The sequence below is a fragment of the Rattus norvegicus genome, chromosome 1 (genome assembly GCF_036323735.1).
Source record: "Rattus norvegicus strain BN/NHsdMcwi chromosome 1, GRCr8, whole genome shotgun sequence".
Lineage (NCBI taxonomy): Eukaryota > Metazoa > Chordata > Mammalia > Rodentia > Muridae > Rattus > Rattus norvegicus.
In genome coordinates this window covers 102,255,818-102,306,293 of record NC_086019.1, presented here as the reverse complement: position 1 = coordinate 102,306,293, position 50,476 = coordinate 102,255,818, and the positions used below count along the sequence as shown (strand labels likewise).

General features: G+C 41.5%; 1 protein-coding gene across 1 annotated transcript; it reads right to left on the bottom strand.

Annotated features, from left to right (window-relative positions):
• Positions 1–5,382: 5,382 nt before the first annotated feature.
• On the bottom strand, positions 5,383–39,100 carry Zfp141 (zinc finger protein 141). The gene is made up of 6 exons (NM_001408793.1): positions 38,948–39,100; positions 20,098–20,342; positions 19,499–19,625; positions 18,949–19,029; positions 9,050–9,159; positions 5,383–8,336 (listed from the first exon to the last, which is right to left on the bottom strand). Exons 2-6 carry the CDS (start codon positions 20,110–20,112, stop codon positions 6,396–6,398), a joined length of 2,274 nt encoding a protein of 757 aa, NP_001395722.1. The 5' UTR covers positions 20,113–20,342; positions 38,948–39,100; the 3' UTR covers positions 5,383–6,395.
• Between the last annotated feature and the right edge of the window lie 11,376 nt (positions 39,101–50,476).

The window sequence follows — 50,476 nt, the reverse complement described above, 5'->3', positions numbered from 1 at the left end:
GGATCACATTAGAGGACAGTGGGGGTGGAGGGGCTGGAGAAGGCTGAGAGAGAGAAAAAACTGATAGGTGGAGCACCTCTTGGATGAGACGGAGACCTGGGATGGGGAAAAGCTATCAAGAGTCTATGGGAGTGACCCTAGCTGAGACTCCTAGCAGCTGGAGATTTGGAGACAAAAGTAGCCACATCCTGTAGCCAGGTGGGATTTCACGTAGAGGAATGGGGGGCACAAACCCAATCTCAAAAACTTTGATCCAAATCTGTCCTGCCTACAAGATGTGCAGGAAGTAAGATGGAGTAGAAGTTGTGGGACTGGCCACCAATGACGCCCAAATTGAGACATGTGCCTGGGAGACACTATGAATGATACTCTTACATTAATGATATGCTTACAGATGCAGAGTCTCACAGCTAAACATTAGATGGAGATCAGGGAGACAGGTGAAAGACAGAAGGGTTGAGGGAGGCAGAGGGTTCAAGGATACTGCAAGAAGACCCACAGAGTCGACTAACCCTGGGCCCATAAGGGCTCAAAGCGACTAAATCACTAACCAAAGAAAATCCAGGGTTAGATCTAGGTACTATACATATTTGTAGTTGATGTGCGGCTTGGTCTTCCTGTTGTTCCATTAACAATTGCAGTGGCCAAATAAATCAGTAGCCTTCCTCTACAAAAAAGAGAAACAAGCCGAGAAAGAAATTAGGGAAACGACACCCTTCATAATAGTCCCAAATAATATAAAGTACCTCGGTGTGACTTTAACCAAGCAAGTAAAAGATCTGTATGATAACAACTTCAAGCCGCTGAAGAAAGAAATTGAAGACCTCAGAAGATGGAAAGATCTCCCATGCTCATGGATTGGCAGGATTAACATAGTAAAAATGGCCATTTTACCAAAAGCGATCTACAGATTCAATGCAATCCCCATGAAAATACCAATCCAATTCTTCAGAGAGGTAGACACAACAATTTGTAAATTCATCTTGAATAACAAAAACCCAGGATAGCTAAAACTATCCTCAACAATAAAAGGACTTCTGGGGGAATCACTATCCCTGAACTCAAGCAGTATTACAGAGCAATAGTGATAAAAACTGCATGGTATTGGTACAGAGACAGACAGATAGACCAGTGAAATAGAACTGAAAAGCCAGAAATGAACCCACACACCTATGGTCACTTGATTTTTGACAAAGGAGTCAAAACCATCCAATGGAAAAAAGATAGCATTTTCAGCAAATGGTGCTGGTTCAACTGGAGGTCAGCATGTAGAAGAATGCAGATCGATCCATTCTTATCACCCTGTACAAAGTCCAAGTGGATCAAGGACTTCCACATCAAACCAGATACACTCAATCTAATAGAAGAAAAAGTGGGGAAGCATCTCGAACACATGGGCACTGGAAAAAATTTCCTGAACAAAACACGAAGGGATTATGCTCTAAGATCAAAAATCGACAAATGGGATCTCATAAAACTGCAAAGCTTCTGTAAGGCAAAGGACACTGTTGTTAGGACAAAACGGCAACCAACAGATTGGGAAAAGATCTTTACCAATCCTACAACAGATAGAGGCCTTATATCCAAAATATACAAAGAACTCAAGAAGTTAGACCGCAGGAAGACAAATAACCCTATTAAAAAATGGGGTTCAGAGCTAAACAAAGAATTCACAGCTGAGGAATGCCGAATGGCTGAGAAACACCTCAAGAAATGTTCAACATCTTTAGTCATAAGGGAAATGCAAATCAAAACAACCCTGAGATTTCACCTCACACCAGTGAGAATGGCTAAGATCAAAAGCTCAGGTGACAGCAAATGCTGGCGAGGATGCGGAGAAAGAGGAACACTCCTCCATTGTTGGTGGGATTGCAGACTGGTACAACCATTCTGGAAATCAGTCTGGAGGTTCCTCAGAAAATTGGACATTGAACTACCTGAGGACCTAGCTATACCTCTCTTGGGTATATACCCAAAAGATGCCCCAACATATAACAAAGACACATGCTCCACTATGTTCATAGCAGCCTTATTTATAATAGCCAGAAGCTGGAAAGAACCCGGATGCCCTTCAACAGAGGAATGGATACAGAAAATGTGGTACATCTACACAATGGAATATTACTCAGCTATCAAAAACAATGACCTTTTGAAATTCATAGGCAAATGGTTGGAACTGGAAAATATCATCCTGAGTGAGGTAACCCAATCCCAGAAAAACACACATGGTATGCACTCACTGATAAGTGGCTATTAGCCCAAATGCTTGAATTACCCTAGATGCACAGAATACATGAAACTCAAGAAGGATGACCAAAATGCGAATGCTTCACTCCTTCTTTAAAAGGCGAACAAGAATACCCTTGGCAGGGAATAGGGAGGCAAAAAAGTTTAGAACAGAGGCAGAAGGAACACCCATTCAGAGCCTGCCCCACATGTGACCCATACATATACAGCCACCAACTAGATAAGATGGATGAAGCAAAGAAGTGCAGGCCGACAGGAACCAGGTGTAGATCTCTCCTGAGAGACACAGCCAGAATACAGCAAATACATAGGCGAATGCCAAAAGCAATCCACTGAACTGAGAACGGGACCCCCATTGAAGGAACCAGAGAAAGGACTGAAAGAGCTTGAAGGGGCTCGAGACACCATATCAACAACAATGCCAACCAACCAGAGCTTCCAGGGACTAAGCCACCACCCAAAGACTATACATGGACTGACCCTGGGCTCCAACCTTATAGGTAGCAATGAATAGCCTAGTAAGAGCACCAGTGGAAGGGGAAGCCCTTGGTCCTGCCAAGACTGAACCCCCAGTGAACATGATTGTTGGGGGGAGGGCAGTAATTGGGGGAGAATGGGGAGGGGAACACCCATAGAGAAGGGGAAGGGGAGGGGTTATGGGGATGTTGACCCGGAAACCAGGAACGGGAATACAAATTGAAATGTAAATAAGAAATACTCAAATTAATAAAGATGAAAAAACAACAACAACAACAACAACAACAACAACAACAAACTAATTGGAGTGGCAGCTGTCTCTGACTTTTGTTTGCTGCCTTGGATCTCTCTGCTCACCTAATTTCTGGTGGATCCTGCTCTTCTCTCCTAACCTACCCTCTCTTACTGAATGCAGTGAAAAATGCAGCAGAATTGAAGACACAAAGTCCCACCTGGGCAGTGAGGTAGGTACACTAATTGCTGATCTTTACCTCTCCCACTGTTCTTACAAATCTATGCCCCAAGTTTCATCTAACAAAGCATGTTTTGCAGCATTTCCTCCCTTACAGCCCTTATCTGTAACATATCATACAGATTTATCCATCCAAACTTGAATTACCCAACTAATTGCACTGTTCCTACCTCAAATGACAGAAAGCATTTCCTGGGAAAACAAAGGCCAGCTTTACCAGGGAAGCAAGGAGAATAATTGTAGATCTTCATTCATCCACGTCCAAGAATTAGGACATCCATTTTAGTTTCTTTTCTACTTACCACTTCATTATCGTCATTACTTAACCTCTACCCCGTATCTTCACATAGGTTGACTTTTACTTAAGAATAAATTGACCTTTACCTTGTATATGATTTTTATATTGCAAGTCTAATCATCATTAATAGCAATTGAAAGCCATCCCTAGGATGAAGTGGGAAACATGAAGGAAATATATCCTTACCCACAGAGACCATGTCACTGTAGTTCTCCCACATGGCATCCTGTACAAAGCCCTTGAGCAGTGCCCAGGTATCATCACTTCTCTTGGCAGAAGTCTATGTTCTTTGAAAGGTGATGGACCCTGACATGAAAATTAACTTCCCATGGTTTGAGTTGGATGAGTAATTTACTTTGCTAAGGAAATGTTTGTTAACTAGAGGTTTTGTTCTACTATCAATAATCTATATAAACTGTTTGAAAACTTATATTCTGAGAGGGAAGACATTGTGACTTATCTATAAAGTTCCAAGAGAATCTAGGAGAAAAAGTAGTTATTTATAGTGATTTGTATATACTCAAGACCTCTTGGTCTTTTTCCTGTCCACTGGTGACCTTATTCATTTAGCTCATGCTTAGCTAACATGCTGGTAAGACTTTAAGGGTATCATTTTTGATCGTACTAGGAAACATGATCTCAATATAAAGTTCCCAATCCTCTGGCTCTTATGGTCTAGTCTTTCTGCTCCCTCTTTGGAAATGGTCTTTGATATATGAGTGTTTTTCTACATGTGTCATTGATACTACAACTCTGCACGTTAATTGGTTGTGCTTTTCTGTAGTCATTTCTGTGTTGCAAACAGAAGTTTTCTTGATGAGAGGTGACGGTTGTATTTATTTGTAGGTATAAAGGCAAATATTTATAGATTGTAGGGATTTTGCTAATTTAATAAATTAGTGCTTGTGGAGTCTTCTTAGATAACCACCTAACAAAGTAGTTAGCTAGGAATCCATCCTAGTAGCTAGCCTGAGTTTTTCCCTCTAGTTGAGTGGGTCTTAAATCTAATTAAAACTGTTGTTTATTGTCAAGGTATATGTGCCACTACTTTACTGTTACTTATTGTGCAATCCTAGTCATCGATGTGGTTAACAAGCACCATAGCTATGAAAGACTTGATTGCTTGTCTTTTTTGGGAACTAGCTTCTGGTACCATAATAGCTAGTCCCAGGGAGGGAGCATTCAGCACAGTTCCAGCTCAGGAATCTCTGGGCTCTGTGTCCTTAGCAATGGATACATCCCTTCCACGTCTGTGGTCAGGTAAAGGACCAATAGACTGTAGGTTTTCACAGTCTCTTGGATAGCCCTGGTCAACAATTCAAAAGAACTTCTCAGGACTGCTATTAGGATTTTAGTTAGATTCTCTGTTCTTGGAGGGTTCTCAGCTAAGGTAAGATACTTAACTATATATGTAGTTTTATAAACAGAATTGAGTGAAGTTTGGCTTCAAGGCAAAGAGTTAATACTATGGTTCTTTGTAGCTGTCTTAGATATCCTTATATGGTACCTCCCTCCATGTTGCTTTCCTCCCCCTTCCCTTAAGAAGCCTCCATTTCTGTTTCCCCTATCAGATCACTAATGTCTCATGATTGTTTCAGGCATTTTTTTTTTTTATAATGTGACCCTCCTTCCTCCTGTATTTACTTCCCTCAGGAACCCTCTTTCCTATGTCCACTACCAGATCACTTGTGCTGTGGTGTTCACCTTAACACCACATTCACTCCATCGCACATCCCTAAAAAGCCCCCAATTGCCCATTGTACTTTTGTCACATGTTTTTGTTAGAATTATCACTCATAAAGTGGCTAACATTAATGATACCTTCCCAGTATAAAATAGATACTCATTACCCCAAGGCAGCAGTAAACAAACACAAGCTCTAATTTATTCATTAGTATTGAGATGAGGAAGTTAATTTAATATTATAAATAATCTGTAACATACATTTAAAGCTCAAATTTAATCGATACAATAATCTTTTACATCAAAGGTATATCATATAAATTAAAATATCCTGTTCCACTGAAATGTACAAATATGCAACAGTCTGGGTTTTAGATGGTTATTAGAAATATTACTGTTACAAGTCTTTAGGTTTTAAGTTATTACTAGTTTAGTCAAGTGTAACGTGACTTCTATACCATTTTTAGTAATTGATTCCAGAATAATTCTGTATGAAACATTAGTACACATGTAAACTGTTTTCAAAGAAATTGGTTAGTGGATATGGTATTTATTTAGGATTTCTATTGCTGTGAGAGACAGCATAACCAGAGTAACTCCTATAAAGGAAAATATTACAGGGCAAACTTACAGTTTTAGAGGTTTTGTCAATTATCTGCATGTGGGAAGCATGGTGGTATACAGGCAGACATAGTGCTGGAGAGGGAGATGAGAGTTTTTTCATGGAGTAAAAGGAGGCAGTAAGAAAGAGTGTAACCTCAACATCCACCCCCAGTGACTTCTTCCAACAAAAAAACCACCTACGCCAACACAGCCACACCCTCTAATAATATCACTCCCTATATGTCTATACAGGCCATTTTCAGTCAAACCACCAGAGAGAATTATAGATGCACTTCTGGGTAAAATGTTTTCAAATTCATACCAGTGTAGGGCTTCTTGGTGTGACTCTGATATTGAGTAAGGGTTGAACATTGGTTAAAGGCTTCTACCCATACTTCATATTTTAAAGAACATTTTTTTCTTGGGTGAACAGTGTGTCAGATGTCTCATGCTTAAATTTTATGTGTTCTAAATTTACAGCCTGTGGTGATGTATTCAAAACATTCTTTACATTTGTAAAGTTTATTTCCAATATGGATTCCAGGATGATCATTAAGATCTGTAAATCGGGTAATAAATAAATTTCAAACATTCTTTACATCCGTAAAGGTTCTCTTATGAATGGATTCTATGGTGTTTTTGGAGAGATGAGCCCTCAGCAAAAGACTTGCCACATTCTTTGCATTTGTAAGGTTTCTCTCCTGTATGGATTCTGCAGTGTCTTTGAAGATGTGAGTGCTGGGTAAAAGACTTGCCACAATCTGTACACTTGTAAGGTTTCTCTCCAGTGTGGATTCTGTAATGAATTTTAAGAGCTGAGGCCATGGTAAAAGATTTGCCACATTCTCTACATTTGTAAGGTTTCTCTCCAGTATGGATTCTGTGGTGGGCTTTAAGGGTTGAGCCCTCAGTAAAACATTTGCCACATTCGTTACATTTGTAGGGTTTCTCTCCAGTATGGATTCTGTGGTGGGTTTTAAGAGTTGAACCCTCTGCAAAAGACTTGCCACATTCTTTACACTTGCAAGGTTTCTTTCTACTGTGTATTCTGTGGTGGGCTTGAAGATGTGAGCCCTGGGAAAAGGACTTGCCACATTCTTTACATTTATAAGACTTCTCTCCCGTATGGGTTTTGTGATGCCTTTGAAGAGAATAGCTATTAGAAAAGGACTTACCACAATCTGTACATATATAAGGTTTCTCTCCAGTATGGATTCGGTAGTGGGTTTGAAGATGGGAGTACTGGGTAAAGGACTTGCCACATTCTTTACATTTATAAGATTTCTCTCCAGTGTGGGTTTTGTAATGTGTTCGAAGACATGAGCTGCTGGTAAAGGACTTACCACAATCCATACATTTGTAAGGCTTATCTCCAGTATGAATTCTGCTATGAGCTTGAAGATTTGATCGTTTGGCAAAGGACTTTCCACATTCTTTACATTTGTAGGGTTTCTCTCCAGTATGGATTCTGTGGTGGGATTTAAGAGTTGACCCCTCAGCAAAAGACCTGCCACAATCTGTACATTTGTAAGGTTTCTCTCCAGTATGAAGCCTTAGATGGACTTGAAGAGAGTAGCCATGAGTAAAGGACTTGTCACATTCTTTACATCTGTATGGTTTCTCGCCAGTGTGGATTCTCTGATGAGCTTGCAGATATGAGCCCGTGGTAAAAGACCTTTTACATATTTTACATTTATAAGGTTTTTCTCCATTATGGATTGTATAATTTTCTCTGTGGCTTGAGAACTGAGAAAAGGACTTTCCACATTCTGTAAATTTGCATGGTGTCTCGCCAGCTTGAAGCATCTTAATTCTAGTGAGGCCGGAGGAACTCCTGAAGCACTTCCCAGATTTCCTATATTTTTGTTGAACAAATGATCTTGGATTCCCAATAAGTTTCAAAGGAGGGGTAAACTCTGGTCTATACACTTTGTATTTCTGAGGTTTCTCTCTAGTGTGGCTTGAATCATTTTGAGTCATATTTAAATAGAAATCGAAGGATTTATCACTTCCCATAAACAGGCATGGTTTTCTTTGAATATTATTTACCTTATCCCAATCAATGCTTGATGATTTGATACAGACTCTGCTGTACTTATCATATCTCTGTCTGTTAACTTCTCCGCCAGCCCTAATTTCAGTACAATGACTACAATTTGAGGACTGATTTAAAATTTTACCCTGCTGATTGCTCGTGGATAGCTTCTCTTGGCTATAGTTCTGCTGGTGCCAAGGTGACTGTGTGCACTGACCAGAGACAACCCTACATCCATCATTATTGTAACAATTCTCCAGAAAACAAGTATTTATCTGATCATCACTAGGAGTTTTATCATGTTTATAGATATCCCAGACGTCATTACCTTGGTAAGTAATCTCTGTAAACTGATTCTTGTGTTTATTATCCAGCTTCATGGTAAGGCCTTTATTATCTTCATGATATCTGTGGGGATATTCAGAAATACTCATCTGATGATGTCTTTCATGTCCTACTGGATTCACATACACAGTCTTATGTTGATTTACAGTGCAGTCTCTGTCATAAGGTAGATTTACCTGTTAAGGAAGTTGTAGAGAATTTTCAGTCGAATACATTTCACTGTGATAATATTGTATGTGTTTGTCTGTGATATTAATCCCTTCTTCACAGAATGTTGAAATACTGCTTAATCCCATACAGCATAAACATATCTCAAAGGCTCATATGTACACCCCTATATGTTACTTCTCCGTGTATTCACACTTCCATGAAGAGTAAAGTTATGTTTCAAAAATGGATGTGAACATTTTCCTAGAGGAGCCTTCAACTGTGAGTGTGGAAGTGGCCCAGAGTGAGCTGTGTCAGGAGGAGACTGCGTTTCTTTTCTTTCTTTCTTTTTTTTTTCTTTTTCTTTTTTCTTTTTTTCGGAGCTGGGGACTGAACCCAGGGCCTTGCACTTCCTAGGCAAGCGCTCTACCACTGAGCTAAATCCCCAACCCCACAGCCAGTGTTCTTAACTGTTGAGCCATCTGTCTAGACTTTTTTTTTTTTTTTTTTTTTTGGTTCTTTTTTTTCGGAGCTGGGGACTGAACCCAGGGCCTTGCGCTCACTAGGCAAGTGCTCTACCGCTGAGCTAAATCCCCAACCCCGAGACTGCGAGACTGCGAGACTGCGTTTCTTTATCTCCCCTGTCAGGAATGTCAGCAGTGGGTGTTGCTTACAGATCATTTCCACCCTCACAGAATTCATGCTCTTCACTGTCACCTCTACCTTCCCAGAACTTCCTTACATGTAGCTCTCCAAGGCTGTTCCTTCCACATTTTCCCGATCCTTCTCTCTGGACAGATTCCTGTTGGCTCTCTATTTTGAACAGTTCCTTGTTATGAAAGCAAGACCGGGCTGGAAGAAATGAAAGAAAATCATTTACTCACTTTGTGGACTTACATGAAAATAACACAGAAACACGATGCAATAAAGTACACAGATACAAGAACTGTGCCAAGATGATCCTACCCAACCTTCAACTCTTGTACTATCAGGAAACAAATGTGCTCAGCATGACAGATGCAGGAGGATATCACATGGAAACATATCATACAATTTGTAATAAATGGAAGTGCTGGCCTTAATTCTGTAGTGCAGCAGACAATTCATACAGAATTGTGTCACAATGAAAAGTGAAATTATTACTTGATAATAAAAACAGTCTCTTCACTTTGAAAGTGAATTATGATATTGAACACAAAATAGATTTCTAAACACACAAGGAAAATAATAAAAAATGAATAAATACACTATATGGTTATTCTTGAATTGAATCGTAGTTGCAGATTAAGCCATACTTTTCAGAACATGTCATTTTATGCACTACACTTGAAAACAATGAGTAAGTAAGAAAACAAAGAGAATATGTAAACAAATAAGAGCTACAAGGCCACAGAATTTAGTGGACGCCAAGACACAAGTATCAAAATCTCCAAATAGTACTAATTTTTAGGACAGTCCTTTTTTTTTCAGATACCTAGACTTTAAAAACAAAAAACAAAAAAACAAGAAAAGCCCTTTGGTGTACAAATTACAATTTTCAACCACACTCAATTTCAAAATAACATATAAGAAAGCAGAGAGTATATCTGTAAATATGCATATTATTTAAATATAATTTTAACTGAAAGAGAACTATATTTCTTTCCCCTTCCCATCCTGCCTAGAGCTTATCCCAAACATCCTCCATGCAACTCTACCTAGTGTTATCTTCAAAATACCCTCCTCTTTTATTATCAGGTTCTTTTACACACACACACACATACACACAAACACACGTATGCATAAATATTCTAATAAAATCTTTTAGTAAGTCTTTGTAGCTTATATAAATATACATTCAGGGCTGGCCACTCTGTATTAAACAACTAATAACAGGGCCCAGCCCTGAGAGAGGCTAATTTTCCATCTCATAGCAGTTATTATTTATTTAGTTCTTTGGCTAGGACAAGACATACAGATGATATGAATTGGAAACAAAAAAATGGGAAGAGACTTCATTTCTGGAAGTAGGGAAGTCAACACAGAATGAAAATGAGATTGTCTGACAGTCCCTCAAGTAAATATTTTTATCCTATTATATATATATATAATTTAATTTAAATATATACTTTACTATTATATATTATATAACATAATATGTTATATTATTATGTTTTGGTTTATATTTGTGTGAAATTCTATACAGTACATATGTGAGATATATAAACTTATGTCACTTGGACTAACAATAGTCCCCAAAAGAACCATAGACTGTTAATAACCCCAGTAGCAAGCATGGGAAACCTCATTAAAAAAATTTTTTTATATAATCACTACCTGAAAAACAGGAGGATTTCACTCTTTTTCCCTTCCCAATATCTATCCTCTAAAACTCCCCCAAGTTGTTTTAGGCCAATAGTTCAGAGTTCGACAGAGTAGAAGTCAGGGATGTACAGGGTGGACAACATGGTTTGTTCCTTGTGTTAGATGGGTGTGAACAAAATGGTCATCCTTGTTGATTCCTGATTTTACAGAGTCACTTTGAGGTTTGCTTCATTTAGAATTACTTGAATCTACATTTTCTATAATATAATATTATAATAATATATAATAATATAATAATGTGTAGATATGATACTCATTTCCCTAATATCTTACAGACATTTATCATGAAAGGATGCTGTATTTTTTCAAAGATCATTTCTCTGTCTATTGAGGTGATTCTGAGCTTTTTGTCTTAAGTGTGTGTCCCTCTTACTGTGTAAGAGATTAAAGATGTTTGTGTTCAGAGATTGGCATTAGGGAAAACTGAAATGTTCAACACATAGAATTGTTCCTTTAAATGGGGGGTGGGGCACATAACTTGTTATGAACCCATAACATTGGGAGAGAAGATGTGGATAACAGCCTGATGAAGTCTGTGTTGTGTGGCCAAGGCCAAGGATCCTCCCCTCAAGCTTGTCTGTCTGTCTGTCTATCTATCTATTATCTATCTATCTATCTATCTATCTATCTATCTATCTATCATCTATCTATCTATCTATCTATCTATCTATCTATCTATCTATCTATCTATGTAAAACCTATTTTTATGGGAGGTACCACAAGAAGTCAACCTACAGAACCCATCTTTATGGAGGATGTCACATGTGTTTTATGAAGAGTTTTGATGTTGTCATGTCTAAAGATTTATTGTGTACACGGGATATAGTTAATTATTACAAGCAAAAAGGTCACTGGATTTTGTTGTGCCTAAAAAATTATTCAGGGTCAGGCCAACAAAGTTTGAATCAACACCAGCTCTTAGTTGTGCATGAACCAAGCTGCCTTCTTCCTTACCCTAGACCATTATTCTACGAGCCTAGGTGGTTGCAGAGACTCCTGCAACGGGCACCCAAAGTGCAGGGCAGGGTCCTCATTGAAGGTAAGAACAAAAATATTTTTAAGACAAGTGGCTAGTTCCATCACCAAGGAGATTTGCAAAGATGAGAGAGAAATAACATGGGTTCCTCTCAGTGGGCATGACCCAGTATGGAATGATTAGCAATCCCTTCATGAGGAAATATTAAATATTAAAACAGGCCCAACTTCTAGTATGAAAATAATTACAACCAGCCTATATAGAAATTTCAGCAGTCCTTGAAATTTCCCTATTTTTGTAATTCATGTAAAGCCAAACATGTATTTTGACTGTTACATGACCTCAGAGGCACAAATGCTACTGTAAAAACAATGGAGGCTTCCCAGCCAAGACGCCCATCTTCCTATGATTCCTAAGTAACATCGGAATTAGCATCCTGTCTAATACTTAAACAACAAATTATAAAGATAAGAAGAGGGCATACACGCTCGCCCAGATCACCACACCCTGGGCTGCATTTGGCCATCTCAGTGTCAAATTCATTCACAGTGAAGACTGATGTTTGCCGTTGCCCAAAACCTTTTTACACTAAAGGAGACACAGTTTAAAATATTAGAGATGGAAGGTTAGAAAATAATCAATGAGTAGAGCACTTGCCTAGCAATCACAAGGCCCTGGGTTCGGTCCCCAGCTCCAGAAAAAAAAAAGAAAAAGAAAATAATCAAGCATCAGGGAGATACAATATTTGTGCCTTCTCAGAAAACAAAGTCCCAGATGGCACCTGCTCTAATGCCTGCAACCATGACACCTGCCTGAAGATCACCAGACGAAGAAAGCATATGAAGAGACAAGTCTGTAAAGAGGATACAACCTAAGAGGAAGAACAAGTAGGTGTCCTGGAAGACATCAAGGACACAAAACCAAGCTCTCACATTTACTGACTACATTACATGTTAATACTCAGCTTGTCAATGAAAACTCCATTTTTTTTTGAGTCAGGGGTGGGGGGCATTTGTGTAATAGGAAATAGTATGATGTTGTTTTCAAATGCCAAGGATTGTTTTTATTTTTTTTTAAGTTATCAATTCCAGGAGTGATTATCTATATACTAATACAAAATGAATTATGACTGTAGAATTAATAAAAAGACTAAAATCAAATACATTAGCAGAAAGTACCAAAGACATGGGCAAAGTAAGAACTATCTTTTTTTTTTTAAAAAAAAGAGTTAATATTGATTACTTGTTCAAGTATAATCTTGGTTGTCTATAATTTTCTGGCATGAGTTATTTTAATGTGTTAGATTTCTTTCATACTATTGATCACCAAATTAATGACCTCCATCAAGAGATAAAATCTTTCAAGTGACCTTTGAGTAACTATTGGGCTTAAGACAGCTATTCCCTTTCCTTGGTTCTATTAGATGTTCACATAATTCTATTACATTTGCCTACAAAGACTAGCCCTGCAGGCAATGTATTCAACCTTAGCCTCTATTAAAACCACAATTTTCTCTTTAAAAACTAAAAAAGGGGGGATATATAGGAGGCAAGGAGATCTTTCTGCTCATAGATAAGGACTAGGGGAAATTTCACTGTTATATACACAGGTTGTTCCTTCAAAGAAAGGAATGTATAATTTGTTATCCACCTAGAAGGCTGGTGGAAGAGGAGGTAAATAGCCTTGTGATATCTGCAGTCTTATGGATAAAACCAAGGGGTCCTACTTTTATTATAAGCATCCTGTTCTCAATAAGTCTATAGAACCCATCCTTATGGAAGGGTTTTACTGCTGTGAACAGACACCATGACTAAGGCAACACTTACAAAGACAAAATTTAATTGGGGCTGGCTTAAAGGTTCAGAGGTGCAGGCCATTATCAAGGTAGGAGCATGGCAGCATCCAGGCAGGCATGGTACAGGCAGAACTGAGAGTTCTGCGTCATCTGAAGGCTGCTGATAGAAGACTGACTTCCAGGCAGCTAGGGTGAGGGTCTTAAGCCCACACTCACAGGGATACACCTACTCCAACAAGGCCACACCTACTAATAGTGCCACTCCCTGGGCCAAGCATATACAAACCATCACAGTGACCCACTTACTTTACAAAGAGCTCAATATAATTACATATGATCTATATTTACCTCTTGTATTTATTAGTCACACAGGATTGAACAGATTAATTTTAACTAGGAAAGTGTTCACAAATTTTACTGTGCTTAACTGAACCTAAAAATAAACTACTCCAGGTCAGACTCCTAAAGTTAGAATCAACACCCTATTGTAGTTGTATAAATAACAAAGTTAATTCTGAATCATCCCAAGTATTCACCAGTTCATATATGCAAAAGAACACCTGCATTTTGGGAGTCAGAATTATATTACTATATTCTGGAACATTTCAATAGAACCATGATAATAGCATTTAGTTCTGATTGTTGAACTAAAGCGATGGGATTTGAATTACTCCACATATATTCCCTGACTTATTACCTACCATTCCTAATTCATTGACATCTGTATAAAAAATATGCCAGAATTCAAAATAAAGGGATTGCTAAATTGGCTCCTTCTGGAGGCCATGAGAGAGACACTTCCTCAGGTGTTGGTCCTGGTGGTTACCACAGTCTCTTCCTCTGGATTGTACATACATTCCCCCAGCCTCTGCTTAGTCTTCATGTCCTCTCTGCCCCACGGGAATCTAAATCCAAATTTCTGTTTTAAAAATATTTAATTTTATACATGCATGTACAATATTCATACATGAGTGTGTAGGTATGCCATGGTGTGTGTGGCAGAAGACAACATCCACATTTTACCTTGCTAGAGGCAGGATCTTTCTTGTTATTTGTTGCACCAGGATAGCTAGCCCTCCGCCTTTTGGAGATTCTCTTATCTCACGTCTACTTGCTTCACAGGAGTAATGCTGAGATTATAGACATGTGCTACTGGGGCTGGCATTTATAATGTTCTAGGGAATCCCATCTGAAGTTGCTCATTCTGTGAAACAAGCATTTTCTAAACCATCTCCCAAGCATACAATTTCCTTCTTTTAAGACATTTAATTTATGTGAATGTGGAGGTGTGCGTTGTGTGTGTGTGCCACAGTATGCATTTGGCAGTTGGAGGAACTCTTACAGGAGCTGGTTCTCTTCTTCTACCATGGAAGTCCCCAAAACTCAACTTAGGTCATCAAACTTGGGAGCAAGTGCTTTTGTCCACCCACCCTGCCCATCAGTCCACTATAATCCAATATGGCCTCATTGCAACTTGCTGGAAAGACCCCATATCACAGAAATTAGTTCATGCTGAAGTGATTCATTAAAGGAACTCTAAAACAATAAAGAGATTTTATTTTATTTATATGAGTACACTATAGTTGTCTTCAGACACACCAGAAAAGGGCATCAAGTCCCATTACAGATAACTGTGAGCCACTGTGTGGTTGCTGGAATTAAACTCCGGACCTTTGGAAGGGCAGTCAGTGCTATTAACCACTGAGCCATCTCTCCGGCCCCACCCTAAAACATTAAATATGTTCACAAACTTTCTCCTCTACAATTTTCGTTTCACACAAACCTTAAGAGCATCATATAAAAGACTCAACAAAACGTTTATCACTGCCCAGACCTCCAGGAGGAAGTTCTCTCACCAACTCTGTTTCCTTGATGATTCTTAAGAAAGCTTCCTGATACAAACGAGTCTCTCCATTATCTTTGAGAGTTATTGGCATACTATGGCTCTCTTCTGTCTCTGGTACTCTTTTGTCATGTGTCTATCATACACTGAAGATGTCTGCTCTCATGGTAATTAGTCACCAGGCAGAGAGAAGACATCTTAGGAGCAGGGCAGAGAGGAAAGGTCCTCTTTTAAAGAAGGAGTGAAGCATTCGCATTTTGGTCATACTTCTTGGGTTTCATATGTGCTGTCACAACCATTTGTAATGGGATCCCATGCACTCTTCTGGTGTGTGTCTGAAGACAGCTGCAGTGTACTCGTATAAATAAAAGTAACTAAATCTTAAAAAAAAAAAAAACAAAAACTCATAAAGCTTTCAAAACCAGTCCATAAAATACATGTAGCCCAAATTAAAAGTAGATCTTCCCACATCAAAAGAACCAGGTTTGGGGCTGGGGATTTAGCTCAGTGGTAGAGCGCTTACCTAGGAAGCGCAAGGCCCTGGGTTCGGTCCCCAGCTCCAAAAAAAAAAAAAAAAAAAAAAAAACAGGTTTTCCCACTTCACATGATTTCACTAAGATAAAGCTCTCACAGGTGTAGTCAGCTGCATGGATATTACTACCTACAGTGGAAGAGCCTTCCAATGTCAATCATCAATCCACACAAATTCTCATAAACATAACAACCAGTCATTTTGATGAGGACATACCCTCAATTGAGACTACCTCAGATGACTGTAGCATTCAAATATAAGAGACTTTGGGGCCATTCTTATTCAAATGACAATCATTAGTCCCCATTGGCTTGTAAGCCTATCATAATGTGAAAAACATAACTTTTACTATCATAATGGCAGTCAGTCCAATCTCCAGAGTCCCTATCATCTGTAAAAATATCAACAATGTTTAAAAGTCCAAAGATCAAACTCTTTTCTGAGACTTGTGGCAATTTCTTAACTGTAACCTGCTGTGAAATCAAACTCAAATGCAAATCACATACTTTCAACAATCAATGGCACAATATATATAATATATAAATTATATATTATACATTATATATACATATATATAATATACATATGTTATATATATAATACCATTCCAAAAGGGAAGAAGGGGATCATAATGAGGAATACTGGACCTAAAAAGGAATGAATACAAGCAGGGAAAACTCCAAATTATACATTCCCACATCTGATGATAATCCACTATTCAGAATTCTAAATCTTTTAGCTTTGTTGACTGCAACACGTTTCTCTCTGAGCCTAGTTCCACAATAAGTCTGCAGCTCTCTTCAGCAGGTAGTCCACAACTCTAGCATCTCCAATATCTTGGAGTCTCCAACACATCACAGCCTTCAACTCTACAGTTTCATGCAAAGGCTTCTCTGAGGGGTCTCCATGTAGAGACACCCCTAGCACATACCAGACCTCAGTAGCTTTTCCTAACCATGAAGGGGGATTCCAGACTGCCTTTTTTGTATCATTGTCTCTAAAGCCAGCATCACATGGCCCAAACTGCCACATTCTTTTGCTTGCTAGAGCTGGAACTTGGCCTCTTGTTCAAATAAATTTTCATCAGCTTTTTGCTTTCGCTGCTTAATCATTTCTTTAACTCAGTTTCACAAGTCGGAAGTCATCATTCCCACCCTCCCTTTTTTAGCATGAGGCTATGACTTAGCACCATTACATTTCCTGGTGCTCCCTTTCTCATCTACATTTCCTGGTGCTCCCTTTCTCATCTAATGTACATTTATTATTTTTCCTTGCTCAGGCCTCTCACCTTCATTATTGCTATGCATTACAGTGACCACAAATTCTAGGCTGTCTTGAAATCTCCTCTGCTCTTGCCATTAAGTCAAAGTTCTATAATTCACCCTCAGAGAGATCTTAGGACAAGGGCATAGAGTAGACATATTCTTGACCAAAATATAACAGTAACTGTCTCTATAGAACTTACTAATATGCTTCTCAGACACCTCTTGAGCCAGGAGATCATAATCTATGTTCCTCTTAGTACCACGTGTTCCATGCTCCTGCTGGTATGACCAACTAGGCCCTGCATATCAAATTCAAATACTTTCCTAATCCAGACCCCAAAGTCTACATTCCACCAACAAGCAGCATGGGTAGGCCTATAACCCATTCTTGGCACCAATTTCTGTTTTGCTTATTGTTCTATTGAAATGAAGTGTTACTATGAACACAGTAACTCTTATTAGGAAAGCATTTAAGCAGGGATTCTTTACAGTGTGAGAAATTTAGTCAACTATCAAGGCAGGGAACATGGTGGCATATCAGCAGGTATGATTCCAAAGAAGCTAAGAATTCTACATATGGATTCAAAGGCAGCTGTGAGAGTGACACTAGTCCTGGCTTGGGCATTTGAAGTCTCAAAGCCCATCCCCAGTGACACATTTCCTCCAAAAAGGCCACACCTCCTAATCCTTCTCAAGTATGGCTATGCCCTGATGACTAAGCATTGGAATACATGAGCCAATGAGAGCTATACTTATTCAAACCCTCAGACATGGTCTAAAGATACCTAGGTGAGTAGAAACAGATACATGATACTGTTGATGAGACCAAGAACCTGAGACTAGAGTGCTCATAGGCCCTATGTACCAGATACTAGAATTCTGCTAAATGAACATGGCAAAGAATCCTACTGACAGGCCATTATACACACAGATCTGTGCATCCCTCAACCCTCATCAGCAAAGGTTAACATAACCACCCACAGCCAGACAATATGCAGAGAATGAAATATGTTAGAGCACTCAGACCTATACAAGCAGTCATTATCCCAACCCTTCAATCAAGGATTTAGGGCCCATGCATAAGAGGAATCAGAAAGACTATAAAGGTAAGAGGTGCTGGATAACTGTAAAGAAAAAGCATTTTCCAGACACATCAGGACTAATGACCACATATACTCACTGAGACTATGGCATACACAAGACCTGTACAAGCTCAGGAATGAGAAGCTCACAGCTCAAAAGGGAAAACAAGCAAAAACTCCTACCACTAGCCAAACACGTATTTGAAATTCACAGATTCTGTGAAAGGGGAAAAATTATTCTTCAGTGGAATGAAATCGGGTATATTAACCACATTTCCGAGAATGCCTCATGTGCAAGAGCATTTGACCAACAGAAATCCAAATCTTTGGTCTTTTATGATTTTTCAGTCTTGTTTTCATTTTTGAGAAAGAGGAAGAATGCACATAAGAGAGAAATCGTGATGATGGGTCAGTGTGGGTGAGGGCAAGTGGACAGGAACATGGTGAGAGGAGACAATAAATGAGAAATTGTGTTACATAAAATTAAAAATATATAAGTAAGAATTTAAGCAAACATATCTGTACTGGCTCACTGCAGAAAAATACAGCATGTAGTAAAAAAACAATAAACCCACAAACATTGCCAAATTGGTACTACAATATTATATTTTAACTCAACACCATTTGGATAAAATGAGAAATAAACAATTTAATTCCATTGTGTATTACAGTCTGGATACATTATATAAGTATCATCTAGAAAGGTGATAGGCTAATATCTCTACAAGTTAGGATTACTACTTGAATTAGAATTGCCACAAGACATTGATTCATTCCAAATTACCTGGTTCTATGTCTTTTGCAAAGGAGAGTTCTTCCTTTTGTTCAAGACAGGTGAGTAGCTCTGGTTTTGATACCGAAAGGCCTGTGTATTAGAAGAGGCAAATGACATCATTTTACATTATGTTCAATGAAGTTGTGTCTCAACCACTGGACTGTACACACTGAATAAGAGGAAACAGAATGGAAGATCCACAAATGACTTCCTAATTGTTACTTCCTGAAACATATTTTAGACTTTTCTGAAATCAATACATTTAAGATTTTGTATATATTTATTCTCCTTTAAATTCCCACATGAAAAAAAACACAGCTGTTAAAATCAACTCTTTTGTGCTACCAAATGTCAGATACATATAAATTGGAGGATTTTACTAAATGTAAACAAAAGGTAGAGTGATTTCAAATGTTTCTATTAAAAAAAAAAAAGACAATCACCACTGTCTAGGACAGACTGAGAGCTGTGACTCAGACAATCAACAGATACAAATAGTAAACACACTTGATAGACACTGTAGCACCAAATAGAAATCACAGAAGAAAACTATTCTCACCCACAGAGACCAGGATGCTGTAGATCTCCAACATGACATCTCTATACAAAGTCCTCTGTGCAGAGTCCAGGCATTCCCACTCCTCCTGGGAAAACTCTATAGCCACGTCTTTGAAAGTTATCAGACTCTGAAATGAAAATTAACATTTCCTCTTATAGCCATTGGTTTGGTCATTACCGAGTGAATGAGATTAAAGTAACTACAAAATTTGTTTTGTTATCAGTAATCAATATACACTTTTCTAAAGTTAGGATCTGAGAAGGAAGACATTCTGACTTGTCTACAAAGATCTAACAGACCCTCAGATGAACGGTTTAGGAGCAGGCGTAGCTCCTCGGTGATAAGTAACCACCCACATCCTTCTCTGTAGCAGTTAGTACCTACATTCACCTCTGATATCAGGAAGTTTGTAAATATTTCAGGTCATGCCTTCCTGGAGAGAAATAAAGAGTGAGAGAGAAGAGATGGAAAAACAAGTGGCTGCCCACAGGTGAAAAAAAGGGTTAATACAGAGAATTATCAGAATAATGAAAAAGACAAAAGAGGTCAACCATAATTATAGGGCCCGTGTTAGTCCTATCTTTAGGGAGTTGGAGGACCTGGTGACGACCCATTTCTGTTATCTCTTGGAGCCTCCTTCAGCTGGGTGTGCTGGATCCACAGGATGACATTGGGGACCTTCACTGCTGGAGAGATGGTGAGGACCAGAAGTTATGGGCCTTTCAGTGTTGGATCCAGGCTCCAGGTTGGGATCCTCTTCACCCACATAAGGACATCAGGATGGAAGTGTGGACAAGCTCAGACATGGGTCAGGGCACAGCCACTTGAAACATCTGTTTAGAATCTATAAGGATTAAGGAGAAAAGGGTTAGTAATTTCTACTTCATGAACTTCTCTACATGGGGGCACACCTGGTCTTCCATAGGCTGGCCCCATTGTTACTGGTCTAAAGGACATATTTAGTTTGCCTTTCCAGGGCTTTGGGGCCTCTAGGCACAATGTAGTTTACAATCAACAGTGGACACTCTTACGAAGATCATCTTAATATTTCACATTCCTGATGCTACTCTGTATTTAATGGTGGTAGCACTTCTACCTCCCTGCTGCCACACCCGCAGTCTGGAAAGCAGAAACTGAAAATGACTTCCCTTGATACCCTGTGCCACAGGAGACACTCAGAAACCATGAGTGCCTTCAGAGAGATAAAATTTAAGTTTCTCCTTTGCTACACTGAGGTAGCCGCTTCTTCCACCATGCAATGGATGTTTCTCTATACCTGGAAAGGTGGCTGCATGACCACATTTAACACAGGCTTGTCGGCTTTTAAAATGGAGGCAGAGCACACATCAGAAACCCTAGAGACCCTTTTCTCATTTTCTATTTGTCTGAGATGCTTAAGTAAAACAAAACCAATTTCTCTATTTGGGAAAATGGCTAGAATATGTAGGCTAGCCATATAATGGCCTCTTAACAACTGATGCCACAGTGGAAGCACTATGCAGGCATTAAACACAACACAACACAGCACCACCTGCCAAAAACAAAGTCAAAGACCTAATCCATCAAAGTCCTTAGTGCAGGGAAAGACTAAATGCATCTTTCATTTTTGACTTGTGTAGTGAGTTCTGCTTCTGTTTAACTGTTTTTGCTAACTGAGATGTCGACAAAGAATGTGGTTTTGGGCTTAGAAACTCACCCTGAAAAAGGGTCAGGAATACACTTGGATTCCAAACACCCAGTTAGAGTCATCAGATGGCTAATAAAGGCTTTCTATTGGTTTAACCTGTGCCACAATAGACTTCTCTGGTGGAGAGCACACACTAGAACAGCTAAAAGTATTTCTCACACTGGCAATGCAACCTAGATGCCTTGGAACTAGAAGCCTGCTTGATCATGGTGGGTGATATTATTGATGTATTCTTGAATTGGGTTTGTGAGTATTTTATTGAATATTTTTGCATCAATGTTAATAAGGAAAATTGGTCTGCAGTTTCCTTTCCTTGTGGAGTCTTTGTGTGGTTTGTGTATCAGTGTTACTCTGGCCTCACAGTATGAGTGTGGCCATGCTCCTTCTGTTTCTATTTGTGGAATAGTTTGAAGAGAATAGGTACTACTTGTTCATAAAAATTTTCGTAGAATTCTGCACTAAAACCAACTGGCCCTGGGCTTTTTTTGGTTTGAAGTCTTTTGATGGTTACTTTTATTTTCTTAGGAGTTTCTGAGTACTGTTCAGTTTCCTCAATCTTGATGTAACTTTGGTAAGTGTTATCTATCTAGAAAATCACTTGTTTCATTTAGATTTTCCAATTTTGTGGAGTACAAGCCTTTGAAAGACAAGACATGGCTGCTCACTCTCTTGCTATTTGTCCAACATAGTACTTGAAGCTGTAGCTAGAGCAGCAAGACAACTAAAGAAGATTAAGGGAAAACAAATTGGAAAGGAAGAAATCAAAGTATCACTACTCATCTATGTTATCATCCTATACATGAGTGACTCCAAAAATTATTCCAGAGAATTCCTACAGTGATAAACACTCTCAGTAAAGTAGCTGGATACAAAATTAATTAAAAAACTCAGTAGCCCTCCTGGATACAAACAATAAAAGAACTAAGAAAGAAGTCAGGGAAACAACACCCTTTACAATAGCCAAAAATAATACAAAATATCTTTGTGTAACTCTAACCAAGCAACTGAAAGACCTGTATCACAAGGCCTTCAAGCCTCTGAAGAAAGAAAGGAGATAAAATATCAGAACATGGAAAGAATATCACTTGCCACACCCCCTGGCCTTCCTCTTCCCTCTGCAGTGTACCCCAGGACTAAACTTAAGCTAACAGCTAACACGCCCTGCTCAACCATAAGACATTCATGCCACATGACCAGGAAGGCTGACCATAAACTTTCTCCATCCTGTTTCTCCAAACCCAATCCTCAGGGTCACCCCTAGCCATTGTCCCCTCACTCCTCTTCCTCCAGCCTCCAACAAAAATAATCACTCATGAAGAACATACCAGCTGAGCAAGCCAATCTCTGAAAATCCAGAAAAGAGACAGAAACCAAGAAACAAAACACCCTCGTAACAAAAACAAACACCTTGACCCATAATCCCCCAAAGCAGATGCTAGCACCAAAACACAATCAATAACAGCCAGGGCAATATGTCTCAACCAAAGCTTGTAAAAGGAATCAAACAGAAACCATTTAGAATAAAACTTCCATTTTTAAATATAGGTGAAATAATGTTTAAGCTCCCAAGACCTCCCTAGGTAACTGACTTCCTGCTTGGCAGGACTACAAATGTATGTGGATGACTGACATCCTGGGTGGCAAGTTGGGACACGAATGCTAGGCAAATCGCCTTGCCACAGTTGAATAAAACAAACAACAGAAACATGGTGTAGCACAAAGATATGTTCCTAACAAGGTCCCCTATATCTAAAACCTGATTGGTGGACTGAAATTTGATGAAGATGTTAGTGGTTTTCAAACTTAAAAGCTCTGTAACATTCTGGCTTAAAGTCCCAATGCAGCTTCTGGTCTGTTCTGCATATTATGAATCCGTAGTAGCGTGATTTCAATAAATTGTCATGTGCATCGACCTGGTGTTTTGAGTTGTGCTGGATCTATCTAATCAGACCCCATAAAATCACAGAGATCTACCACAATAGGCCCTGACTATTCCAACATAGCTGAAGCAAAAGAAAAAGATCTTAGAGCCAATTACAAGAATATAATAGAGCTCCTTAAAGAGAAAATGAATAAACCCCTTAAAGAAATGCAGGGAAACACAAGCAAACAATTGGAGGAAGGGAATAAATTCTAATGCCCAAAATTAACCTGCAAGCCCCACCCACTCAAGGACCAAGTAACATCATGGAATGCTGGGAGTTGTAGTTGTTAAAAATTAACAGTCTCATTGGAAAAAATGGTGGGCAAATGGTTTTGTCCATAAAAGCCCTGACTACAGGTGTCTTGGGGCATTCAGCAGGGTAATAAAGGGAGTGGCCCTGACCAAAGTCCACCTTGGTCAGCATTTAATAAATCTTCAAATTTGGCTCAAAATGGTAGAACTGGGTTTCTCTGGCAAATAATCTCATGTTTAACATTATCCCTTAATCAAATCCTGGTGGATGGCTGGGAACAGTTGAAGAAAACAAATAAAAGTGTTCAAAACTGAAAACAGAATCAATAAAAAAAACAAAAACTAAGTGAATTCTGGAAAGGGAAACATTAAGAATGCAAACAGAAACTACAAAGGCAACCTTCTCCAACAGAATACAAGAGATGGAAGAGAGAATCTCAGGCACTGAAGATACTATAGAACAAATGGACCCATGAGTCAAAGCAAATGGTATTGCTGACCCAAAAATATCCAGGATATGTGGGACACTATGAAAAGACCAACCCAAGAATAATAGAGAAAAGAGAAGAATCCCAGTTCAAAGTCCCAAAAAATATTTTTTAAACGTTTTATTGATTCTTTGTAAATTTTACATCAAGTATCCCAATCCTACTCATTTCTCTGTTCATTCAAATATACCCTCTTCCCTTGCAACCTCACATCCAAAAGCAAATACAAAGGAAAAATACCAAAAGGAAACAAAAATATCTCATTGTGGAAATTATAGTGTGTCATAGTATGTCACATGGTATACCGCTTTGTTGACACAGATATACCTGCACATACATGTTCATTGCTACACATTAACAAAATCACAGAAGCAAAGTTTCCTAGCCTAAAGGAGATACCTACATTATTACAAGAAGAGTAGATTGCACCAGGAAAAACATAAACTTATCACATAGTAATCAAACACTAAACATACAAAACAAAGAAAGAATATAAGAAACTACAAGCAAAAAAGACCAAATAACATATAAAGACAGACCTATTAAAATTATACCCAACTTCTCAACAGGGTCTCTAAAAACCAGAAAGTGGAAAGAGGCATCCAGTCAAAAGAGAAATACTTGAGCTATTAGTTGATTGTATAAACTAAATGGGCATAACTCACATTTACTGCACATTTTACCCAAACAAAAAAAAAAAAAAAAAGAATATAACTTCTTGGTATTTTACTGAACTTTCTCCAAAATTAACCACATACTTGTGTTGTTGTAAAATATAAAAATAAAAGAGTATTTGTTGTCTTTTACCCCACTAGGTCCGCACCTCGGTGCCCCAAGATCTGCTAGATATCTTGGCGGAAACACCCCAGCCGCGCACTTTCCTACACTCAAACCTTCACATAAAAGAACACACAACACAATAATCTTTGACCCAATTGATAAGATATAATTGCCCACTTAAATATACAAAGCCCAGTACCATCCATCCCTTGAGAACATTAATAACAACCTGTAAATACACAGAGCAGAATCCTAACATCACCTGACATCTTGTCCTGCCACGACTTCTCCGCCCCCTCTCCCTCTGGTCTCTCCTTTCTCTCTGTCTCCTCATCTTCCTTCAAACTTATTTCCCACCCATCCTTCCTTCTCCTCCAATGACAGACCTCCTTCTATCCTGTACCTGCCCCTCACCAGTACTTTACAAATTCAATGGAGAGGTGGTTCTGGTGAAGTCACCTGAGTTCTGAGTCCTTGACTAGGCAGCTGTCCTTGGGGCAGTGGAATTAGCATCAAAATACAGATAACTTCAGGGCAAACCACAACATACTTGGGTACAAAGTAAGTCTTTAGAATACAAGAAAACTGAAGTACTCCTGCGTCCTATCACACCGCTAGGGATTAAAGTTGGAAAAGAAAGAGAATAACAGAAACAGAAAACTTACTAACCCATGAAAACTGAACAACTCCCTATTGAAATAAAAAATGGGTCAAGGATATTTTGGTTGTGATCCTAACCTTTTAATGCCTGAGACCTCTCTGTATTTCCTCGGGAAAATGAAATAGAATAGATTTTGAAGGTGAACTAGGGGTGGGTGGGATGAGAACAAGAGGTGTGGGGAGAGTGATGGAGGGAGAGAGTACATGGAGACTACTACTTGGGGAAGCCTAATGCTATGAAAATTCCCTAGAATTTATGGGAGTAACCCTAGTGAAATCCCATAGTAATGGGGCATATGGAGCACTAACAAACTGTCTTCTACAACCAAGCAAGGCTACCAGTGGTGGGACTGGGACACCAATCCAGTCACAAAGGTTTCAACCCACAATCTGTCCAACATGCAGTCTTTCCTGCCTGCAAGATGTGCAGGGGCAATGCAGACACTAAACTTGTGGGAGTGGCCATCGACTGAATTATCTTGAGGTTCATGCCACAAGAAGAAGCCGTGACAGTTCCTGGATAGCTAGGAACTGGGCAGTGGAGAGCCCAGAGACCTAGGCTAGAACCAAACATGACTGGAAAAAGAAAATCAAAATCAATGAAATGATTATTAATAATACTCTGCTATACTCCTAGAACAGTGACTAGCTCAAATTTCATCAAAGAGGTTTCCTCCAACAGCTGATATTTGCAGAGGCAAACACTCAAAGCCAAACATTAGGCAGTACTGAGGGAACTCTGTGGAAGACGGGGAGAAAGAATTATCAAAGCCAAAGGTGTTGAGGACAACAGGAAAGCTGGTCCACAGAATCAACTAACCTGGGCCTATAAGGGCTCACAGGGACTAAAGAGGCAATTGTGGATCGTGCACAGGTCTACGCTAGGTTCTCTGCATATATGTATGGTTGCTTAGCCTGGTGCTCTTGTGGGACTCCTAACAGTAGGCGTGTATTATATGTGTATAGGGGGTGGGAATCTGAATCTTTTGCCTGCTGTTGGACTCTTTTCCTACTACTGAGTTGCCTCATCCAGCTTTGATATGAAGGCTTCTGCCTCGTCCTATTGTGTCTTCTCGTGCCATGTTCAGCTTATGTATCTGGGAGGCCCATACATATACAGCCAGCAAACTAGATAAGATGGATGAAGCAGAGACCTTGACAAGGACACTGCTTGGTCTCGCTCCTCTTTCTCACCCATTCCTCCTCAGGTTTGGATCCCCCTCGGTTCCTGTAAATTACGAAGCCCCTGTGGCGCCCGAACAGGGACCCGAGGCACAGATCCTCTCCGGACAGAAGGCGATTGTGTGACCCCGGCCGGGGAACCAAACGGACGGACACCGTGGACTGACTCGAGTCGGAAGTGAACGCACCGTGGCCGCTCATAGATCATGCGCTCTTGCCACTCATGAGAGACAGTCGTGAACATGTAAGAAGGACTTCTGTCTCATTAGGAATGGGCCAAAAGCTCTCTAAGGAAGCGGTCTTTGTTAACGACTTGAAGGCTTCCCTCAGGGAAAGGGGAGTTAGAGTTAAGAAAAAGGATCTTGTTAAATTTTGTATCTTTATATCTGAAGTTTGTCCTTGGTTCATTATTGAAGGACCAGATATTAGCCCCTATAGCTGGGAAAAGCTTGGTAGATGTTTAAATGATCTGTTAAAAGAAAAAGGATCTGAGGCAATTCCTATCCAGACCCTTAGTTATTGGACACTCATTAGAGACATACTTAAGTCCTCCTCTGGAGAGAAGGGAAAGATTATCTCTTTAGCAGAGGACTTTATCAAACCCCTTTCACGGCAGGGTTCCCTTTCCTCCGTTAATCCCCGAGAAGAGACAGAGATAAAGAATAGAGAAGGCTCCCCTTGCCCCTTGGTCACCACAGATATTCCAACTTTGGGTCCTCCCGGGGCATCAATGGCCATTTACCCACCCCTGCCGGAAAGGGAAGACACCCCGGGGCTTGCCTTCCCAGTGCTACAAAAGCCTTCCTTTCCTCCCAATAAATTGACACCCTGTGAGGAAAGCAATCTTGAAGAAGAGGCCGCTCGCTATCGCAACCCTGACTGGCCTCCTCTAGTCTCGGCCAAGGCACCACCCCCTTGCCCCCAACCTTTTGTGCCCCGGCTCTCCCTGTCCCTTCAGTCCCTGTTGACCTTTTGCTAAAAGCCAAAGATGATTTGACTAAACAGGTTGTCGCTCTGAGAGACGTTCTATCACTACAGAAGGAGTTTGCCAAACTCAACTCAGAGCTCTTCTCCCTGCAGAAAACCGTTGCCGATACTGTCTTTTCCTATCCCCAACCCCGGCCTATTAAGACTTCTGGTCAACGGGCCAGACACAATTCAGTGAACTCCAAGGTACTGGTCTTCCCGTCATTACTAGGCAATGGGCCAGAGAAACCCAGTCATCTGATGAAGAATTGAGAAGTGATAGAGAGGAGGGAAGAAAAAGCCAGGGGTGAGGGAGAAGAAGAAGTAGAAAAAAAAGGGTAGTGAGGAACCACGAGATCTGTCACAGGAAATGGTAGAATTTAAAAGACTCAAATTTAAGCCCCTTAGGGAACTTAATAATGCTGTTAGGACCTATGGCCCTAATGCCTGTTTTACACAATCCATGCTTGAAGCCCTCTCAGGAGGCGGATACCTCACCCGGGAGAATGGTTCAGAGCAACTCAGGCAGTTCTCTCTTGCAAACAGTTTTTGTCATGGAAAGCTGACTTTTTCAACCACTACCAGACTCGAGCGGGAAGGAATCAGAAAGATCCCCGGGCCCCAGAGGCAGCTAGGACCTTTGACAAACTTACTGGACAAGGAAAATACGTGTCAGAGGGTCGTCAGCTCAGGGTACCTATAGGCCTCTTGGCTCTAGTTAAAGAGGCCGCCCTGGGGGCCTGGAAGGCTGTCCCCTTCAAAGAGACCCTTACAACTCCCCTTACTAAAGTCATCCAGGGTCCTCAAGAACCGTTTAGTGAATTTGTTGCTAGATTGCAGGAGGTTGCAGAAAGGGTTTTGGGTCCCGGAGAAGAGGACAATAATTTCCTTAAACAAATTGCTTATGAAAATGCTAATTCGGCTTGCAAGTCCATCCTTAAGGGACAAACAAAAAATAAAGTGCTTCATGATTTGGTCAGGCTTTGTGCCGCTGTTGATATGGTTTCGAATAAGGTCACCCAGGCATCAATTTGGCTATCGGAGCAGCTCTCCAAGTAGCTAAAGGCCCAACCTCCCATAAAAACTGTTTTAAATGTGGTCAGCCAGGACATTTTGCTAGACAATGCCTTGATTCAGAGGGCAGACCAAAGAATGAGAGACTCTTTGGATAAGATACTGGCTCTCCACCTCCCTGGTCCCCTGCCGGCCACACAATGCCCTCGCTGTAAGAGAGGAAAACATTGGGCTAATCTATGTCACTCCAAAACGGACATTTCCGGTAATCCCCTCCCACCCCTTCAGGGAAACGGGTGGAGGGGCCCTCCTCAGGGGCCCCCGAGAACCATTCACTTCCAGCTCACCTCCATGGCCTCTCAGATACCTGCCCCAGGGCCAAACACTCCCCTCCCTTCCTCAGAGCTACCTCAGGAAGCACAGGAGTGGACTTGTGTGCCGCCGCCGATACAATATCGAGGCCTGAAGACAGCACACAAATTGTTCCCACCAGAATGTTTGGCCCCCCGCCTCCTAATACCTTTTCCTGATCATGGGACAAGCCTCGTCTGCCCTACAGGGGGTCATCATACACCCCACGGTGGTCACCGGAGAAATGCGGGTACTGGCTATCGCTACCTCTGGCCCTATGACCTTAAAGGAGGGACAAAGGATTGCCCAGGCTCTCCCCCTGCCATCAGACCGGCGCTACCCGTCTCTCCAGGACTGCCATGGTGCTACCCAACCTGGCTCTTCGGATGCCTTTTGGGTCCAGACAATTACCCATGAAAGGCCTGCTCTTAAACTTAAACTAGACAACCGATGGTTTCCCGGCATTGTTGATACTGGGGCTGATGCTATTGTCATATCTAAAAATCACTGGCCCTCATCTTGGCCTCTTCAGCCTTCACTCACGAATTTGCAAGGGATCAGCCATTGGGCGACATTAATTGGCTTTGCCCTTACTTAAAGTTCACCACCGGACAGCTTAAGCCCCTTTTTGATATCCTCCGAGGCAACTCTGATCCCACCTCACCTCATTGCCTTAGGCCTGAGGCCTCTGAGGCCCTCTCCTTGGCTATTGCTAACCAAAAAATTGCTTATTTTTCTCCCCATCATCCATTACTTTTTATAGTCCTCTCCACACCCCTTCCCCCTACTGCAGTTCTCTGGCAAGAATGTCCTCTCTATTTGATACATTTGCCTGCCTCTCTTAACAAGGTCCTGCCGAACTACCTCTTATTGGTGGCACAGATTATACGTCTTGGGAGAGAACAGTCACATAAATTGTTTGGTAAAGATCCAGATGTCATGATTCTTCCCTATAGCCCATCTCAGGCCTCCTGGCTTGGTCAACACATGGACGAATGGGCAATCAGCTGTGTTGCCTTTCAGGGTAAGATAGATAATCATTATCCTCCAGATAGATTAATTCAGTTTTCTGGTAAGCTTTCTGTTCCTATTATTTTCCCAAAAGTTATCGCACTCGCCCCCTGCCTGGGGTCCATCTTGTTTTTACCGACGGTTCCTCTAATGGCCATGCCGCCTTTTCCATTAATGGCAAGGTACATCAAATATCCGCTCCCTTGGACTCCGCACAGTTGGTAAAGCTCCGAGCTGTCCTTGCAGTATTTGAGACCCTACCCAGATCACCCTTTAACTTGTACACAGATAGCTCTTATCTTGCTTTTTCCATTCCCTTCCTGGAGATGGTACCTTATATTCGGCCCACCACCAATGCTGCTCTCACCCCTTTTATGTGGGACATGTCCGAGCACATTCAGGCCTGCCGGGCCCCCTGGCCGAGGGCAACGATGCCATAGATCGCATCACCCAACTTGTACCCTTGGCCCAGGAGGCTCCTATAACCCCTTTGACCCTGGCCCAACAGGCACATGATCTACACCATCTTAATGCACGCAGCCTTAGGCTTAAGTATAAGATCACCCGAGAACAGGCCCGCCAGATAGTTTGTAATTGCAAAGGCTGTGCAACCTTGCTATCTGACCCTCATCTGGGGGTCAACCCCTGTGGATTGGTCCCCAGAGAGCTTTGGCAGATGGATGTTACCCATATCCTCCTTTAGAAAGTTAAAATATGTTCATGTTACTATAGATACCTTTAGTGATTTTCTTTTTGCATCCCTGCAGGCAGGAGAGGCCACCAATCACGTTATCAGCCATGTTCTGGCCTGCTTGGTGGTGCTCCCACAACCTAAAATTATTAAAACAGATAATGGACCCGGATATATTAGCTCTAGTTTTAAAAACTTTTGCTCCCAATTTGGCATTAAACATATCACGGGCATTCCTTATAATCCTCAGGGACAGGGTATAGTTGAAAGAGCTCATCAAACCTTTAAAAATATGATCCACGAATTACAGTCAAATGGGGGAATATTATTCCCCCTCCCCAGTAATCACAAAAATTTAATAAATCATGCCCTCTTTGTCCTTAACTACCTGGTCATGGACAAGGATGGAAAAACTGCAGCAGACCGCCTGTGGCACCCCCATAATTCTTATGATTATGCACGAGTCCTATGGAGGGACCCGTTAACATCCCAATGGTATGGCCCTGATCCGGTCCTCATTTGGGGACGTGGATCAGCCTGCATTTATGATTCAAAGACTGGGGGCGCACATTGGCTACCCAAGCACCTTGTTAAGACCTTTAACCCAACCAGGGACAACCCTGAGGAAAAGTCTAACTATGCTTAATTACAGACCATGCTGACCATGTTCCCCTACATCTGGATCCCTGGAAGCATCATCATGTCTGCCCTTGCTGCATCGCCTCACCAGATCTTCAACTATACCTGGGTGATTCTTTTTTTTTTTTTTTATTAACTTGAGTATTTCTTATATACATTTCGAGTGTTATTCCCTTTCCCAGTTTCCGGGCAAATATCTCCCTAATCCCTCCCCCTTCCCTTCTTTATGGGTGTTCCCCTCCCCATCCTCCCCCCATTGCTGCCCTCCCCCCAACAATCTAGTTCACTGGGGGTTCAGTCTTAGCAGGACCCAGGGATTCCCCTTCCACTGGTGCTCTTACTAGGATATTCATTGCTACCTATGAGGTCAGAGTCCAGGGTCAGTCCATGTATAGTCTTTAGGTAGTGGCTTAGTCCCTGGAAGCTCTGGTTGCTTGGCACTGTTGTACATATGGGGTCTCGAGCCCCTTCTACCTGGGTGATTCTTAATGGCGCCGGAGATGTGGTGTCTGCCAACTCCACCACCGCTGCACGAGTTTCCTGGCCCAGTCTTGAGGTAGATCTTTGCAAATTAGCCCTAGGAGCTCACCTTGATTGGGGCACACCTGACATCTTTGCCCCCCCAAGAAAAAGCCCCTGAGCTGGCAGACCCCAGTATTGACCCGGGTTGCAGTAATACACTCAGAAGAGCCACATTGGCCCTTCAAACTGGGGGAATTTATTTATGCCCTGCTAACCACAGAGATCGTACAAAGGCCAGAGGCTGTGGGTATGAAACTGATTTCTACTGTGCCTCCTGGGGCCGTGAGACCACTAGAGACACGTACTGGAAACCCAGCTCTTCCTGGGATTATATCACAGCTAAAAGAAAATTCCCCAATGCCCGGGTCACCAGTCCAGGCCGACAACCCCTTAATAGCATACGCTCCGCTGACTCGGACCTGAACGGGTGGTGTAATTCTATCCAGATCTCTTTTACAGAAACAGGGAAAAAGGTAAATTGGGAACAGCGAGGTTTCGAGTGGGGACTTCGCTTATATAAACAATACAGAGACTTTGGCCTCACCCTAAAAATTAAATTGCTTAAAACCCGGCCACAAACACCACCACCATAGGGCCCAATACTAACTTACACCCTGCACCCAAGGTTGGGTCACATTCGAGAGATTCTCTGCAGGCTACACCTCAACCCAAGAATTCATCATTTCCACCCTTTATCAACCCCCATTCCCTGATGGGCCCCCCTCTACTGTTAATTTGCTCATAGAAATGCTTAATAGCTCCTTACCAGTCCTTGCCAATATTAATTCTACTATAGCCCTAGATGATTGCTGGATCTGTTATCACTCCTCCCCTCCCTTTTACGAGGGACTAGCAACCTTCGGGAACATCACCTTTACTAATGAGACCCATTCCCTACGCTGGTCAGCAAATTCTGAACCAACAATAACGCTCTCACAGGTCGCTGGAATTGGCCTCTGTCTATTAGGACCCCATATGATTCCGCCCTCCCCCCTGACACTTACTTGCAATAAGACAGTGGTGGTTACCACACAGACCAACTACACTGCTGCCCCTAAGGGCACTCATTTTGCCTGCTCGGCAGCCTTAACACCTTTTGTGGTAACATCTACCTTTTTGACAGAAAAAGATTATTGTGTCCTTGTCCTCCTTTTTCCATGATTAACTGCTCATGACTCCTCTAAGTTCCTGCAGTTCTGGGAAGGAGGCACCTCCACGCGTAGGAAGAGAGAACCCATCACCGCTGTGACTCTGGCAGTACTCCTAGGTCTGTCAGCTGTGGGGACAGGAACCGGGGTTGCCTCCCTGATCACCTCCCAACAGAGTTATCATCAGCTCAGTGTTGCCATAGACAGGGACATCAGTGAGCTTCAACAAGGAATAACCTATCTTAAAGATTCAGTCGCTTCCTTGGCTGAGGTTGTTCTACAAAATAGAAGGGGATTAGATCTTCTCTTTCTCCAAAGGGAGGGCTCTGTGCAGCCCTCAAGGAGGAGTGTTGCTTTTATGCTGATAAGACAGGATTAGTAGAAAATGGCCTACAAAAAGTTAAAGTTTACAAAAGAGACAAAGAGAAAGAAAAAAGAGTGAAGCCTGGTATAAAAATTGGTTTTCTGCTCTCCCCCGCTCACCACTCTTCTACCCAGTATCCTGGGTCCGTTTATAGGACTCCTGCTGCTCATCTCCTTTGGTCCATGGGTGCTTGGAAAGTTAACTGATTTTATCAAGGCCCAGGTGGATTTAGCTACCAAGCAGGTCGAAGTCCATTACCACCGCCTCCATTGTGAGGAGGCTGAGACAACCGGGGAGTGTGATACTCCCCTTTGGTCGCCCACAGCTGGCCTCAACTTGGCCGCCCTAAATACAGCCATAACTCAGGCTGGAAAATCAGTCGCTGGTGGAAGTGTCAATGACGGGAATATTATGGTGCCACATACCAGGCACACACCTCACTGCTGTGAAGTGACCCTACGATGGAATTAGCATGGGTCCATGATCTGGGTTGCCCACTCTCACAAAACACACACATATAGCCCAGAACGGTGTGTTAAAGCAGAAGATCGTTCCTAGCCAATGGGGTGGAGTCCTAACTGCAAGAGTGGCTCACCATAGCTGAGCTGGGCACTCTGTGAGGCAGATCTGATCTACCTCAGACCACTACTTCCACCCTGGCGGAAATAATGGAACTTAAGTGAGAGCGCCAGACGTGGGGGCAACCTGTGTAGCCTAAGACACGGGGCTTCACCGACCAGGTGCTGGTTGTGGAGGCACGTACCCCAGATCTTCCTCCCACTGATAGTTTAAGAAAGGCGGTGATGTCGGGGACCGGACGTCCGAACTAAGCAAAGCTAGAGCCTTGCCCTGAGCAGATTCCTGAGAAGGGCTTGACCTTTTCAAAGAACTTGTCCCTGGAAGACTGTTGCCTCATTGTCTAAGAAGAATATCTTGCAGTTTAATGATTCACCTTAATCCCTTGGGCACTTCCCAGTACTCCCCCTGCCCTAAGCTTCAATTCCTGCTTCAGAGCTTTAAATGCTGCACATTCCTCTCAATAAACAAACCTTGACAAGGAAAAAAAAAAAGATGGATGAAGCAAAGAAGTGCAGGCCAACAGGAACTGGGTGTAGATCTCTCCTGAGAGACACAGCCAGAATACAGCAAATACAGAGGCGAATGCCATCATTAAACCACTGAACTGAGAACGGGACCCCCGTTGAAGGAATCAGAGAAAGGACCGAAAGAGCTTGAAGGGGCTTGAGACCCCATATGAACAACAATGCCAACCAACCAGAGCTTCCAGGGACTAAGCCACTACCCAAAGACTATACATGGACTGACCCTTGGCTCCGACCTCATAGATAGCAATGAATAGCCTAGTAGGAGCACCAGTGGAAGGGGAAGCCCTGGGTCCTGCCAATATTGAACCCCCAGTGAATGTGATTGTTGTGGGGAGGGCGGTAATGGGGGGAAGATGGGGAGGGGAACATCCATAGAGAAGGGGATGGGAGGGATTAGGGGGATGTTGGCCCGGATACCAGGAAAGGGAATAACAGTCAAAATGTAAATAAGAAATATCCAAGTTAATAAAGATGAAAAAAAATTAGAAGACAAATCAAAAGTATTAAGTAGCTTTGTGGCTTCCAAGGATTTTATCTTGAGCACTGTAATGATATTAAAGCTGAACACAGTGTTTTTCAAAAAAAAAAAAATGGGTCCTTATTCATAAATGATGACGCAATTCCATTATCAGTAGGCTGTTTTTATTTATAAAATCAAAAGCTTATAAACACTGCGGGTTATGCATGCTGGGGAGAATTTATCCTGAAGAATAGAAAATGGAAAACAGACAAAGGCAAACAGGTAACATGCTTTTCACAGGAGTTGACATTGACAGTCATTTGAGAAAAGGAAAACAAAGCACTGTAAAAAGGGAGGAAACAGGAAAGGTGATGGATTCTGCAAACCAGCATTCCTGTAAGAACAGTCACTGTGTCCACTCCCCATGCACAGAGAGTATATGTTTACCTGAGAACAGGGCATCTACCATTACCCTTCTGCTTAGATCTTTGCAAGAAACTGCTTCTCAAAATTTCACCTTCCTGATAATAATCTGGATTTGAAGCCAAGAACAAACTCCCACCTCCTACTATACTCAGAGACTGGAAAGCAGGAATCCCACATGAGCTCACCCCTTGCCCTGAAAGAGAGTAGATGTAATTCCCCACAAGGTCCTAGAGGCAGGCCAAGCCTAGGGTTTGCCATTCTGGCATTTAGGTACCCTGATTTGTAAGCAAGAGGAAGGACTACAATGTGGACCTGTGCAGGTGACTTGACTTGCGATATATTACACATGCAGACCTGCATTTCCAGAGAGCCTGAACATGGCTATCAGTCAGACACCCAAAGAACTTTTCCTGGTTTATGTTTCCCCGGGGCATTTGTATAAAACAACATTGATGCTTCTACTGAGAATAACTAATGAAATCTGCAGCTTAGCAGCAGCTGAAACTATTTCTCAATCTGGCTGAAAAATCTAGATGCTTAGGACCAAGAGGGAGGAAATCAATGTTCCACCATTGCCTCCCCTGAGGTATTCTGTTGGGTTTCCGTGTCCCAGCCTAAAATATCATATGCTGAAACACTGCAGAGAGATTCGTGAGTAGATTCATTCACAAGTTTCCTTTTCACAACAACATTGCTTCTCCTGAATGCACTGTCAAAAGCACATGAGACACATGAGAAACAGAAAGCGAAATTTGTACCAAAACATGAGATCTCAGTATTGTAAAATGCCTTTGCTGTTAAGATACCTGCCCAACCTCCATCCGCCAACATCACTGTCCTTGTTGGCACTTCAACATCTATTAAAAGATAAATATTCTCTCATGTTTGAGTCTTCTTTGCAAAACGGGACTTCATTAATTCAATTGCACCAAGAATGCAATGCACAGTACTGAGAAGTGACTTTGTGCATCATTCAGACACCACACATGCTTTTCCCCATCAATCCCAAAGTTGCAGAAAACTGGTAAGTTTTAAATTATTACGAGTAATAAAGACCCATAGAATTTTAAGAGCTCAATACTGTTCCTGAGTATAATCAATTCCTTGAGTTAGAAATGAAAGTGGAAACTTAACTTTAAAAGGCCCTAGAGACAAACTGTTCCAACACGGTCTCATAGGAAGCACGTCCAACACAAACTAAGCCTACACCAACGTCCAGCTTTGCACCCCAAGAGACTGTCAAAAAGGAAAGGTTAGCAGCCCCCAGTAGGAGGAAGGAAATAAAAACAAACAAAACAACCTCTTGGTAGGCAAAAAAGAAAGACCCAGCATTTAGGGATTTCGGCAGGACTATAATGAGAGCATCCGTCCTCTCCTGCAACACAGCTAGGCTTCCCCTTACTCAGAGTGAAGGCAGGAAAATAAACCCATATTAACTCAGAGTCTTGGTCACAGTCATTTCTTGGGTAACTGAATTTGAAATAATAGCTACTAAAAAGACATCTCTGAAGATTTAATGGCACCTCTATTAGAAGCATGATGTCCTCTCCTCTCTGACTCTACGGTGCCGACTCCACGCCCCGCAGAACGCACGCTGTACTGCTGTACTCGCTGAGGTTCGGGGAACAGTCTGCTCGGGCCATGCAAAGGAGGCACCACACACCTCGTGCCAGGCTGTCACTGTGAGTTTCAACACCAAAGACTTTGTCTATGATTCGATTTAAGAGACAGTTTTCCTAACCTGACTAGCCCCCAAATATTTGAGACAGAGACCTATTGATTTATTCAATAACTTTTTAATCAGAATAACTGAGCACAAGTTTTAAGCCCCTATGCTTCCTCGCTACTTCCCAGCCACACTCTCTGAGTTACTTGCATTCGGTCTCTGCTTGGCTCCTTGGTGTACCTGGGTGTCCCCATGGAGAACCCCCTTGGTGAATCGTGCCTGATCCCATAGCAACAATCTCCTCCTTCCTCGACCTCATGGCCCTTCTTCTCTTGTACCCTCACCTGCCTTGTGGTGAGCTCCTTCTCCCTGCTCTTCTCCCTGGGACCCCTGGCTCTCTGCACACTCATTTGAGTTAATTGTGGAGCATTAATTATACCACATTGATATGGGAGATCCTTCAAACTTCATGATCATTCCCATGTCTGGGCTTTAATGAGATCTCAGCACACAGAAATCAGCATTTGAATACGCAGTGCAGAAGACCAAACCTCAACAACTTTTAATTTAACGTAAAAAAAAAAAAGCATTATGTATGTCTTGTCCTCTTTGGCTCTGACTCCTACTCTGTGCTGACTCTAACCTCCTTCATGCCCAGCCTGGTCTCCACAATGCAGTCATCCCCCAGCCTCTGCATGGAGAGTGCTAAGGTTGCAGGACAGTTGTGTGCTGCCACAACCTGCCAAACTACTTTAATACATAACTCTTGATTTCTAAGCTTAACCTCACATCTGGACACCAGAGACAGACATGGAGACACTGGGTCAGTTTAACTATTCTTCTACTTAACATGAGCAATGTATGGAATCTCATCCTCTGGCTTTCTTTCCTTTTTTTCCCAAAAGGGGTGTGTGTGTGTGTGTGTGTGTGTGTGTGTGTGTGTGTCTCGGGGTGGGGGGGAAGGGGATTAATTGGAGAAGGTAGCTCACTGGGGAGAAATTTTTTAACAGCCTATTCTTTATTATTTATTTATTTATTTATTTATTTATTTATTTATTTACTTTACAGGGATGTTTTATATGTTTGTGTACACACCAGGAGGACAGATGGGAACAATGGATTCCTAGGAACTGCAGTTCCTGGCAGCTCAAAGCCACAGTGTGAATGTGGGTACTGGGAACCCAACACTGCTCATCCACATCTCAGCTCCCTCCCTCTTTCTGCCCTTCCTCATCACATCACTGGTCTCTACACAAGGTTTACTGGTTGAGGCTGGCCCTGGCCTGTTTGGAGGCAAAAACCTAGGCTTCTGACCTAAAACCTCTTTAGATCAACTTTCTGTTCCCTTCCACCAACCCCCGGCCCTTCCTACATCCACAGGTCAGAAGAACAGGTCAGACTACTGACCTAGCCACACATCTGCAATGGACCCCAATAGTTAGGTAAACTCGAAATAGAAATTGAATTCGGTTTAGGTTTTTTTTTTTTTTTTAATACCCTTTCTGTTTTCAGCTCCATGTAGGAAATATGACACAGGGAAGGGAAATAATCAGAACACCTGGTGTCTAGGGCAAACACTAAGCCTTATATCCCAGATGACTGGGACCATACTAAATAGCTTACCCCGATTTCCTGGCTTTCACACAGGTCCTTCTATTTAATAGAAGCAATCTGTTGCTAATGCTGCTTAGGCTGATCATAGATACTGTGTCCTTAGTTTGGGCCAAACGTACATAAACTCATTTTCCCGTTTTCTCTTACTCCTTGAAGTGTTTCTCCTCTCTCGGGCCAGTTACCAGCTACTTAAACAATAAGGGACCAGAAAACAGCGCGGTCACCCTCGCAAGCACCGCGGTTGCCTTTGCAAGCACCATTCATTGGTCCCAGGCTCGGACACTGCAGCGCCCAGGCACTGGGTCTTGCCCAAACTGTGTCCTAAATACGAACAACGTGGCGAAATCCTACAGCAGAACACATGGGGAAGTGACAAAACAGACGCGAAAATCCCGCAAGAGAAGAATGAAAACAGGGCTGATCTCCACCTGCAGCCCTCAGTCAGCACAAACCTCTGGCAGGACAGCCCTGTTTCCTGCCTGCCAGGCCACTACTCACCTCACGCCGCACCTCACCAAGCCGGCACAAACTCCGCCCGCAGACACCCACAATTCCAATGGTCCATATCAAAGCACACGCGCTGTCTTAGCCACAAACTCCTTAGCGACCCCAAGAGGGTGTGTCCCCTTAGGTCACTTCCGGTTGTTTTGTAATGGTTAGCACAGCCTACACACCTCCCACTTGTGGTAAGGCGTGCATGCGCACTACCACTGACAGAGGTAAATCTTGCCAATACTTATTATGGTTCATTTAGTGATTCTTGTTCTCTCAGAAAGTACCATAGCCTCATTCACACTCCAGGGAGGCCACCATCAAAGTGCCTCAGTTCCTTACAATCAGACAAGGCAGAAGGAATGTGATGCACTGAAAGTCCAAGACTGCCTCACATGGCCGGGGCATTTGTATCTATTTCTAGGAGGCTATGACATTGTAATCTCCTAAAAGTATCATTTCTAATTACGTTTAAATTTTTATTAGATTTATGTCATGTGTTTTGCCTGCATATACAATTGTGCGCCCCATGCATGCCTATTGCCTGTGGAGGTCAGAAGAAAGTTTAGGCCCCCCTGGGATTGGAGTTACAGATGATTTTTTTTTTTTTTTTTTTTTTTTTTGTCCTCATCTGGGTTCTGTGAATGGAACCCAGGACATCTTCAAGAATAACAACTTCTCTTCACCAGTGTCTCTCCTTTTCTTCGCCTTTTCTCTTTATTTTCTCCTGACCTTTAAAGGGTTCTCATTTGTTTATGTTTCAGATTATCTCACTCTGTTGGCAGGTTTACAATTGGCCATGTAGATCATTCTGGCTTTGCACTCTCAAGACATCCCATGGCCTCCTCTGACTTCTGAGTGCTGGGACCAAAGTTGTTTCCCACCACACCTGACCTTTTTTAAATTTTCAAAGACTGAAAACTAGGAAGGGTTATCAGGAAACAGGAAAGTGAAGCCATATGGAACACTAAAAGTGAAAATATGAGATGAACCATCATGTTCTGACTGGGGGTATCTCATGGTCCCCAGAGGATTGAACTTTCTTCTTACTGAGAAGTAAAGTTTCCTTTTCAAGTTGCATAATAGAAACAGTGTAGAACTAGGTGGACATTAGCACTAATGCTAAATGGGGAGAGGCCAATAAAATGGGGAATGCATCCAACACTGTAAATGAATCAGTAGACCTAATGTAGGGTATGCGACTAAAGCCGAGGATAATCTGAGGTGTCTACAGGGTAAATATATTCTCGCCCTGGATGCTCTAGTACTATGTAGACCAAGCTGGCCTTGAACTTACTCTGATCTTCTTATCTATACTATTCAAATACCAGGATTACACAGCAATGTGTGATCATGGCCAGTTCACAGATGGCCCTAGATCTTCTCACTGAGAACAGAGTACAGGGGTGATGATTTAGGGAACACAGTCTCATGGTCAAAGGTAAAGATCCAAAAGAGTAGGCTTGACTGTCATCCATTGCTTGTCACAATTATAATAAAGTACATGAAAGCATTATGCTAATATCAACTTTCCTCATGTATCTGTTATTTTTAAGCACATCACTATTGATAACTATACCCATTTATTGCATCTCAAGCACCACCTGGTTTTCCAGAATTTCTTTCCTTACTGTTACACTGTCGTCAGTAAACATTTCACAATTGCCCATCCATCTTTCAGCCTGAACCACAGCTCATTCCCCAAGAAGATGGAGTGCTTGCCTCACACACAGTGATGAGTCACCGAAGAGAGACAGAGCTGAAGCTGCACATGCATGAAATCAGAAGTTAGTATCTGTACACGAGAGAGAACGTGGTGGGATTGTCCTTCTAGTCCTCAAGTACCTCACTCATATTTTCCAATTCATTCCATCTTTCTATGAGTTTCATTTTTGATGACCCAATAAAAAATTCCATTAAATTTATGCCAGAGTTCATTATACATCTATCTGTGTTGCTGAACCTATAGACTGAGTCCATTTATTTGCCTTTGTGAAAATTGTGGAAGGAGTAGTGGTAAGCATGGATATGTTAGCATCTCTTTGCTACGATATGGATTCCCAGTGTATGTGTAGCTAGATGTGATTAGCTGGATCACAGGGTAGATCTACTTTTAGTAATTTTAGAAAACACTATTGAGGCTGCATAATGAGTCCCTATCTCAAAAACACATCTAAACAACCAAAGAACAACAACAAAAACCCTACTGACTTCATTAACATTGCCACCACTAAGTTCCCCTCCAACAGTGTATAAGGGCTCCCTTTTCTTCACATCCTAAGCAGAACCTTGTTGTCCTTTTATGATGAGCTTTCTGACCCATGTGAGATGGAAATTTAAACCAGTTTAATTTGCCTATCCCTTACATGTTAGGTTATAACACTACAGAGAATTATTAAAAGTATGTCTTCTGAGAATTCTCTGCCTGTTCAGTCCCTTTTCTTGTGGTTTTATCATTTGGGTATTTATTTATTTATTTATTTATTTATTTATTTATTTATTTATGGTTTGGAGTTTTTCCTTTTATTATTTGGGTTGTTTGTTTTCTTTTTCACACTCATTTCTTTTGAACATTAAGCCCCGATTCATAGGGACTAGGATCAGGCAGCTCAGGATCTTTCCCATTTGTTGTCAAAGTGTGTTTCTTGGGGAGGAACAGACTGCAGCTTCAGCTGAACCCAGGTACCCTCATCTTTTGCTTTCTAATTTTTGATTCTTTTCCCTTACCCTTTTCAGGACACCATCTCAACTATTAGAAATGCTTTTTTTTTTTCATTTTGCTAGAAATTAAGTGTATGCAATACCTTCAATACTGAAAGAGTATAATTTAATGTGAATCTCTACAGAATCATTTCAAATGCAAAATTTAATTGTAAATAAGTTCATTGTGTGATTATATTTTAATTTGGGTTTGTTATTGTTGTTTGCAAGCTTTTTTGTTTTTTATTTTTATTTTATTCATGTTTTAAATTATTTATTTTATTTTTTACATCTCAAATGTTGCCCCTCTGCCAGGTCCCTCTTCTAGAATTTTCCCCCCTCCTTTTCACCTCTGAGATGGTCCGCTATCCCCTACTCCACTCATCCCCTATCCTGGGGTATCAACTCTCTATAGGATTAGGCACATCCTCTCCCACTGAAGTTGGACAAGGCAGTCCTCTGGTACATTATGTGCCAAGGCCAAAAAGTACAGAGTACCCATGATACACACTACAGACCATAAAAGTTAAAAAGGGACCGCTTCAGGCTGGACAGATGGCTCAGAGGGCTGGAGATATGGCTCAGAGAGGTTAAGCACACTGTCTGCTCTTCCGAGATCCTGAGTTCAACTCCCAGCAACCACAAGGTGGCTCACAACCATCTGTAATGAAATCTGGTACCCTCTTGTGGCCTGCAGGCATACATGCAGACAAAAGCTGTATGATGTATACATAATAAAAAATAAAATATGTAGAAAATAATGAGATATTAAAAAAATAAAGTGCTTCAATCCTAATTAGAAGGGGGACAAAATAATCATGGGATCCAGAGGGAGAAAGAGTGGTAGATGGGAGTGAGTGGGGGAAGGGAAAGGGAACAGGATCAGGTATGGTTGACCCTCAATCAGCCCCTCGTGGCTAATGTCTAGAAGGTGACCCCGAATGGCTATAACAAGCAGTTTTTATACTTTTCTTTTTATACATGTTACATCAGTAAGATTACAGTTTAAACTTATTAGCTAAGCATATTGACCTTTAAATTTATTGGCTAGCAAGCATATGACATGCATTCGAACTCTATCTGGGACCAGAGGGTCAGGTGACTATCAGCCAGTACATTCTGCAGTTTTTCAAGAACGTTCCTGCTCCTCTGGAGAACTATGGGTGGAGAATGGAAAGTGGCCAAGCCTTGACCTGAGGCAGTGGGTGGCAAAAGATCTTAGGGTCCTTCATTTCCCCCTTTTTCTTTTACAAACTCTAATCATGGAGCTGTGCTCAGAGGTCTCTGGTGACTATCTCATATTCTTCACATCCTGTCCTCAGGGTCTCATATTCTTGGCATGCGCCTACTCTCTCTTTTATGAATGCTATAAGCTTGTTCAATATACAGGTCAATAAAGCAGAACAATTAGGGGTCTTAACAAGGTGGATATGAGACTGGTTAGCCAAAGGGGCAAGTTAAACCAAGGTTCAAACCAGTACTGAGTGTTCTCGTTCTCTCTCGTTCTCTCTCTCTCTCTCTCTCTCTCTCTCTCTCTCTCTCTCTCTCTCTCTCTCTCTCTCTCTCTCTCTCTCTCTCTCTCTCCTGCTTTGCTGTCCCTTCTTTCACCTTGGCCATCATACCACAAGTTTTACAACCTGAATCCCCAAGTTTTTCTATTTAGCCATCTTGTTGGGGTTTTTTGGCCTCTCTGAGTGAATCTAATTATTATTGGGTTACAGGTGTCATTTGCACAGAAAGTACCCCAATACCCTCAGTCCCCCTGGTAGGGCCCCTCAGTACTGTGATCAAATTCCAAGAGGAGGAGGGGTTCCAGTACACGTCTTCTTGTAGACTCACATCCCCAGGCTTCACAATAAAAGTGGTCTGAACACCTACATCTGTGAACTCCCAGTTTCTTCCATCTCCAGAGCTAATATAAGTGGGGTTCTCCCACGGGTGATACCTCTGTGCAGGGAATGCACATCCTATCACCACCCCTGGAGCCCAGAGCCCTCTTTCTTCTATATAGGCAGTTTGCTTCTGCCAGCACTCATGTCATAGATGGGGATGTTCCATGAGTCGAGTCCGGCCACCAACTTGCACAGGTCAAAAGTGAGGGCAGGTCATCAGATGTTAAGGGGTTTGGAGGCTGTCAGGGAGGTGACCTCATCTCTAGTTCCAGTTTGAAACCACAGTCCAGGTTTTTTTTTAATTAATTAATTTATTTGTTTGTTTATTTTTTACAGTCCAGATTTCATTCCCCTCCCGGTCCACCCTCCCAACTATTCCACATCCCATACCTCCTCCCTGCCCACCCACCCCCTAGTCTCCACAAGGATGTCCCCAGCCCCACCAAACCTCTAAACTTCCTGGGGCCTCCAGTCTCTTGAGGGTTACGTGCATCTTCCCTGACTGAACCCAGACCCAGGAGTCTTATGCTGTCTATGTGTTGGAGGCCTCATCTCAGCTGGTATATGCTGCCTGGTTGGTGATCCGGTGTCTGAGAGATCTCAGGGGTCCAGGTTAATTGTGACTGCTGGTCCTCCTACAGGGTGGCCCTCCTCCTTAGCTTCCTTTAGCTTTTCCCTAATTCAACCAGAGGGCTCAGCAGCTTCTGTTCATTGGTCAGGTGCACATATCTCCATCTGACTCTTTTAGCTGCTCGCTGGGTCTTTGGAGGGCAGTCATGATAGGTTCCTTTGTGTGAATGCCCCATAGCCTCAGTAATGGTGACAGATCTTGGAGCCTCCTCTTGAGGTCTCTGAATCTTCTTTTCCTCAAGCTTTTCTCCATTTCCCATCCCTAAATTTCTTTCCGACAAGACGAACTATGGGTCAGAGCTTTGACTGTGGGATAGCGACCCCTCTGCTGGCCCTCAGGGTGGATAGTGTTCTTAATATCATTGTTTTCTCCCTAAGTTACACACCTTATTTTTTTTTTTATTAACTTGAGTATTTCTTATATACATTTCGAGTGTATTCCCTTTCCCGGTTTCCGGGCAAACATCCCCCTCCCCCTCCCCTTCCTTATGGGTGTTCCCCTCCCAACCCTCCCCCCATTGCCGCCCCCCCCAGTCTAGTTCACTGGGGGTTCAGTCTTAGCAGGACCCAGGGCTTCCCCTTCCACTGGTGCTCTTACTAGGATATTCATTGCTACCTATGGGGTCAGAGTCCAGGGTCAGTCCATGTATAGTCTTTAGGTAGTGGCTTAGTCCCTGGAAGCTCTGGTTGCTTGGCATTGTTGTACATATGGGGTCTCGAGCCCCTTCAAGCTCTTCCAGTTCTTTCTCTGATTCCTTCAACGGGGGACCTATTCTCAGTTCAGTGGTTTGCTGCTGGCATTCGCCTCTGTATTTGCTGTATTCTGGCTGTGTCTCTCAGGAGCGATCTACATCCGGCTCCTGTCGTTCTGCACTTCTTTGCTTCATCCATCATGTCTAATTGGGTGGCTGTATATGTATGGGCCACATGTGGGGCAGGCACTGAATGGGTGTTCCTTCAGTCTCTGTTTTAATCTTTGCCTCTCCCTTCCCTGCCAAGGGTATTCTTTTTCCTCATTTAAAGAAGGAGTGAAGCATTCACATTTTGATCATCCGTCTTGAGTTTCATTTGTTCTAGGCATCTAGGGTAATTCAAGCATTTGGGCTAATAGCCACTTATCAATGAGTGCATACCATGTATGTCTTTCTGTGATTGGGTTAGCTCACTCAGGATGATATTTTCCAGTTCCAACCATTTGCCTACGAATTTCATAAACTCGTTGTTTTTGATAGCTGAGTAATATTCCATTGTGTAGATGTACCACATTTTCTGTATCCATTCCTCTGTTGAAGGGCATCTGGGTTCTTTCCAGTTTCTGGCTATTATAAATAAGGCTTCAATGAACATAGTGGAGCACGTGTCTCTTTTATATGTTGAGGCATCTTTGGGTATATGCCCAAGAGAGGTATAGCTGGATCCTCAGGCAGTTCAATGTCCAATTTTCTGAGGAACCTCCAGACTGATTTCCAGAATGGGTGTACCAGTCTGCAATCCCACCAACAATGGAGGAGTGTTCCTCTTTCTCCACATCCTCCCCAGCATCTGCTGTCACCTGAGTTTTTGATCTTAGCCATTCTCACTGGTGTGAGGTGAAATCTCAGGGTTTTGATTTGCATTTCCCTTATAACTAAAGATGTTGAACATTTCTTTAGGTGTTTCTCACCCATTCGGCATTCCTCAGCTGTGAATTCTTTGTTTAGCTCTGAACCCCATTTTTTAATAGGGTTATTTGTCTCCCTGCGGTCTAACTTCTTGAGTTCTTTGTATATTTTGGATATAAGGCCTCTATCTGTTGTAGGATTGGTAAAGATCTTTTCCCAATCTGTTGGTTGCTGTTTTGTCCTAACCACAGTGTCCTTTGCCTTACAGAAGCTTTGCAGTTTTATGAGATCCCATTTGTCGATTCTTGATCTTAGAGCATAAGCCATTGGTGTTTTGTTCAGGAAATTTTTTCCAGTGCCCATGTGTTCCAGATGCTTCCCTAGTTTTTCTTCTATTAGTTTGAGTGTGTCTGGTTTGATGTGGAGGTCCTTGATGCACTTGGACTTAAGCTTTGTACAGGGTGATAAGCATGGATCGATTTGCATTCTTCTACATGTTGACCTCCAGTTGAACCAGCACCATTTGCTGAAAATGCTATCTTTTTTCCCTTTGATGGTTTTGGCTCCTTTGTCAAAAATCAAGTGACCATAGGTGTGTGGGTTCATTTCTGGGTCTTCAATTCTATTCCATTGGTCTATCTGTCTGTCTCTGTACCAATAAGATGCAGTTTTTATCACTATTGCTCTGTAATACTGCTTGAGTTCAGGGATAGTGATTACCCCTGAAGTCCTTTTATTGTTGAGGATAGCTTTAGCTATCCTGGGTTTTTTGTTATTCCAGATGAATTTGCAAATTGTTCTGTCTAACTCTTTGAAGAATTGGATTGGTATTTTGATGGGGATTGCATTGAATCTGTAGATTGCTTTTGGTAAAATGGCCATTTTTACTATATTAATCCTGCCAATCCATGAGCATGGGAGATCTTTCCATCTTCTGAGGTCTTCTTCAATTTCTTTCCTCAGTGTCTTGAAGTTCTTATTGTACAGATCTTTTACTTGCTTGGTTAAAGTCACACCGAGGTACTTTATATTATTTGGGTCTATTATGAAGGGTGTCCTTTCCCTAATTTCTTTCTTGGCTTGTTTCTCTTTTGTATAGAGGAAGGCAACTGATTTATTTGAGTTAATTTTATACCCAACCACTTTGCTGAAGTTGTTTATCAGCTTCAGTAGTTCTCTGGTGGAACTTTTGGGATCACTTAAATATAATATCTCATCTGCAAATAGTGATATTTTGACTTCTTATTTTCCGATCTGTATCCCCTTGATCTCTTTTTGTTGTCTGATTGCTCTGGCTAGAACTTCAAGAACTATATTGAATAAGTAGGGAGAGAGTGGGCAGCCTTGTCTAGTCCCTGATTTTAGTGGGATTGCTTCAAGTTTCTCTCAATTTAGTTTAATGTTAGCAACTGGTTTGCTGTATATGGCTTTTACTATGTTTAGGTATGGGCCTTGAATTCCTATTCTTTCCAGGACTTTTATCATGAAGGGGTGTTGAATTTTGTCAAATGCTTTCTCAGCATCTAATGAAATGATCATGTGGTTCTGTTCTTTCAGTTTGTTTATATAATGGATCACGTTGATGGTTTTCCGTATATTAAACCATCCCTGCATGCCTGGGATGAAGCCTACTTGATCATGGTGGATGATTGTTTTGATGTGCTCTTGAATTCGGTTTGCCACAATTTTGTTGAGTATTTTTGCGTTGATATTCATAAGGGAAATTGGTCTGAAGTTCTCTTTCTTTGTTGTGTCTTTGTGTGGTTTAGGTATAAGAGTAATTGTGGCTTCGTAGAAGGTATTCGGTAGTGATCCATCTGTTTCAATTTTGTGGAATAGTTTGGATAATATTGGTATGAGGTCTTCTATGAAGGTTTGATAGAATTCTGCACTAAACCCGTCTGGACCTGGGCTCTTTTTGGTTGGGAGACCTTTAATGACTGCTTCTATTTCCTTAGGAGTTGTGGGGTTGTTTACCTGGTTTATCTGTTCCTGATTTAACTTCGATACCTGGTATCTGTCTAGGAAATTGTCTATTTCCTGAAGATTTTCAAGTTTTGTTGAATATAGGTTTTTATAGTAAGATCTGATGATTTTTTGAATTTCCTCTGAATTTGTAGTTATGTCTCCCTTTTCATTTCTGATTTTGTTAATTTGGGCGCACTCTCTGTGTCCTCTCATTAGTCTGGCTAAGGGTTTATCTATCTTGTTGATTTTCTCAAAAAACCAACTTTTGGTTCTGTTGATTCTTTCTATGGTCCTTTTTGTTTCTACTTGGTTGATTTCAGCTCTGAGTTTGATTATTTCCTGCCTTCTACTCCTCCTGGGTGTATTTGCTTCTTTTTGTTCTAGAGCTTTTAGGTGTGCTGTCAAGCTGCTGACATATGCTCTTTCCTGTTTCTTTCTGCAGGCACTCAGCGCTATGAGTTTTCCTCTTAGCACAGCTTTCATTGTGTCCCATAAGTTTGGGTATGTTGTACCTTCATTTTCATTAAATTCTAAAAAGTTTTTAATTTCTTTCTTTATTTCTTCCTTGACCAGGTTATCATTGAGTAGAGCATTGTTCAATTTCCACGTATATTTGGGCATTCTTCCCTTATTTTTATTGAAGACCAGTTTTAGGCCGTGGTGGTCCGATAGGATGCATGGGATTATTTCTATCTTTCTGTACCTGTTGAGGCCCGTTTTTTGACCAATTATATGGTCAATTTTGGAGAAAGTACCATGAGGAGCTGAGAAGAAGGTATATCCTTTTGCTTTAGGATAGAATGTTCTATAAATATCCGTTAAGTCCATTTGGCTCATGACTTCTCTTAGTTTGTCGACATCACTGTTTAATTTCTGTTTCCATGATCTGTCCATTGATGAGAGTGGGGTGTTGAAATCTCCCACTATTACTGTGTGAGGTGCAATGTGTGTTTTGAGCTTTAGTAAGGTTTCTTTTACATATGTAGGTGCCCTTGTATTTGGGGGCATAGATATTTAGGATTGAGAGTTCATCTTGGTGGATTTTTCCTTTGATGAATATGACGTGTCCTTCCTTATCTTTTTTGATGACTTTTAGTTGAAAATTGATTTTATTTGATATTAGAATGGCTACTCCAGCTTGCTTCTTCTGACCATTTGCTTGGAAAGTTGTTTTCCAGCCTTTCACTCTGAGGTAGTGTCTGTCTTTGTCTCTGAGGTGTGTTTCCTGTAGGCAGCAGAATGCAGGGTCCTCATTGCGTATCCAGTTTGTTAATCTATTTCTTTTTATTGGGGAGTTGAGGCCATTGACCTTGAGAGATATTAAGGAATAGTGATTATTGCTTCCCGTTATATTCATATTTGGATGTGAGGTTATGTTTGTGTGCTTTCATTCTCTTTGTTTTGTTGCCAAGACGATTAGTTTCTTGCTTCTTCTAGGGTATAGCTTGCCTCCTTATGTTGGGCTTTACCATTTATTATCCTTTGTAGTGCTGGATTTGTAGAAAGATATTGTGTAAATTTGGTTTTGTCATGGAATATCTTGGTTTCTCCATCTATGTTAATTGAGAGTTTTGCAGGATACAGTAACCTGGGCTGGCATTTGTGTTCTCTTAGGGTCTGTATGACATCAGTCCAGGATCTTCTGGCCTTCATAGTTTCTGGCGAGAAGTCTGGTGTGATTCTGATAGGTCTGCCTTTATATGTTACTTGACCTTTTTATCTTACTGCTTTTAATATTCTTTCTTCATTTTGTGCGTTTGGTGTTTTGACTATTATGTGACGGGAGGTGTTTCTTTTCTGGTCCAATCTATTTGGAGTTCTGTAGGCTTCTTGTATGCCTATGGGTATCTCTTTTTTTAGGTTAGGGAAGTTTTCTTCTATGATTTTGTTGAAGATATTTACTGGTCCTTTGAGCTGGGACTCTTCACTCTCTTCTATACCTATTATCCTTAGGTTTGATGTTCTCATTGAGTCCTGGATTTCCTGTATGTTTTGGACCAGTAGCTTTTTCCGCTTTACATTATCTTTGACAGTTGAGTCAATGATTGCTATGGATTCTTCTGCTCCTGAGATTCTCTCTTCCATCTCTTGTACTCTGTTGGTGAAGCTTGTATCTACAGCTCCTTGTCTCTTCTTTTGGTTTTCTATATCCAGGGTTGTTTCCATGTGTTCTTTCTTGATTGCTTCTATTTCCATTTTTAATTCCTTCAACTGTTTGATTGTGTTTTCCTGGAATTCTTACAGGGATTTTTGCAATTCTTTCAGGGATTTTTGCGATTCCTCTCTGTAGGCTTCTACTTGTTTATTAATGTTTTCCTGTGTTTCCCTAAGGGAGTTCTTCACGTCTTTCTTGAAGTCCTCCAGCATCATGATCAAATATGATTTTGAAACTAGATCTTGCTTTTCTGGTGTTTTTGGATATTCCATGTTTGTTTTGGTGGGAGAATTGGGCTCCGATGATGCCATGTAGTCTTGGTTTCTTTTGCTTGGGTTCCTGCGCTTGCCTCTCGCCATCAGATTATCTCTAGTGTTACTTTGTTCTGCTATTTCTGACAGTGGCTAGACTGTCCTATAAGCCTGTGTGTCAGGAGTGCTGTAGACCTGTTTTCCTCTCTTTCAGTCAGTTATGGGGACAGAGTATTCTGCTTTCAGGCGTGTAGTTTTTCCTCTCTACAGGTCTTCAGCTGTTCCTGTGGGCCTGTGTCTTGAGTTCACCAGGCAGCTTTCTTGCAGCAGAAAATTTG

What these genes read in the sequence shown, in the direction of transcription:
- Zfp141 (NM_001408793.1), bottom strand. An exon ending in CAGCATCCTGGTCTCTGTGG is followed by an intron (nt 19,030 to 19,498) that starts GTGAGAATAGTT and finishes TCTAATACACAG; the next exon opens with GCCTTTCGGTATCAAAACCA. An exon ending in ACAGCCTTGGAGAGCTACAT is followed by an intron (nt 8,337 to 9,049) that starts GTAAGGAAGTTC and finishes CTTCCTTAACAG; the next exon opens with GTAAATCTACCTTATGACAG.